We start from the raw sequence: 57157 nt of genomic DNA on the forward strand, positions 1-57157 counted from the left end.
TCTCTTCTCCCATGTGGAAGGCTAGAGCTGACAAGAGTTGAATAACCCTTCTTCTAGGTCAGTTATGCTCTTAATTATTTAGGTCTTGTTTTACTATTTTCTTCTGAGGGCAGAACCTTTTTAAGAAGAACACAGTGTACAACAAGAAAAGAAAAAAAGAACATAGTGCTCTGGCATATTTCAAATGATTCCTTTCTTTCCTTCCCTGCTGAAAGCATGAGAGGGTTTTTCTCTGATACTTACTCTGAGAACCTGGTCAAGCTCCTGGAGGCAAATCTCCAGGATTTGCCTTGACTGGGTGCCCCTCAAGTTTGTAACTCTCTACGTTGTCTGCATTGGGCCTCCAGCATCTCATCAATTATAATCCAGGTTTTCCTCTCCCAGCGCTGGCTCCCATGATAGTTTCTCTTCCTGAATCTCTGTATTTTCCTGTCTGCCTCTTCAAACCTGGATGCAGCCATTTGCTGTTTGTTTCTTACAAACATACTCTTCCAGGATATGAAGAGTGGTTGATTTGTCAACCTGTTCAACTTTCTCTTGTATTTAATCTGAAGTGGCAACTTCAGATTATGATATGATATGCAGAACTGGAAACTGGAAGTTTTTTCTCATTGTGGTTTTGATTTGAATTTTCCTGATGATTAGTGAAGTTGAGCAACTGTTTATATGTTTATTGGCCATTTATATGTTATCTTTGAAGAAATGTCTATTCAAGTTCTTTGCTCATTTTTTAATGAGGTTATTTAACTTTTGCTGTTGAGTTATCGGAGTTCTTTGTATATTCTGGATATTAATCTCTTATCAAATTTTAGATATGAAAATCTTTTCTTCTATTCCACAGGTTGCCTTTTCACTCTGCTTTTTTTTTTCGGAGACAGCGTCTCACCCTGTCTCCCAGGTTGGAGTACAATGGTGGGATCTCAGAGCAATGCAATCTCCACCTCCTGGGTTCAAGTGATTCTCATACCTCAGCCTCCCAAGTAGCTGACATTACAGGAACATGCCACTATACCCAGCTGATATTTTGTATGTTTAGTAGAGATGGGGTTTCACCATGTTGGCCAGACTGGTCTCAAACTCCTGACCTCATTATCTGTCTGCCTATTCCTCTTAAAGTGCTAGGATTACAGGTGTGAGCCACTGCACCTGGACTCTTTTCACTCTGTTGATTGTGTCCTTTGTTGCACAAAAGATTTTAAGATTCATGTAGTCTCACTTACCTATTTTTGCTTTTATTTCCTGTGCTTTTAGTGTCATATCCAACAAATCATTGTCAAGTTCAGCATCATGAAGCTTTCCCTATATGTTTTTTATAGGAATTTAATAAATTCAAGTTTTATGTTTAGTTCATTAATACATTTTGAGTTAATATTTATATATGGTGTAAAATAAAAGCCCAACTTCATTCTTTTGCATGTAGATATTCAGTTTTGCCAACACCACTTGTTGAAGAGACTGTTTTTCTCTACTGAGTAGTCTTGGTATTCTTGTCAAAATCATTTGACCACAAGCATAAAAGTTTAATTTATGGGCCATGTATCCTATTCAAGTGGTCTATTTGTCTGTGTTATGCAGTACCACACTGCTTTGATTATCATAGATTTGTAATATGTTTTGAAATCAGGAAATGTGAGTCCTCCAACTTCATTCTTTTTCAAAATTGTTTTGATTATTCAGAGTCCTTTGATATTCCAAATGAATTTCAGGATACATTTTTCAATTTTTTCAAAAGATCCCATAAAAATTTTGAAAAGGATTGCATTGACTTTGTAGGTCACTTTGGATATTATGAACAATTTAACACTATTAAGTTATTTAATCCATAAACACAGAGTATCTTTCATTTATTAGTGTCCATATTAATTTCATTCAGCAATATTTTATGGTTTTCAGTGTACAAGCTGTTTATCTCCTTGGTTAGGTTTATTCCTAAGCTTTTTATTGTTTTGAATAAAATTTTAAATAGAATTGTTTTCTTAATTTCCTTTTTGGATGGCTCATTGTTCATGTTATAGAAATGCAACTGATTTCTGTGTGTTGGTTTTGCACCTTGCAACTCTGCTTAATTCATTTCTTAGTTCTAACAGATTTTATTGTGTATGGACTCATTAGAGTTTTCTATGTATACAATTTCGTCCTCTGTAAACAGAGATTATTTTTCTTCTTCTTTTCCAACATGGATGCCTTTTATTTATTTTTCTTGCTTAATTGTTCTGGCTGGAATTTTCAGCACTATGTTGAATAGAAGTAGCGAGAGTAGGCATCTTTGCCTTGTTTCTGATACTAGAGAAAAAGCTTTTAGTCTTTTATCACTGTGTATGTGGGCTCTTTATAAATGGTCTTAATTGTATTCATGGAGTGGCCGTCTCTTCCCATTTTGTTAAGTGTTTGAACTTGAAACAGTGTTGAATCTTGTCAAATGATGTTTCTCCATTGATTGGAACAATAATAATTTTTGTCCTTTATTCTGTTAATGTGGCATATTACATTGATTTTTCATTTATTTATTTATTTTTGAGACAGGGTCTCACTCTGTCACCCAGGCTGGAGTGGAATGGTGTGATCTTGACTCACTACAGCCTCAACCTTCTGAGCTCAAGCAATCCTCCCACCCCAGGCTCCCGAGTATCTGGGACTACAAGCATGTGTCCCTACACCTGGCTAGTTTTTTGTAGAGGTGGGGTTTTGCCATGGAGCCCAGGCTGGTCTTGAACTCTTGAGCTCAAGCAATCCACCCACCTTGGCCTCACAAAATGCTACGATTACAGGCATGAGCCATCACAGCCATATGTTGATTTTCATATGTTAAACTATTCTCGCATTCCTAGAGTAAATCCCATTTAGTTATCATATATGGCTTTTGAATATGCTATTGGATTTGGTTTTCTAGTACTTTGTTGAGGATTTTTGCATTCACATTCATCAGAGATATTGGTCTGTAGTTTTCATTGCCCTGATATAAGGATCTTAGAAGCATTCCCTCCTCTCTAACTCTATGAAGGAGTTTCAGGAAAATTGGTGTTAATACTTTATTAAACATTGAGCAGAATTCTCCAGTGAAGCCATCTGGGATTTCTCTTTAGGGATATTTTTGATTACTAATTCAATTTCCATACCAGTTATTGATCTTTTCAGATATTTTATACCTTCATGATTCAGTCTTGCTAGATTGCATGTTTCTAGGAATTTGTACATTTCTTTTAGGTTATCCAATTTGTTGGCATGCAGTACAGGCTCACAGTATTCTCATGATCCTTTTTATTTCTATAATATAAGTTGCAATATCTCTTTTATCATTTCTGATTTTATTTTCACCTTCTATTTTTTTCTTTAATCTAACCAAGGGTTTAGCAATTTTGTTGGTTTTTTTGTCCATTATTTTTAGGTTTTTTTCTGTTTATCTCTGCTCTAATCTTTATTATTTCCCTTCTGCTAAATTTGAGTTTAGTTTGTTCTTGTTTTTTGGTTTCTTAAGGTGTAGAGTTAGGTCACTGATTGAAATCTTTCTTCTTTTTTAGCTTGTGCATTTACAACTAAAAAATTTCCTTAGCATTGCTTTTGCTGCATCCCACAAGTTTTGATATGTTGTGTTTTTACTCTCATTTGTCACATTGTATTTTCTAATTTCCATTATGACTGATTTCCTGATCCCACTGGTTATTTAAGGGTTGTTTAATTTCTAAATGTTTGAGGATTTTTTAGTTTCTCTTGTGTTAACTTCTAGTTCACTATATGGTGATTGGAAAAGATCCTTTTTATGATATAAATGTTTTCGAATTTGTTAAGATGTGATTTGTGACCTAACATGTGATGTATCCTGGAGAATGTTCCATGTGCACTTGAAAAGAATGTATACCCTGGTGCTGTTGGTTGCCATGTTCCATATATATCTGTTGGGTCCAATTGGTTTATAGTGTTGTTCAGGTTTTCTATTTCCTTACTAATCTTCTGTCTGGTTCTTCTGTCAACTATTAAATGTAACTGTTAAAGTCTTCTACTACATTCTGGTCCTGTGTTTTTCTTCCTTCAATTCTTTCAAAGCCTGATTTATATATTTAGGAACTCTTAGGTTTAGTGTCTAAATATTCATAATCATAATATATTTATGATGAATTGAATATTTTTATATTATATAATGTCCTTCTTTGTCTCCTGAAAGGTGATTTTTGTTTTGTTTTTGTTTTGAGATGGAGTCTTACTCTGTCTCCCAGACTGGAGTGCAGTGATGCAATCTTGGCTCACTGTAACCTTCACCTCCAGGTTCAAGCAATTCTTCTGCCTCAGCCTCCTGAGTAGCTGGGACTACAGGCACACACCTATATATTTTTTATATTTTAGTAGGTACGGGGTTTCACCATGTTTCCCAGGCTGGTCTTAAATTCCTGGGCTCAGGCAATCCTCCTGCCTTTGCCTCCCAAAGGGCAAGGACTATAGGCATGAGCCACCATGCCTGGCCTGTCTCCTGTAAGTTTTTAATTTCAAGTCTATTTGTTTGATATTAGAGCCACTTTTGCTGTATTTCAGTTATTATTTGCCTGGAATATGGCTTTCCATTTTTTCACTTTTAACCTATATATATCTTGATATTAAGACCATTTTCTAATTTTCTTAATTGCCTTTTTAAAAAAAAATAAAATAGTTCACAAATTTACATGTTATCCTTGCTCAAGGGCCACATTAACCTTCAGTCTTCTTCCAACTTTAGTTTACGTACTGCTGAAAAAAACTCTGTCAAATATTTTTGCATGTCTTGTGACTTTTTGTCCCTCGTTTTCTCTGATTTCCTTTGTATTATACTGATTTTTTTGTATTGATATACTTCGATTCTTTTTTTCATTTTCATTTTTCCTGTATTCTATAAACATTTTTTATCCTCACCATGGCAATTATTTAAAGCATCTTAAAGTTATAATAGTCTATTTTATTTTATTTTTTTTCTCTCTTTTTTTGATGATTTTTTAAAATTGCATTTTAGGTTTTCGAGTACATGTGCAGAATATGCAAGACATTTGCATAGGTACACACATGGCAGTGTGTTTTGCTGCCTTCCTCCCCTTCACCCACATTTGGCATTTCTACCCAGGCTATTCCTCCCCAGCTCCCCGACCGCTGTCCTTCCGCTCTTCCCCCCAATAGACCTCAGTGTTTGGTACTCCATTCCCTGTGTCCATGTGTTCTCATTTTTCATCACCCAACTATGAGTGAGAATATACGGTATTTCATTTTCTGTTCTTGTGTCAGTTTGCTGAGAATAATGTTCTCCAGATTCATCCATGTCCCTACAAATGAAACGAACTCATCATTTCTGATTGCTGCATAATATTCCATGGTGTATATGTGCCATATTTTCCCAATAGAGTCTATCATCGATAGGCGTTTGGGTTGGTTCCAGGTCTTTGCTGTTGTAAACAGTGCTGCAATGAACATTCGTGTGCATGTGCCCTTATAGTAGAATGATTTATAGACCTTTGGATATATACCCAGCAATGGGATTGCTGGGTCAAACGGCATTTCTATTTCTAAGGCCTTGAGGAATCGCCACACTATCTTCCACAATGGTTGAACTAATTTACATTCCCACCAACAGTGTAAAAGTGTTCCTATTTCTTCACATCCTCTCCAGCATCTGTTTCCAGATGTTTTAATGATCACCATTCTAACTGGCGTGAGATGGTATCTCAATGAGGTTTTGATTTGCATCTCCCTAATAACCAGTGATGATGAGCATTTTTCCATATGTTTGTTGGCCTCATGTATGTCTTCTTTCGTTAAGTGTCTGTTCATATCCTTTGCCCATTTTTGAATGGGCTTGTTTGTTTTTTTCCTGTAAATCTGTTTGAGTTCTTTGTAAATTCTGGATATCAGCCCTTTGTCAGATGAATAGACAGCAAACATTTTTTCCCATTCTGTTGGTTGCTGATTCAGTCTAGTGACTGTTTCTTTTGCTGTGCAGAAGCTGTGGAGTTTGATTAGGTCCCATTTGTCTATTTTGGCTTTTGTTGCCATTGCTTTTGGTGTTTTGGTCATGAAGTCCTTGCCTACTCCTATGTCCTGAATGGTTTTGCCTAGATTTCCTTCTAGGGTTTTTATGGTTCCAGGTCTTATGTTTAAGTCTTTAATCCATCTGGAGTTTATTTTAGTGTAAGGTGTCAGGAAGGGGTCCAGTTTCTGCTTTCTTCACATGGCTAGCCAGTTTTCCCGACACCCTTTATTAAACAGGGAATCCTTTCCCCATTGCTTATTTTTGTCAGGTTCTTAAAAGATTGTATGGTTGTAGATATGGTGTGTTGTTTCCGATGACTCTGTTCTGTTCCATTGGTCTATATCTGTGTTTTGGTACCAGTACCATGCTGTTTTGATTACTGTAGCCTTGTAGTATAGTTTGAAATCCGGTAGTGTGATGCCCCCCGCTGTGTTCTTTTTGCTTAGAATTGACTTGGCTATGCGGGCTCTCTTTTGGTTCCATATAAAGTTCATGATGGTTTTTTCCAGTTCTGTGAAGAAAGTCAATGGTAGCTTGATGGGGATAGCGTTGATTCTGTTAATTACTTTGGGCAGTATAGCCATTTTCACAATATTAATTCTTCCTAACCATGAACATGGAATGTTTCTCCATCTGTTTGTGTCCTCTCTGATTTCGTTGGCAGTGGTTTGTAGTGCTCCTTGAAGAGGTCTCTTACGTTCCTTGTGAGTTGTATTCCAAGGTATTTTATTCTTTTTGTAGCAATTGTGAATTGCAGTTCGTTCTTGATTTGGCTTTCTTTAAGTCTGTTATTGGTGTAGACGAATGCTTGTGATTTTTGCATATTGATTTTATATCCCGAGACTTTGCTGAAGTTGCTTATCAGTTTCAGGAGTTTTTGGGCTGAGGCGATGGGGTCTTCTAGGTATACTATCATATCATCTGGAAATAGAGACAATTTGGCTTCCACCTTTCCTATTTGAATACCCTTTATTTCTTTTTCTTGCCTGATTGCTCTGGCTAGAACTTCCAGTACTATATTGAATAGGAGTGGTGACAGAGGGCATCCTTGTCTAGTGCCAGATTTCAAAGGGAATGCTTCCAGTTTTTGCCCATTCAGTATGATATTGGCTGTTGGTTTGTCATAAATAGCTTTTATTACTTTGAGATACGTTCCATCGATACCGAGTTTATTGAGGGTTTTTAGCATAAAGGGCTGTTGAATTTTGTCAAATGCCTTCTCTGCATCAATTGAGATAATCATGTGGTTTTTGTTTTTGGTTCTGTTTATGTGGTGAATTACGTTGATAGACTTGTGTATGTTGAACAGACCTGGACTTTTTTGTGTGGTAGGCTCTTAATTGCTGCCTCGACTTCAGACCTTGTTGTTGGTCTATTCATATTTTTGGCTTCCTCCAGGTTTAGGCTTGGGTGGACACAAGTGTCCAGAAATTTATCCATTTTTCCAGGTTTACTAGTTTATGTGCATGGAGTTGTTTGTAATATTCTCTGATAATGGTTTGAATTGCTGTGGAATATGTGGTGATTTCCCCTTTATCATTTTTATTGCATCTATTTGGTTGTTCTCTTTTCTTTTTTATCAGTCTGGCTAGTGGTCTGTCTATTTTGTTGATCTTTTCAAAAAACCAGCTCTTGGATTTATTGATTTTTTGAAGGGTTTTTCATGTCTCTATCTCATTCAGTTCTGCTCTGATCTTAGTTATTTTTTATCTTCTGCTAGGTTTTGAGTTTTTTTTGATCTTGCTCCTCTAGCTCTTTCAATTTGGATGATAGGGTGTCAATTTTGGATTTCTCCACTCTTTTCATATGGTCACTTATTGCTATATATTTTCCTCTAGAGACTGCTCATAATGTGTCGCAGAGATTCTGGCATGTTGTGTCTTCTTTCTCATTGGTTTTGAAGAACTTCTTTATTTCTGCCTTCATGTCATTGTTTATCCAGTCAACATTCAAGAGCCAGTTGTTCAGTTTCCGTGAAGCTGTGTGGTTCTGGGTTAGTTTCTGAATTCTGAGTTCTAACTTGATTTCACTATGATGTGAGAGACTGTTTTTTATGATTTCAGTTGTTTTGCATTTGTTGAAGACTGCTTTACTTTCAATTATGTGGTCAGTTTTCAAGTAGGTGAGATGTGGTGCTGAGAAGAATGTATATTCTGTGGATTTGGGGTGGAGAGTTCTGTAAATGTCTATCAGATTTGCTTGCTCCAGGTCTGAGTTCAAGCCCTGGATATTCTTGTTGATTTTCTGTCTGGTTGATGTGTCTAATATTGAAAGTGGAGTGTTAAAGTCTCCCACTATTGTTGTGTGGTAGTCTAAGTCTTTTTGTAAGTCATTAAGAACTTGCCTTATATATCTGGGTTCTCCTGTATGGGGTCCATATATATTTAGAATCATTAGCTCTTCTTATTTTATCAATCCTTTTATTATTATGTAATTACCTTCTTTGTCTCTTTTGATCTTTGTTGCTTTAAAGTGTATTTTATCAGAGATGAGAATTGCAACTCCTGCTTCTTTTTGCTCTCCATTTGCTTGGTAAATCTTTTTTTATCCCTTTATTTTCAGCCTTTGTGTATCCTTGCATGTGAGATGGGTTTCCTGGATACAGCACACTGATGGGTTTTGATTTTTTATCCAATTTGCTAGTCTGTGTCTTTTGATTGGTGCATTTAACCCATTTATATTTAGGGTTAATATGGTTATGTGTGAATTTGATACTGCCGTTTTGATGCTCGCTGGCTGTTTTGCCTGTTAGTTGATGAAGATTCTTCATTTTGTTGATGCCCTTTAGCATTCAGTGTGATTTTGGAATGGCTGGTACTGGTTGTTCCTTTTTATGTGTAGTGGCTCTTTCAGGAGCTCTTGTAAAGCAGGCCTGGTGGTGACAAACTCTCTGAGTACTTGCTTGTTCACAAAGGATTTTATTTTTCCTTCACTTCTGAAGCTCAGTTTGGCTGGATATGAAATTCTGGGTTGAAAGTTCCTTTTTTTAAGGATCTTGTATATTGGCCCCCACTCTCTTCTTGCTTGTAGAGTTTCTGCCGAGAGATCTGCTGTGAGTCTGATGGATTTCCCTTTGTGGGTGACCCGACCTTTCTCTCTGGTTGCCCTTAGTATTTTCTCCTTCATTTCAACCTTTTTGAATCTGACGATTATGTGCCTTGGGGTTGCTCTTCTTGCGGAATATCTTTGTGGTGTTCTCTGTATTTCCTGGATTTGAGTGTTGGCCTGCCTTGCTAGGTGGGGGAAATTTTCCTGCATGATATCCTGAAGAGTATTTTCCAGATTGAATTCTTTCTCTTTGTCCCCTTCTGGTATACCTATCAAACGTAGGTTAGGTCTCTTTACATAGTCCCACATTTCTTGGAGACTTTGTTCATTCCTTTTTGTGTTTTTTTCTCTAATCTTGGTTTCTCATTTTATTTCATTGAGTTGATCTTTGACTTCTGATATTCTTTCTTCTGCTTGTTCAATTCAGCTGTTGAAACTTGTGCATGCTTTGTGAAGTATTCGTGTTGTGTTTTTAAGCTCCTTCAATTCATTCATATTTCTCTCTAAGTTATCCATTCTTGTTATCATTTCCGCCAACCTTTTTTCAAATCTTTTTTCAAGGTTCTTAGTTTCTTTGCATTGATTTAAAACATGTTCTTTTAGCTCACAGAAGTTTCTCATTACCCACCTTCTGAAGTCTGATTCCGTCATTTCATCAGTCATTCTCCATCCAGCTTTGTTCCCTTGCTTGTGAGGAGATTTGGTCCTTTGTAGGATGTGAGGTGTTCTGGTTTTGGGCGTTTTCCCTTTTTTTGCACTGGTTTCTTCCCATCTTTTGGATTTATCGACCTGTCGTCTGAGTAGTTGCTGACTTTTCGATTGGGTCTCTCAGTGGACGCCCAGATTGTTGATAATGAGGTATTTCTGTTACTTGGTTTTCCTTCTACCAGTCTAGCCCCTCTGCTGTATGACTGCTGAGGTCCACTGCAGGCCCTGCTTGTCTGTGGTACACCTGTAGCAGCTGCAGAACAGTGAGTGATACTACCAGTTTCTTCTGCTGCTATCTTTGTCCCAGAATGATGCCCTGCTAATGTCAGTCTGATTAGTCCTTTTTGAGGTGACTCTGGATATACAGGGGTCAGGGAGCTGCTTGAGGAGATGGTCTGTACTTTATAGGGGCTCAAGTGCTGAGCTGTGAGCTCCGTTGTTCATTCAGGGCTGTTAGTTAGGCTGCTACATTTATGTCTGCTGCAGCAGAAATCTTAAAACCCCTTCTTTTCCTCAGATGCTCTGTCTCCGGGGGTTGGGGCTTTCTTTATGAGTGTCTGTTGCACTATCCTACCCAGCTAGGAGGCAGTCTAGTCACTATTTCCCTGACAAGGCTCTGCCCTGCTGATGTGGAGTTTGCCCTGTTGCTGGGGGCTCTGCTTTTCACCTGCGGGCTCTGCCCTGCTGCCATGGGCTCCACCCTGCAGCAGAGTCTCTCTGTTATGGTGGGTTGCCTCAGCAACGGCAGGCTGTGTCAGCAATGGGAGTGTACCTCAGTAGGGGCGGATTGCCTCGGTAATGGCAGACGCCCCTCCCCCATCGAGCTGCACCATCCTGGGTTCAGCTGTGCCCACAGTGAAACTCTCCACCCAGAGCATTTCGAATTGTTGTTTTGTTTGTCCCTGTGGGGGTGAAACCCACTGAGCCTGCTCGCCTGGCTTCCTGCCTCCGAGCACCTTTCTTTGTTTTTTTCTTTTTTAAGTTGAATGGATGGCTCTCTCTCAGGTGTTTCGGTCACTTACCGTTAGGACTCCAAGATCTGTGTGATTTCCCATGCTGCGAGCCACTGCACTGGCTCAAACGCCACTTCCCAGGAATCTCCTGGTCTGGCTCACTAGTTTAATCAGATGGATATGCTAATCTGCCCTCCCAAATCTCAGATTGCCAGTTTAGCAGGGCACGTGGGCCAGTTTGTATTGTGCTGATTGTTGTGGGGTGCCGCTGTGCTGCAGCACCGGCCGAAGTGGCTGCAACAGCCAAAATGGCTGTGCTTGCATATCGTGTCTTTCCTACACCTGGGAATTTCCCCAATCTGTGGGCAACAAAGATTTGTCTGGAAATGCAGCTTTGACTCACCCTCTGAGCATTCACTGAGAGCTGTGATCCTGAGTTGTTCTTATCATGCCATCTTGAATCCTCCCCCAGTAGAACGATTTATAATCCTTTCGGTATATACCCGGTAATGGGATTGCTGGGTCAAATGGTATTTCTATTTCTAGGTTTTTGAGGAAGCACCACACTGTATTCCACAATGGTTGAACTAGTTTACACTCCCACCAACAGTGTAAAAGTGTTCCTTTTTCTCAACATCCTTTCCAGCATCTGTGGTCTCCCGATTTTTTAATGATCACCATTTTAACTGGTGTGAGGTGGTATCTCAATGTGGTTTTGATTTGCATTTCTCTAATAGTCAGTGATGATGAGCATTTTTTTGTATGTTTATTGGCCTCATATATGTCATCTTTTGAAAAATGTGTGTTCATATCCTTCTCCCACTTTTGGATTTTTTTTTTGTTGTTGTTGTTATTACTCTGTTTTAGTTATTTGTGGATTCTGGATATTAGCCCTTTGTCAGGTGAGTAGATTGCAAAACTTTTTTCCCAAAATATTTTTCTCATTCTTTTGGTTGCTGGTTCACTCTAATAATTGTTTCTTTTGCTATACAGCAGCTCTGGAGTTTAAATAGTTTCAATTTCTCTATTTCGGCTTTTGTTGCCAATGCTTTTGGTGTTTTAGTCATGAAGTCCTTGCTTATGCTTATGTCCTAAATGGTTTCGCCTAGGTTTTCTTTTAGGGTTTTTGTGGTGTTAGGTCTTATGTTTAAGTCTTTAATCCATCTGGAGTTAATTTTAGTGTAAGGTGTCAGGAAGGGGTCCAGTTTCTGCTTTCTGCACACTGCTAGCCAGTTTTCCCAACACCATTTATTAAACAGGGAACTGCTTCCCCATTGCTTGTTTTTGTCAGGTTTGTCAAAGATTAGATAGTTGTAGATGTGTAGCATTGCCTCCAAGGCCTCTGTTATGTTCCATTGGTCTATATCTCTGTGTTGGTAACAGTACCATGCTGTTTTGATCACTGTAGCGTTGTATTATATTTTGAAATCAGGTAGCATGATTACTTTGGCTTTGTTCTTTTTGCTTAGTATTGTCTTGTGTATGTGGGCTCTCTTTTGGTTCATGAAGTTTAAGGTGTTTCTTTTCCAGTTCTGTGAAGAAGGTCATTGGTAGCTTGATGGGGTAGTGTTGAATCTATAGATTACTTTGGGCAGTATGGCCATTTTCACCTTGATTATTCCTAGCCATGAGCATGAAATGTTTCTCCGTTTGTTTACGTCTTCTTTTATTTCTTTAAGCAGTGGTTTGTAGTTCTTCTTGAAGAGGTCCTTCACATCATTAGTTGTATTCCTAGGTATTTTATTCTCCTTGTAGCAATTGTGAATGGGAGTTCATTCATGATTTGGCTCTCCGTTAGCCTGTTATTGGTGTATAGAAATGCTTGTGATTTCTGCACATTGATTTTGTATCCTGAGACTTTGCTGAAGTTGCTTATTAGTTTAAGGAGATTCTGGACTGAGATGATAGGGTCTTCTAAATATACAATCATGTCATCTGCAAATAGAGACAATTTGACTTCCTCTTGTCCTAATTGAATTCCCCTTATTTTTTTTCTTGCCTAATTGCTCTGGCAAGAACTTCCAATACTATTTTGAATAGGAGTGGAGACAGAGGGCATCCTTGTTTAGTGCTGGATTTCAAAGGGAATGCTTTCAGTTTTTGCCCATTCAGTATGATATTGGCTGTAGGTTTGTCATAAATAGCTTTTATTATTTTGAGATATGTTCCTTCAATATCTAGTTTATTGAGAGTTTTTGCATAAAGCACTGTTGAATTGTGTCGAAGACCTTCTCTGCATCTATTGAGATAATCATGTGGTTTTTGTCTTTGGTTCTGTTTATATGGTCGATTACATTTATAGACATGCATATGTTTAACCAGCTTTGCATCCCTGAAATGAAGGCTAGTTGGTCATGATGGATAAGCTTTTTGATGTGCTGTTGCAATCAGTTTGCCAGTATTTTATTGAGGATTTTTTCATCTATGTTCATCATGGATATTGGCCTGAAGTTTTCTTCTTTTGTTGAGTCTCTGCCAGGTTTTGGTATCAGGATGATGTTGGTCTCATAAAATGATTTGGGAAGGATTTCCTCTTTTGAATTGTTTGAAATAGTTTCAGAAGGAATGGTACCAGCTCCTTTTTGTACATCTGGTAGAATTCAGCTGTGAACCCTTCTGGACCTGGACTTTTATTTGTTGGTAGGCTATTAATTGCTGCCTCAACTTCCGCCCTTGTTATTCGTCTGTTCAAGCTTTCAACTTCTTCCTGGTTTAGGCTTGGGAGGGTGCAAGTCCTTTTTGTGGATGTTGAAGCTATTTCTTTCTGCTTCTTAGCTTTCCTTCTAACAGTCTGGTTCCTCTGCCACAAGACCACTGGAGGTCCACTCCAGACCCTGTTCACCTGGGGATTGCCTGCGGGGGCTGCAGAACAGCAAGGGTTACCACAGGTTTCTTCCTCTGCTATCATCATCACAGAAGGGTACCTACCAGATGTTGGAATTTATCCATTTCTTCCAGTTTTACTGAATTATGTGCTTAGAGTTGTTTGTAGTAGTCTGATTGTAATTTGTATTTCTGTCGAGTGGGTGGTGATATCCCCTTTATCATTTTTTATTGCATCTATTTGATTCTTCTTCTTTTTATTTTTATTTAATCTGGCTAGCAGTCTATTTTATTGATATTTTCAAAAAACCAGCTCCAGGATTTATTGATTATTTTTTGAAGGATTTTTTTTTTTGTCTCTAGCTCCTTCAATTCTGCTGTAATCTTAGTTTTTTCTTGTCTTCTGCTATCTTTTGAGTTTTTTATATCTTACTCCTCTAACTCTTTCAATTTTGATGATAGGGTGTCGATTTTAGATATTTCCTCACTTCTTTGGTGGGCATTTATTGCTATAAATTTTCCTCTAGACACTGCTTTAAATATTTCCCTGGGATTCTGGTATGTTGTGTCTTCATTCTTGTTGGTTTGAAAGAACATCTTTATTTCTGCCTTCATTTTATTGTTTATCCAGTTGACATTCAGGAGCCAGTTGTTTAGTTTCCATGTGGTTGCACAGTTCTGAGTTAGCTTCTTAATTCTGAGTTCTAATTTGATTGCACTGTGATCTTAGAGACTGTTTGTTATGATTTCCATTCTTTTGCATTTGTTGAGGAGTGATTTACTTCCAATTATATGGCCAATTTTAGAGTAGGTGCCATGCGGTGCTGAGAATAATGTATATTCTGTGGATTTGGGGTGGAGATTTCTGTAGATATCTATTAGGTCTGCTTGGTCCATATCTGAGTTCAAGTCCTGGATTCTGTCTCATTGATCTGTCCGATATTGAGAGTGGAGTGTTAAAGTCTCCTTCTATTATTGTGTGGGAGTTTAAGTCTCTTTGTAGGTCATTAAGAACTTTCTTTATAAACCCGGGTGCTCCTGTATTGGGTGCATATATATTTAGGATTGTTAGCTCTTGATGCATTGATCCTTTTACCATTATGCAATGCCCTTCTTTGTCTCTTTTGATCTTCGTGGGTTTAAAGTCCATTTTATCAGAGACTAGGATTGCAACTCCTGCATTTTTTTTGCTTTCCATTTGCTTGATAAATTTTCCTCCATCCCTTTATTTTTATATTATGTGTGTCCTTGCACGTAAGACGGGTATTCTGAATATAGCACATCGATTGTTTTAGACTTATTATCCAATTTTCCAGTCTGTATCTTTTGATTGGGGCATTTAGTCCATTTCCATTAAAGATTGATATTGTTATGTGTGAATTTGAACCTGCCATTTTGATGCTAGCTGGTTGTTTTGCCCATTAGTTGACACATTTTCTTTATTGTGTCAATGGTCTTTACCATTTGGTACATTTTTGGAGTGGCTGGTACTGGTTGTTCCCTTCCTTGTTTTTTTGTTTTTGTTTTGAGACTGAGTTTCACTCTTGTTACCCAGGCTGGAGTGCAATGGCACAATCTCGGCTCATTGCAACCTCCACCTCCTGAGTTCAAGTAATGCTCCTGCCCCAGTCTCTCGAGTAGCTGGAACTACAGGCATGCATCAACATGCCCAGCTAATTTTTGCATTTTTAGTAGAGACAGGATTTCACCATGTTAACCAGGATGGTCTTGATCTCTTGACCTCATGATCCACCTGCCTCAGTCTCCCAAAGTGCTGGGATTATAGGCGTGAACCACCGTGCCTGGCCTCCTTTTTTGTTTAGTGCGCTTCTTTCAGGAGCTCTTGTAAGGCAGGCCTGGAGGTGATGAAATCTCTCAGCAATTGCTTGTCCATAAAGGATTTTCTTTCTCCTTCGCTTATGAAGGTTAGTTTGGCTGGATATGAGATTCTAGGTTGAAAGTTCTTCTCTTTAAGGATGTTGAATATTGGCCCTCCACTTTCTTCTGGCTTGTAGAGTTTCTGCAGAGAAATTCACTGTGAGTCTGATGGGCTTCCCATTGTGGATAACCTGGCCTTTCTCTCTGGTTGCACTTAGCATTTTTTCTCTTCATTTCAACCCTGGTGAATCTGATGATTAGGTGCCTTGGGGTTGCTCTTCTTGAGGAATATCTTTGTGGTGTTCTCTGTATTACCTGGACTTGAATGGTGGCCTGCCTTGCTAGGTTGGGGAAGTTCTCCTGGATAACATTCTGTAGAGTGTTTTCCAGCTTGAATTCATTCTCTCTGCCATATTCAGGTACACCTAGGAATCATAGATTAGATCTTTTCACATAATCCCATATTTCTTGGAGGCTTTGTTCATTTCTTCTCACTCTTTTTTTCTGTATTCTTGCTTTCTCATTTTATTTCATTGAGTTGATCTTCAGTCTCTGATATCCTTTCTTCTGTTTGGTCAATTCAGTTACTGAAACTTGCATATGCTTTGTGAAGTTCTCGTGCTGCATTTCTCAGCTCCCTCAAGTCGTTTATATTCTTCTCTAAGCTGTTTATTCTAGTTAGCATCTCATCTAACCTTTCTTCTAGTTTCTTAGTTTCTTTCCACTGGGTTAGATCATGTTCTTTTAGCTCTGAGAAGTTTGTTTTTACCCACCTTCTGAAGCCTGTGTCTGTCAATTCATCTGATTCGTTCTCTATCCATCTTTTATCCCTAGCTGGTGAGGAGCTGTGATCCCTTGGAGGAGGAGAGGCATTCTGGTTTTTGGTGTTTTCCTCCTTTTTGTGCTGGTTTCTTCCCACCTTAGTGGTTTTATCTACCTGTGGTCTTTGTAGTTGCTGACTGTTGGATGGAGTCTCTGAGTGGATGTCCTTTTTGTTGATGTTGAAGCTATTTCTTTCTGCTTCTTAGTTTTTCTTCTAACAATCTGGCTCCACTGCTGCAGGACTGCTGGAAGTCCACTCCCGAATCCCCTCACCTGGGGATTTCCCATGGGAGCTGCAGAACAGCAAGGGTTGCCACAGGTTTCTTCCTCTGCTGTCATCGACCCAGAAGGGTACCTCCCATATGTTGGCCTGATATCCCCTTTATAAGTTGTCTCTTTGGGTATATGGGGGTCGCGGAGCTGCTTGAGGAGGCAGTCTCTTCCTTATAGGAACTCACATACTGTGCTGGGAGCTCCACTGTTCCACACAGAGCTGTTGGGCAGGCACCTTTAAGTCTGCTGCAGCTGAACTCATAACCACCTCATTTCTCAGATGCTCTGTCCTAGGAGGGTTGGCTTTATTTATAAGTCCTTCTTGTGTTGCTACCTTTTTTTATAGATGCACACCCTTCCCTGCACTGAGCTGGATGGTCCTGGGTTCAGCTGTGCTTGGTGCAATACCAGAGCATTTCATATTGCTTGTTTTGTGGGGCTGGTACCCACTGAGCCAGATCCCCTATCTCCCTGTCTTAGCCCCCTCCGTTTCAGTTGAATTGGTGGTTCTGTCACCCAGGCATTCCGGGAGCCTGCCAAAAAGGCAGCTCAGACTTGTGTGAGTTTCTGAGTGCTGACATGGCACCGGCTGAAACTGCCATGCAGAAAAGTGGTGGCGCTTTTTCAGCCCGGGAATCTCCTGGTCTGTGGGCAGTGAAAACTTGTTTGGAAATGCGATGAGCACTCACCCTCTGTGCTGCTCTCACTGGGGACTGCACTCCAGAGCTGTTCCTATTTGGCCATCTTGGATCCCTCCTGATTTTTTTAACTTATATTGGGAGAATGTTAGACTTGGAGGCACCTAAGATCTTGCTCTAAGTTTCTACACCTGAAAATCTTTGAAAGAGATAAAAATTCCTTGTACTCCACTTCCTGTAACTCTTGCAGTTTCCAAATACTTTTACTTATGTGGAAATGCTCTCATGTCCAAGAGTGCCTTTAAAGTTAAGCTAAGGGGAGGCTGTTGATCTTTAGTACACTGCTTTTTCTGCTGTTTTATTCAGGGGGCTTTCTCAAAATTTAGGTTTTCATTTTTTACATTTCACAGCTTCCTTTGGAGCACAGGCATTGCAGAAAGATATTAGAGCTTTTGAATAGCATTATGGACTTTTTTTGCATTAATTTTTACTTTTACAAAATTACATCAAATATTATTTATGTTAATTACTGAGTTTTATGGGGGCCCCTTAATTGAAACTCTAGGTGATTGCCTCATTTGCTTCACTCTGGTTCTGTCCCTGAGAGAGGAACACAGAAGAGATGGCTAAAAAAAATGAGAACAAATAAGCCTCCCAGAATTTTGTCAAACAACAGGCCAATAATTAAGAAAAGTAGATGCTACATAGCTAGTTATAATGAACATGCAGTAAGTGGATTGTCTCAGTAATTTATAGAGAAACCCCCCAACTAGGAGTGTAGGTAGGTGGGGACAAAAGAGAGACAACAAAGTACTACAGGTAGAGCACTTCCTTTTTCTGATTTTGCCTCACAGAATTGAGAGTTTGTTCTTATACACAAGTTTAATGCCACCTTCCTCTGTCTGCAATGGACCAGGTGATGTATGCTGATTTAAACTTACCCAGGGACTCAGGCCCAGAAAGTTCTTCACCTTCGTCTCTTCCTCGGGGTAAGTGGCTTTGCTTTTCCTCTTGGCATTTTTATATCTTCCAGAATTAGATTTTTCTCTTACATTTATGGCTTTAAATCACTGCCTTAAAGATGATCAGCAGTTTTATATTAATAGGTGTTGCATGACTTGCCTGTAGCTAATGACAACTTTGAAAATAATTGTAAGCCTCATACATTTCTTTTTTTTCCCATCAAGTTAGCATGAAAAGCAAACATCACTTCTCTTACTGAGTCTTGGTTAAAAGACTTGGAAGAAACAATAGTTTAGGCTACCCTGGGCACACTGCCTACGGGTTACCCTGCTCCATAAGTATTAGTATTAAAAAGAAAGAAAAAGAAGAAAGAGAGACAGAGTGAGAAAGAAAGAGAAAGAAAGAAAGAAGAGAGAGAGGAAGAGAGGGAGGGAGGAGAGAGGGAAGGAGGGAGAAGGGAGGGAGAGAGAGAGAGAGAAAGAAAGAGACTGGGTGCAGTGGCTCATGCCTATAATCCCAGCACTTTGGGAGGCTGAGGCTGGTGGATCACAAGGTCAAGAGATCGAGACTGTCCTGGTCAACATGGTGAAACCCCATCTCTACTAAAAATACAAAAATTAGCGTGCCTGTAGTCCCAGCTACTCAGGAAGTGGAGGCAGGAGAATCACTTGAACCCAGGAGGTGTAGGTTGCAGTGAGCCAAGATTGTGCCATTGCACTCTAGCCTGGGTAACAAGAGCCAAACCCCATCTCAAAAAAAAAAAAAGATAGATAGGAGAGGAAGGAAGGAAGGAATGAAGGGAGGAAAGGAAAAACATTTCAAATGTATGAAATAAGGAATATTTAAGACACATTGAAAACTTTCTGTAATAGTGACCTACATTATTCTAAATTCCTTTACAAAATATCAATACAGTTATTAAATCCCAGTGCATTTTCATTTATAATATTCCTTTCAGAATACAAAGTGTAGGCAAGTTGTAGTGGCTCATGCCTGTAATCCCAGCACTTTGGTAGGCTGAGGAGTGTGGTTCCCTTGAGTCCAGGAGTTCAAGACCAACCTGGGCAATGTGGCAAAACCTGGTCTCTACAAACAATTAGAAAAAAAATAGCCAAGTGTGGTGGCACATGCCTGTGGTCCTAGCTACTTGGGAGGTTGAGATGGGAAGATTGCTTGAGCTCAAGAGATCAAGGCTGCAGTGAGCTGTAGTTGTGCCACTACAGTCCAGCCTGGGTAACACAGCAAGGCTCTGTTTCAAATAAAAAATAATAATGTAGGCTTAATGAGTAACATACTCCTCAAGAGAGGAAAACTCTCTGGGAAAAAAATCATATTCAAGATCATAGATTTGAATTTTATTATTACCAGATAGCTTCTAGTTTAAAAAGTATCACAGCTTAGAAGGAGATAAGCTACAAGATATTCGAGTGTATCAGTAATAAACCTACTTCCAATTTGTGGAAACTGGCACTTTCCTAGGTCTCTGAAGAGTTAGGATTCTGAGTGAAAGAAGTGGGGAACACCAGTATGAGGTGATACATGATGGATACCATGGCCTGGGGATGGATGAGAAGAGACTAGAAACTGAGGCAGAAAATAAGCATGAAATTATTATGACACATGATTCTTTTCTGACATCTAACTGAATTTACTGACTTTGGTAATATTACAATTGTTTACCATTCTGATATTTATTCCATATCATGCCAAGCATGTGACTTGTACTGTTTTAAGACTGTTTAAGTTTTAAACTATTGAATTCTCAAAGTTTTAGAGAATAAAGTCTTAAGAGCCATCAATTAAGTTTCACTATAATCTTTATTTCAGCTTAGAGGAAATTAGAGTATTCTAATAACTATAAGGAGGATTTGGTTAAGCAAACATTTTTAAAGAAAAGAGTATAAGTTTTTCTTTTTCTTTATTCAGATCTAGCAAAAGGTGGGGGGTACGCATTGTCAGAAAATAAATATAGAGAAAAATAATGAGACTATTCCCAAATGTTGCTATGATCTCAAACCAATGGATGCAGAAAATTTTTCTACTTAGATTGTAATAATCTTCTTATAAAATGCCATTCTGAAAGTAAACTTTAAAAAAGAGTAGAAAAAAGCTAGAGCAAAAAATGTGACTATATAGAACACTGGCCTGATATTAAAATTGTAAAACCACGATGGGACTCTGTTAAACTGTTCAGGCTGCGGTCACTCTGTAGCATGGTGATTTTATCTAAGGCAGTCAGCAAAACCAGAAAGAGACATGTGAGTGATAACCTATCTTGCTTTTGGCCGAATGGCCACAGGTTTGGTCTGTTAGAGGAGTGGATCAGGTGTTCGCAAAAATGCCTCTAGAGTTTATTCATTTGTTCAAAAATAAGCACCTACTCTGTGCCAGCCATGCTGTAAATACAGCAGTGAACAAAATAGAAAAAATTATTTTCCTTCATAGAGTTTATAGTACAATGGATGCAAACAATCAACAAAATAAACAAATAACTAAGTTGGTATAAAAGATGAGATGGTGTTAGTGTTATTGAGAAGAATCTGAAAATAGGATTTAACTTTGGGGGAGGGTAGTATATCAAACAGAATAATCAAGGAAGGCCTTCCTGAGAAGACGATGTGAGTTCAAAACCTGACAGAAGTAAGGAACAAAGCCATAAGCTCCTGAGAGAGGAGCCTTCCAGGAAGATGACCAACAAGTGTAAAAATCTCAAAATGAAAACATGCCTGTGACATTGTAGGAGGTGTATGCGTGCAAAGTGTGCATATGGAGGCCACAGGGGGTGGGGTCAGTGAAGCAGTGAAGGCCGGCTTGAATAGGGTTGTAGGAGTCATTCTACACACTCAGATTTGCCTGACGGAAAGCCATTGGAACAGAGATGATTTAACTTTTTAAAACCCAAATAAAGAATAGCCCTGGGTAGGTATTTCTAGATAACTAACATCCGCCTGATTTATTGTAGCTTCATTAATTCTAACCTCATGCGGTGCCACAGAAACATGGTACAAGACTGCATTCCTCCCAAAGAACACTCCACTCAATTCCTTACATTTTAGCATCAATGCATAACAATTTTTAAAAGTCACCAAGTTGCCTTTTAACTATAGTTAAAAAAAAAACTTTTTAGAAAAAAAGAACTGCTATTCATTGAACAGTTACCATGTGCCAGACATGGTGCCCAGCATTTAGAAGAATTGTTTCATATAAGCCTCTCTAAAATATTATGATGTAGATATTTCACATTTTACAGATGAGGAAATCTGTGGATTATGAAGGTTGAACATATTTTCCAAAATAGTATGTTGACACTCAGATTTGCTAGATTGGAAAGTTCTTAATGTTAGACTTTAGTAATGAAAATTACCAAATTAATTTTAATATTAGAATTAATTTAGCAATTAAAATAGTGGCTACACACAGCTTTCTTAACTTGGCAAACAAAGAGTTTCAAGTAAGAATAGGGTGAGGAAGAGAAGACAGAAAGGTGAAATAATGTACTTATGTAAAACTGGAAGAAAAGACATCCCAGTGCTGTCTTGGGCTCATTGACTGCATTTAGTCATTGTTGTATCACACTAGCTCTCATTAGAAGTTCTAGGCCAATATTACCAAGCTTGGTTTACTCACACTCAGATGTATGCCTGGGACCTTGGAGTCTCTACTAGGTATTTACTCTTCCCTCCCAGCTCCACTGATACAGCATGTCCTAAAGAGTACCAGATGATAATTCATATGTCACAACTCTGACTCCAGTGTATTATGTTTCCTCCCATAATCTTTGATCATGTCTAACTCAATCTCCTCAGGCCTGTTTTAGAGAGCTAATTAACTTCTATAAGTGTCAGCATCCTAATGTGAGAGATTATATTATCAGGTCTGCAAACTGGACTGCACAACTTAATCGTCAAGGGTAATGTACCAGAAAAAGTAGAAATGGCTTTTATGGCCATTCTGGAGCAAAGGAACAGATTCGTTATATAGTAATTGATATGATTATAGAGAAAAGCAGAGATATCTGACACTTTGTTTATGCAATGTTGTGGACATAAGTGCATGTTACGTTATATTAGTTATAACATTGAAAATGATATGCATTCGCAAAGCCTTCTTCCTTGAACATCATACATTTGACCTAACTTGGAGATGATTGTTCTAGACAACAGAAAAGCAGAGGATTCCATGTTCAAGATCAGAATTTCTCTGTATCACCGGCACCTAACACAGTGCTTGGCACACAATAGAGCCTCAAAAATGTCTCGACTAAATAAAGGTTTTCCTTCTTGGACAAAATGCTTTGACTTACTTCCTACATTAAGACATGCACTTTTTGTTGTATAGCACTTGACAATTTTCAAAACATCTTTCTCATTTGATTCTTATATCAGTCCTTTGTATACACACATGCATAAGTGTTCCTATTTTATCAATGAACAAACTCTGTTGGATCTGAGAACCCATCTTGCAGGAGTGCCCTTTCAGAACAGCTGATAGAGGTTGTTTCCTGCCCCCAGCCCTCAACTGAATCTAATTGTTACTATGTCATCTCAAGTACATTTTTGTACCAGATGTACTCAACTTAGCTGACAGAGTTTTTGTTTTAACTTCTCAGATGTCTGTCAGGGTCCACCTTGGCACCAATTTGCCCTGAAACTTGGCTGTGCTGGGATTATTATTCTTGCTTTGGTTGTTACTGGGTTGAGTGTTTCAGGTAAGTGAGGCACCATCATTTGTTTCATTATACCTACTCTACTTCCATCATGTATATTATAGCATCTCAACATAATTTGGCCACCTCAAACTTAGTGAAAGATCAATGAATAAAAAGTCATGAAAGAAGGCTTCTAACAGTCAGTCCGTATCCACTTTGGATACCGGCCTTTTATATTTGTCTTCCTAATTGCCCTGAGAGTCATCACGGGTATTATACATGTGCTCCAAGAACTTTTTAGAAAGATCACAAGTGTGACCAAAGATGATAACAAAGAAAAGTTTCCAGTTATTTATGGTTCATTATGTACCTACTAAAATTCCAGATTGCAGCAGATAGTCCCTCTCTTGGAACAGGAACAATTAGACTCATTTTTTGAAGATTATTAAAGTTTGGGTGAAACTGTAGGCAATTTAAGAGCTTAAGTAATGCCCTTAGACTGACTTATCTAGTCAATCTAATGTCTGTGTGAGTCCACCTGTTTTGTTTTTGCTTATTTGTTTCTGTATGCTTCCTGTAGGTGAGATCTTTTTTTTTAACCACATTGCTATTACCTTTATCTTTTATTCATATTCAGTCTGGTTGAGATTATTTTGTTTCCCAAAGTGACAAATGTAATATACCCACCTTACCACACATTTCAGCATTTAATCCTCTTAATAATATTTCCTTATGTACTAGTGACATCGTTAATACAGAAATCATCAAGAGAAAAATGCAGTGTGAACATTCAACAGAACATGAGTAAAACAACAGGTAATCATGTGGTTTGAATTTCCTAAGAATAGCAATTAATATTTGGTATATATCATGTGTGACCTTAGGTACAACTCACAACAATCTATATGTTAGGTTATTCTTATCATTCTGCTTTTTTGTATGAGAAAACTGAGGCATAAAAACACTCAACAATTTGCTGAGGGTCACATAAGCACCAAGTGATGAGGCTGGGAATTATACGTTAAGTGGTCTGACTTCTGAACCTAATGTCTTAACCAGCAGGGCATGCTGCCTCATGAGGAGCTCTGCTGGGATATCCATTGTTGATAGGAAAATATATAAAATATTTGATTATTTTAGTGAGCTATTAAGTTTGGTCCGAAGTTAAATGATAGAACTCAAAACACAGAGTGAATTCTTTACTATTATTATATTCCCTCGTCATGTGGCCACATTAGTCTTGTTCCAGTGTGTATTAATAAAAACAAAGGTGACCGTTGTTGAGTGACTATAGTGGAATGTGCGCACATTCTCACAGAAGTTTTAAAAAACCCTGAAAGTCCTTCTGGAAAATTCTATCTAATAGATCATATTAGGTAGGTAAATACATCATTTAGCAATTAGAAATGTTCTTATCTCTCATTAATTTAGTGAAAATTATTATTATTTGCTATGCATTTTGTGCATCATTTAAAGTCAGCACTTTTTACATTAGTTTTATACTGTTGCCCATATAGTGGAATAGGCACTGGTGATGATTTTAGAATAGTCCATCTGACTGACTGGAGTTGAACAAGTTATTCTGTTTCTCACTGTCTTACAATGTAAGATGTGGCAGTATAAATTATTCTGATGCTATTTTCTTATTTTAATATTTTATGATTTCATTTATGCTCAAGATACCTGGTCACTAATTCCCAATTCTTGGTACCAGAATGAACAGTAGATCTCAAAAACCTCAACTTAATAACAAATTCATTGTTCTCACAGTGATAATCAAAGACTTTGAGCACTTTTTTTTGGGTGGGGGGGGTGCAGTCTCAATCTGTTGCCCAGGCTGGAGTGCAGTGGCACGATCTTGTCACTGCAACCTTCATCTCCCAGGTTCAAGTGATTCTCTTGCCTCAGCCTTCTGAGTAGCTGGGGTTATAGGCACTGGCCACCACGTCCAGCTCATTTTTGTATTTTTAGTAGAAATAGGGTTTTACTGTTTTGGCCAGGCTGAAACTTTGAGCATTTATAATGATGTGTGTGTGATTGGTTGTGGTTTGTCAGAGACAGGTTAGAAATATAACATTTATTTCTTATTTCTGTTTTTTACCTTAGAGAGATCAATTCTCTTAAACTGCCCAATATCTTGGGAGAAAGTCGGAGAGAAATGTTTGTTACTTTCTCACACTGTCAACCCTTGGAATAACAGTCTAGCTGACTGTTCCACAAAAGAATCCAGTTTGCTGATTATTCGAGATAAGGAAGAATTGGTAAATCATTAAACAAAATACCTTAATAAAACTTAGCACTTTCTTTAAACCATACTAATAGATCTGTACCTTAGCCTAGAGGTTTTATGCAGTGGAAGTGAAGACTCTGACTTCCCAATTTGAATGACTAAATGGATATGTAAGCAAATAATTGGATGTAAGGTGATGAATACAGTAATAGAAATAAAAATATAGAAAGAAATATCACAAAGAAGAAATAATGCTGATGAGTTAGGAAAGACTTCAGAGATGGGGTGTTGCTTGAACTGAGTTTTAGGGGATCAAACTAGGAATAGATAAGCAGACTTCATATTCTTCTATTCCATTAATAGAGACTCACACAGAAGCTGATACATGACAAAGCAGTTCCATTTTGGATTGGATTAAAGTTTTCATTAACAGAGAAGAAATGGAAGTGGATAAATGACTCCTTTTTAAATTCTGATGAGTGAGTATTAGATGAGCTCATTTTAATATTCAATTTATATCAGGTTTACACTGCAAGGTAGTAACACTGAAGATTGAGTTTTGTAGTTTTAATTTGGTTTAAAAACTCTCCAGAAGTTCAGAATAGGGTAAGAAGGTGGTTGATTTCAAAGTAGTTTGGAAATTTCTATATATGAAAAGATATCAGCTCTTTATAAGAAAATACATTTTTATCTGCAATGGTGTTCTAGGGGACAGGAAATAGACTAATTTATTTGGAAGGGGGACATTAAATTAAAAATAATATCTAGCTGGAGGCCATTGGCACACAGAATGTCTTAAGTAGTGTTTTTCAAACGGTGGGAAAATATACCTTAGTGGGTAATAACACCAATGTAGTGGGTCACTGCTGACATTAAAAGAAACAAAATATAGTAAATATCAGAGTGCAGAACCCAGACACCCACACTGTGACAAATATTGCAGTATATTTGAACCACTGGTGTGAAAGAGAGAGGTATTTGAGAGGATGTGACAAAAACATGTATAAGCCACAAAAGAGCTACTTGCTGTTTTCTCTTCAATGTCACATTATTTTTTCTTGTGTAAGACAGTCAAAATAACCATCAATGTAGTATGAGCATTAATGCAACACAAGTAAATTTCATATTTTAGCAGAATTTGTGGTTAATTTTGCAGAAAAGAGCAAGGTATTTTCCTTCCTCACAAGCAAATGTGTGTGGGCTTTCAACCACATTTCTGTAAATAACTTTTAATTTTTCAAAAAAGATAATATAGAGAGTTGTATTTAATGAGTCTATAAATGATTTAGTCAATTTGACAGAATTTACACTTAGAATCTATTTTCTGTCAGTCAAAAAACAAGAGCTTAAAATATAAAACATAAAATGTTTAAGTTTATCTAAAGTATACTAATAATTTATGAAGTATGTAAAGTATTAAACACTGAAAGAAATGTTGGCTGAATTAGCAAATTTTGACATTATATGAGCCACATTCTAAAATATTTTATAAAGTGTGAGATTTTAAAATAAATTTTTTTTTTTTGAGATGAAATCTCAATCTGTCACCAGGCTGGAGTGCAGTGGCACAATCTCAGCTCACTGCAACCTTTGCCTCCTGGGTTCAAGTGATTCTCCTGCCTCAACCTCCCAAATAGCCAGGACTACAGGTGCACACCACCACACCCCCAGTTAATTTTTTGTATTTTTAGTAGAGACGAGGTTTTGCCATGTTGGCCAGGATGGTCTCAATATCGACCTTGTGATTTGCCTGCCTTGGCCTCCCAAAGTGCAGGGAGTGAAAGAGGTGTAAGCCACCACACCAAGGTTAAGATGATTTAAAAATAAATGTTCTGGACTAGAATAAATTTATGAAAAGTCAAACATACATATTCTATTTAAAACCATCTCTCTTGATTTTTGTATTTCTTTCTGGGGGTTATTTTCTATACTTTATTTACAAATAAATGAAAGTCTATTTGCTATTAATTTATTTACATCTTTTCATACATGGTTTATCATTTATTAAATATAGTTTGTGTGTGTTTCTTAACGGGGTCATAATGCAAAATGTTTATTTTATTGTGGTTCATAGTAAAAAAATGAAATTTGAAAACATTGAAATGTGAACATACATATGAAAGTGGATGAAGTAAATTCAGTTGAATCTCTCATTTTATTCTGGTCAGGTAAACCTGGAAGGTATCATGTTACAGTAGAAAGAGCACCAGTAAGACTCTGCTTTTATTTGCACTCTCTGAGCCCTGATTTTCAGGAAGGAAAAGAAAGGAGAGAATAATAATATTTTTACAGGACTGTTGTGGGGGCTACTGGAGACAATGTTGGAGAGCTGGGGAGATGTCTTATCAAGGAAGGCCTGTAAAACCACTGAGGGCCTTTTGGAAAAGGAATTGTTGACTTGGCTAGATTGGCATTTAAAAAGTTACCCTGACAGTTAAAGAAAGAATTAAAAGGGTGGAAGGGATAAAATGTAGGGAACTTCTGCAATAGCCCAGATGAAAGACGTTCTTAGTTTGACTAGAAGGTTGGGCAGTAGGAAGAAATCAGATAAGCAGCCCCGAGACGCTACATGAAGACATTGAACAAGGGACTAAAGAAAAGCCATGATGGAGCCCTGCACACTGCCACCACGTCATCCGTTTGGGACAAATGGGAGAGTCTTGAATTCATGTCATCTTTGCAACTCAGTCCTAATACAGCTTGTCCCATTGTTTGAATTATATTGCCACCTCCCAACTGCAGTGAGCCACGGGACTCATGCTTGTTTGAAACTAATATTATGCTGTGGCAGACACCCATTGACCTCTGTTTGGAATGAGAATGAAAGAAACCTCTGACTACATAACTATGAACTGAGACACTTTTTCTCACTGCTTTCAAATTCTATAGACCCTGAATATTCATCATGCCTTTAGATATTTATCATATTTACTGAGCACATACTTTTAAAGCATTGCCACCCTTTCATATTTCATCTCCATGCCTCTCCTAAATATCAGGTCGTTACAGTCTAAATATTTGAGAAAACTGTGGCTCAGTGAAGTTAAGAGATTTTTTTTTAGTGTGACCTGTTAGTAGTACAATAAGAAGACTGAATTCCCAGTTTCCAAACTTTCTTTCTTTTTTGATGTAGTTGTGAAGGTTCTTGTTAAAGGGATTCTTTTCCAATGAAGATAAACTGGAATATTTCAGAGCTTTACACTAGCTCTATCTTAAGAGTTCATGCCATTATATTTGTGACTATGTACCTTCTCTCCTTAGTAATTTATCATTCCACTGCTTCCTGAGAGTCCTAGGAAACAATGACTCATGTGAATAGCTATGAGAAAGACCTAAACACTAAGGCAGACTTTTCTTTTGCTCCACAGATTAAAAATTACAGGTGATACTAAAGAAAACAGCTGTGTTTACATTTCACAGACATCTGTGTTTTCTGAGTACTGTAGTACAGAAAACAAATGGATCTGCCAAAAAGAACTAACACCTGTGAGAAATAAAGTGTATCGTGACTCTTGACTATGAATCCCACCTCAATTTATTTGATTCTCATTACTGATCTCTGTACTTTTATCTGCATATACTATTGGTATCACCTAATGTTCATTTAGTGGCACAAAATGAACAAATTCTGAGAATTGGACAACTGTTATGAATCTTACAGAAGTTCATGTTTATCATATTCATTCTATAAAATGAGGAAACAGAGACATAAAGAAAATATGTATCATTTTAAAGAAACAGTGATATTCTATGGTGAAGGAGTGAAGGATGTCCTGGAATATGCCAGATTGGTATACTGATTATTTTGTGTTTAAAACAGTGGATAAATTGTAGATTCAGAAAGAGAGAGCTGACCTGTCTCTTCCTGCATGCAGCAAGCCATAAAGATTCCTCAGGGAGGGTTACCCTTGTCATACAAGGGCAAGAAAATAGCCCTTATTGCCAGAGACCTGGAATTGGACATTGCAATGAATCTGAATAAATATACTTAATAAAGAAGCACTTACCTTTCATCTATTTTACAGCTCCCCACAACCATTATAACTCCTAGTGACTCCTCTAGAAAATGTATTGACCCTAGCCAGCTTTTCTTTGTCCTATCATTTTTTTTTTTCAAATTTATCATTCTTGGTCTAAAGAGCACAAAAGGATCTTGCTTAGGCCACTTTGGATTTCATGCTCTTGTGAGTGCCTCATGTACATGCAAAATGAATAAAATGTATATACTTTTATTTTGTTCATCTGCCCAGTACCACTATAATTTCTAGATCCAACAGAAGAGCCTGCTATGAGCTAGAAAGGGGATTTGGAGGTGATTTCTGGCTCCTCTACAATGAAAAGAAGCCCAGACCTGATGAAGGGAATTAGATTCTAATCCTGACTTGTATGTGTCCCTTCATCAATTTCTTCCTGTTATGGCTCATCTCCTGGAAAGTTTTAGTAAAAATTGCTAAATCCCTGTGCATTTCATAGTCTATCGCTTTTTAAACCACCACACAATTGAGTTTTGCCAAAACATTCAATAAAGTCCATTCTTTTAACTCTGACATGAGAGACCCATAATTAAAGGAGTTTGGGGAAGGATCTTAACTCTTTCTGCCATTCCGTAGTTTTTCCCATTTTAATTTTCTTATTACATCTTTTTCTTTCATGTCTCATTCTATCTACAGCTCACACTAACAAGCTGGAGGAAATGTATAATTAAATCATTAGTTATTCTGATAGAAAATAAGTTGTACCTCTTAACTCTGAACTTAAAGTTAAAAAACAGAAGTATTCATTATTAATAGATCTCTTGAATGTCCACCTTTCTTTAAAATATGCCAAATTATCCATGAAAATAAAATAAACGAAAATCATGAATTTACCTGATAAGAAGACTTGCCATAATAAAATTCTGAAGAATAGACATCTGCTTACCCTAATAATTCATCACCAAGTTGAATTATGTAAATTCAAGGGCATATGATAGTGGCTAAAATAATGGATCAATTCCTGCATCTCATACATGAGGATTTATAACATTTGTTAATGATAACTTTTGAAGAGATAAAAAATCAAAGTAAAATTTATTTTATGCCAGTTACTTAGAAAATAGATTACTTAGGAAAACATTTTAGACTGGTTGTTTAACCAGTCTTTCCAATCCACTTACATTTAGGCAGCCACCAATCGATTCTCCCCTTCATAACACCGAAATGAATTTTAAAAAGTAACTTTTGCCTTCCATACCAAGCAGCTTAGAAAAGGGAAAATTTGAGAAGTACAAATTTTTAAAAATTCTAAAAATAATTTTGAATTTTAAACACCTATAGAGTAATGAAGCAACTAACTTACCTTAGACTGGTGGAGATAGATTTTGCTCTACTCCTTGGCAGCAATTCAAGTTTACTTCAGCAACTGTTTGTGATAAGCTTCGTTCTACCACCTTAGAGACTTATTTGTTTGTTTTGCTTTGTTCTTGTTTTTGCCTTTGATGATGCTCTTGCTTCATTCCAACTGAGCAAAACAGAACAAATAAAAAACAGTTCCTTATCAGAACAATTTTACCAACCTTTCCCCTTTGTAACATCTTACTTCCTTCATAATAAATAAAATAGAATAATGTGTTTATTTATTTTCTTACTATTGTTACTAGTACTATTATTATTAGGCCCTCTCCATGAAAATGTGAGTTCCAGGAGGGTAAGGACTTTCTTAGTATTATTATTATTATTATTTTACTTTTTTATTGCATTTTAGGTTGTGGGGTACATGAGAACAGCATGTAAGACAGTTGCGTAGGAACACACATGGCAGTGTGCTTTTCTTTCCTTCTCCCCTTCACCCACATTTGGCATTTCTCCCCAGGCTATCCCTCCCCACGTCCCCCTCCAACTGGCCCTCCCTTTTCCCCCCAATAGACCCCAGTGTTTAGTACTCCCCTTTCTGTGTCCATGTGTTCTCATCTTTCATCACCCGCCTATGAGTGAGAATATGCGGTGTTCCATTTTCTGTCCTTCTGTCAGTTTGCTGAGGACGATGTTCTCCAGATTCATCCATGTCCCTACAAACGACACAAACTCATCATTTCTGATTGCTGCATAATATTCCATGGTGTATATGTGCCACATTTTTCCAATCCAGTCTATTATCAATGGGCATTTGGGTTGATTCCAGGTCGTTGCTATTGTAAACAGTGCTGCAATGAACATTCGTGTACATGTGTCCTTATAGTAGAAGGATTTATAGTCTTTTGGATATATACCCAGTAATGGGATTGTTGGGTCAAATGGAATTTCTATTTCTAAGGCCTTGAGGGATCGCCACACTGTCTTCCACAATGGTTGAACTAATTTACACTCCAACCAACAGTGTAAAAGTGTTCCTTTTTCTCCACGTCCTCTCCAGCATCTGTTGTCTCCAGATTTTTTAATGATCGCCATTCTAACTGGCGTGAGATGGTATCTCAATGTGGTTTTGATTTGCATCTCTCTGATGACCAATGACGATGAGCATTTTTTCATATGATTGTTGGCCTCATATATGTCTTCTTTCGTAAAGTGTCTGTTCATATCCTTTGCCCACTTTTGAATGGGCTTGTTTGTTTTTTTCCTGTAAATCCGTTTGAGTTCTTTGTAAATTCTGGATATCAGCCCTTTGTCAGATGGGTAAACTGCAAAAATTTTTTCCCATTCTGTTGGTTGCTGATCCACTCTAGTGACTGTTTCTTTTGCCGTGCAGAAGCTGGTGAGTTTGGTTAGGTCCCATTTGTCTATTTTGGCTTTTGTTGCCAATGCTTTTGGTGTTTTGTTCACGAAGTCCTTGCCTACTCCTATGTCCTGGATTGTTTTGCCTAGATTTCCTTCTAGGGTTTTTATTGTGCCAGGTCTTATGTTTAAGTCTTTAATCCATCTGGAGTTAATTTTAGTGTAAGGTGTCAGAAAGGGGTCCAGTTTCTGCTTTCTGCACATGGCTAGCCAGTTTTCCCAACACCATTTGTTAAACAGGGAATCCTTTCCCCCTTGCTTGTTTTTGTCAGGTTTATCCAAGATTGGATGGTTGTAGATATGTTGTGTTGCCTCCGGTGCCTCTGTTTTGTTCCATTGGTCTATATCTCTGTTTTGGTACCAGTACCATGCTGTTTTGATTACTGTAGCCTTGTAGTATAGTTTGAAATCCGGTAGTGTGATGCCCCCCGCTGTGTTCTTTTTGCTTAGAATTGACTTTGCTATGCGAGCTCTCTTTTGGTTCCATACGAAGTTCATGGTGGTTTTTTCCAGTTCTGTGAAGAAAGTCAATGGTAGCTTGATGGGGATAGCGTTGATTCTGTAAATTACTTTGGGCAGTATAGCCATTTTCACGATATTAATTCTTCCTAACCATGAACATGGAATGTTTCTCCATCTGTTTGTGTCCTCTCTGATTTCGTTGAGCAGTGGTTTGTAGTGCTCCTTGAAGAGGTCCCTTACGTTCCTTGTGAGTTGTATTCCAAGGTATTTTATTCTTTTTGTAGCAATTGTGAATGGCAGTTCGTTCTTGATTTGGCTTTCTTTAAGTCTGTTATTGATGTAGACAAATGCTTGTGATTTTTGCACATTGATTTTATATCCTGAGACTTTGCTGAAGTTGTTTATCAGTTTCAGAAGTTTTTGGGCTGAGGTGATGGGGTCTTCTAGGTATATTATCATGTCGTCTGCAAATAGAGACAATTTGGCTTCCACCTTTCCTATTTTAATATTCTTTATTTCTTTTTCTTGCCTGATTGCTCTGGCTAGAACTTCCAGTACTATATTGAATAGGAGTGGTGACAGAGGGCATCCTTGTCTAGTGCTGCATTTCAAAGGGAATGCTTCCAGTTTTTGCCCATTCAGTATGATATTGGCTGTTGGTTTGTCATAAATAGCTTTTATTACTTTGAGATACGTTTCATTGATACCGAGTTTATTGAGGGTTTTTAGCATAAAGGGCTGCTGAATTTTGTCAAATGCCTTCTCTGCGTCAATTGAGATAATCATGTGGTTTTTGTTTTTGGTTCTGTTTATGTGGTGAATTACGTTGATAGACTTGCGTATGTTGAACCAGCCTTGCATCCCCGGGATGAATCCTACTTGATCATGGTGAATAAGTTTTTTTATTTGCTGTTACATTCGGCTTGCCAATATTTTATTGAAGATTTTTGCATCTATGTTCATCATGGATATTGGCCTGAAGTTTTCTTTTCTTGTTGGGTCTCTGCCGGGTTTTGGTATCAGAATGATGTTGGTCTCGTAAAATGATTTGGGAAGTATTCCCTCTTTTTGGATTGTTTGAAATAGTTTTAGAAGGAATGGTACCAGCTCCTCTTTGTGTGTCTGGTAGAATTCAGCTGTGAACCCGTCTGGACCTGGGCTTTTTTTGTGTTGCAGGCTCTTAATTGCTGCCTCGACTTCTGACCTTCTTATTGGTCTATTCATAGTTTCAGCTTCCTCCTGGTTTAGGCTTGGGAGGACACAGGAGTCCAGGAATTCATCCATTTTTTCTAGGTTTACTAGTTTATGTACATAGAGTTGTTTGTAATATTCTCTGATGATGGTTTGAATTTCTGTGGAATCTGTGGTGATTTCCCCTTTATCATTTTTTATTGCATCTATTTGGTTGTTCTCTCTTTTCTTTTTAATCAATCCGGCTAGTGGTCTATTTTGTTGATCTTTTCAAAAAACCAGCTCTTGGATTTATTGATTTTTTGAAGGGTTTTTCGTGTCTCAATCTCCTTCAGTTCAGCTCTGATCTTAGTTATTTCTTGTCTTCTGCTGGGTTTTGAGTTTTTTTGATCTTGCTCCTCTAGCTCTTTCAATTTTGACGATAGGGTGTCAATTTTGGATGTCTCCATTCTCCTCATATGGGCACTTATTGCTATATACTTTCCTCTAGAGACTGCTTTAAATGTGTCCCAGAGCTTCTGGCATGTTGTGTCTTCGTTCTCATTGGTTTCGAAGAACTTCTTTATTTCTGACTTCATTTCATTGTTTACCCAGTCAACATTCAAGAGCCAGTTGTTCAGTTTCCATGAAGCTGTGCGGTTCTGGGTTGGTTTCTGTATTCTGAGTTCTAACTTGATTGCACTATGGTCTGAGAGGCTGTTTGTTATGATTTCAGTTGTTTTGCATTTGTTGAGCAGTGCTTTACTTCCAATTATGTGGTCAATTTTAGAGTATGTGTGATGTGGTGCTGAGAAGATTGTATATTCTGTGGATTTGGGGTGGAGAGTTCTGTAAATGTCTATCAGGTTTGCTTGCTCCAGGTCTGAGTTCAAGCCCTGGATATTCTTGTTGATTTTCTGTCTGGTTGATCTGTCTAATATTGACAGTTGAGTGTTAAAGTCTCCCACTATTATTGTGTGGGAGTCTAAGTCTCTTTGTAAGTCACTAAGAACTTGCCTTATGTATCTGGGTGCTCCTGCATTGGGTCCATATATTTTTAGGATCGTTACCTCTTCTTGTTGTATCGATCCTTCTACCATTATGTAATGGCCTTCTTTGTCTCTTTTGATCTTTGTTGCTTTAAAGTCTATTTTATCAGAGATGAGAATTGCAACTCCTGCTTTTTTTTGCTCTCCATTTGCTTGGTAAATCTTCCTCCATTCCTTTATTTTGAGCCTTTGTGTATCCTTGCATGTGAGATGGGTTTCCTAGATACAGCACACTGATGGGTTTTGGATTTTTATCCAATTTGCCAGTCTGTGTCTTTTGATTGGTGCATTTAGTCCATTTACATTTAGGGTTAATATTGTTATGTGTGAATTTGATACTGCCATTTTGATGCTAAGTGGCTGTTTTGCCTGTTAGTTGTTGTAGATTCTTCATTATGTTGATGCTCTTTAGCTTTTAGTGTGATTTTGGAATGGCTGGTACTGGTTGTTCCTTTCTATGTGTAGTGCCTCTTTCAGGAGCTCTTGTAAAGCAGGCCTGGTGGTGACAAAATCTCTGAGTACTTGCTTGTTCGCAAAGGATTTTATTTTTCCTTCACTTCTGAAGCTCAGTTTGGCTGGATATGAAATTCTGGGTTGAAAGTTCTTTTCTTTAAGAATGTTGAATATTGGCCCCCACTCTCTTCTGGCTTGTAGTGTTTCTGCCAAGAGATCTGCTGTGAGTCTGATGGGCTTCCTTTGTGGGTAACTCGACCTTTCTCTCTGGCTGCCCTTAGTATTTTCTCTTTTATTTCAACCTTGTTGAATCTGACGATTATGTGCCTTGGGGTTGCTCTTCTTGCAGAATATCTTTGTGGTGTTCTCTGTATTTCCTGCATTTGAGTGTTGGCCTGTCTTGCTAGGTGGGGGAAGTTTTCCTGGATGATGTCCTGAAGAGTATTTTCCAGCTTGGATTCATTCTCTTCGTCCCCTTCTGGTACACCTATCAAACGTAGGTTAGGTCTTTTCACATAGTCCCACATTTCTTGGAGACTTTATTCATTCCTTTTTGCGCTTTTTTCTCTAATCTTGGTTTCTCATTTAATTTCATTGAGTTGGTCTTTGACTTCAGATATTCTTTCTTCTGCTTGGTCAATTCGGCTATTGAAACTTGTGCATGCTTCGCAAAGTTCTCGTATTGTGTTTTTCAGCTCCTTTAATTCATTCATATTCCTCTCTAAGTTATCCATTCTTGTTATCATTTCCTCATATCTTTTTTTAAGTTCCTTAGTTTCTTTGTTTCGATTTAATACATGTTCTTTTAGCTCACAAAAGTTTCTCATTATCCACCTTCTGAAGTCTAATTCCGTCATTTCGTCACAGTCATTCTCTGTCCAGCTTTACTCCCTTGCTGGTGAGGAGTTTTGGTCCTTTCTAGGAGGCGAGGTGTTCTGGTTTCGGGTGTTTTCCTCCTTTTTTCGCTGGTTTTTCCCCATCTTTGTGGGTTTATCCGCTTGTTGTCTGCGTAGTTGCTGACTTTTCGATTGGGTCTCTGAGTGGACACCCAGCTTGTTGATGATGAAGTATTTCTGTTACTTGGTTTTCCTTCTACCAGCCTATCCCCTTCGCTGTATGACTGCTGAGGTCCACTCCAGGCCCTGCTTTTCTGGGGTGTACCTCTAGCAGCTGTGGCACAGTGAGGGATGCTACCCGTTTCTTTTTCTGCTATCTTTGTCCCAGGATGATGCCTGCCAAATGTCAGTCTTTTGGATATAGAGGGGTCAGGGAGCTGCTTGAAGAGACAGTCTGTACTTTTTTGGAGCTCAATTGCTGAGCTGTGAGCTCTGTTGTTCATTCAGGGCTGTTAGGCTGCTATGTTTGTTTCTGCTGCAACAGAGCTCACTTAAAAAACCATTTTTTTCTCAAATGCTCTGTGTTGGGGGGTTTGGGCTTTATTTTTCAATGTCCGTTGAGGTGTCCTGCCCAGCTAGAAGGCAGACTAGCCACTGTTTGGCTGCCGAGGCTCCGCCCTGCTGTTGTGTGATTTGCCCTGTTCCTGCAGGCTCTGTTGTGGTGTCCGCCACATCCTGCAGTGGAGTCTCTTCTTTGTAGCATGTTGCCTCGGCAATGGCAGGCTGCGTCAGCAGTGGGTGTGTATCTCAGTTGGGGCGGGTTGCCTCAGTAGTGGTGGATGCCCCTTCCCCACAGAGCATCTCAGACTGTCTGCTCAGGATAGTTTGAAATCGCGGTTTTGTTCGTCCCACTGGGTACCCCAAATGCTGTGTCCCTGCAATCCCCTGGGCTGGCCTACTGTCCAAGTCTCGTTCAGTCTCAAGTCCAGCCCTCTCAAGTCTCAGGTTGATGGTTCAACAGGGCACCCAGACAAGCACGCCCTGTGGGGATTGCTGGGTAGGGCCGGCCGCCGCTGCCCTGGCTGCCGGCTTCGCCAGGCAGACCTACTGCCTGGCATTCCGTGTCTTTTTTATACTTGGGAGTTTCCCCGTTCTGTGGGCAACAAAGATCAGTCTGGAAATGCAGCTCCGACTCACCCCTTTGCGGATTCAATGAGAGCTTCAATCCTGGGTTGTTCTCACAGCGCCATCTTGAGTCCTCCCCCCCTTCTTAGTATTATTAACCAACAAATGATTCTGCTACATAAGTAGATGCTCAAAAATATTTCTTATGAACAAATAAATTATTATAGAATCAATTTTCTTTATCACCTGGTCTCAGCAAGGTGGTTTTTCCAAAAGTACTATTTTTCAAATACTAAAGCATGTGCACAGAAGAATTTTTCAATATTTATAAGGTAACCCACTACTAGGGCTGGAACCCAGGTCTGATTTCCCAGGTCTGGGAAGACAATTGTGTGCCCTGTCTCAATACAACCTACCAGCGCCCTTTCAAAATAAACATGGAGACACTGTATACATAGAGAGTATTTTTTATTTGTCCTTTGCACATCATAAAAAGTTTTCAGTATTCTACTTTGAGAAGCAAGTAACTGCTACAAAAGCATTTCCAGGCAAAAATAGTCAAACAGGCATAATCACTAAACGTAATTCCAATTTTGACTAATATTGATCCCCAGATAGCTTGTTCTGCTCACAGGTTTGTGTTCAGTTATTTTTATTCATTGGTAGTGATTTTCAGGCTCAAAACACAAATAGCAATGTCAATTATTACTACTTTATTTCAATTTGGATATTTTTTGGTATTAAAGTGAAGATGACTTAAATTGATAGTTAATTACAGGATGACTTAAATTGCTGATTAATTTATAGGTTAAGTGACTTTTCCTAAATGAAAATGGAGGAGTGGATTCCTGTATAGAATGCAAACATCTCAATAATCTTAATAACAATTATTTTTCCCTTCTTCACTGTTGTATCCCAAGGACATAGAAAAATGTCTTCCACATGGTAGGCACGTAGTGGCTATTGAATAAATGATAGTATTAAAAAAAAGTATAAATTTTCCAAGTCAATTTAAACTCTGTAGGAATTGTAGCCAGTTAATAGAGCCATTCTTCAGGAGACATTATATGGAGTGAGAATGCCTTTGCTCACATTGTTCTGATTAAAACCCTTATTTTTTTTGTACCTGTTTAAAACTAAGAATATTTTTAAGACTCAAATTACTTTTGTCTTCTATGAAAATGCACTGCAGTAAATACTATTTTATTTGAAATCTTACTGCAACTTCAATCTATGTTATGCATGTGGTATTACATAGATACATAGATAGATACATAGATAGATAGATAGATAGAGATTAGATTTTTTTCTTTTTTTTTTTTTTGAGAAGGAGCCTCTCTGTGTCACCCAGGATGGAGTACAGTGGAGCCATCTTGGCTCATTGCAATCTCTACCTGCTGGGTTCAAGTGATTTTCTGGCCTCAGTCTCCTGAGTAACTGGGACTACAGCCATGCTTCACCATGCCTGGGTAACATTGTATTTTTGATAGAGATGGGATTTTGCCATGTTTGCCAGGCTGGTCTTGAATTCCTGAGCTCAGGTGATCCACTTGACTCAGCATCCCAAAGTGCTGGGATTACAGGCATGAGCCACTGAGCCTGGTCTGTGTTACATACATTTTCAATTTTTTGTCTCAATTTCATTATGATACTGAGAAAAATGGGTGTCTTTAAGGCCATCTTTTTACATTTATTTGAAAATTTTCACACTACTTAGCACTTGCTTAGCAGATAATTGAGCTGCTTCTGGTTTCTCAGTATTCTGTCCTAAATTCTAAATTAGGATTTACTGCAGTTATCAGCTAAACATAGACAAAAACAGCCTAAAGCAATACTTTCTAAAAACAAAAACCAGAAAAACCAAAAAACCCAAACTTTTTTATCCAATAAAATCAAAGCAAATGAATTACTCAAAATCATTTCAAATATAAGTATTGGAATTATATAATGCTAAAATAGGGTTCTAATAGAATAAACACCTATAATTACAACTGTAGTTTGCTCCCTATGTCAGTTAAGATTTTCTACATGACAGATTGCTCCAAAGTTTAGTGGCTTAAATCAAAATGCTTTAGTGTTGCTCTGGAAATGACAGGATAGCTGGAAGTTTCTACTGATCTGGTCTTTGCTCACCTGATTTGTTCTGAGCTCACTCATGCATCTGTGGGCAGCTCACTGGCTAGCTGAGGGCTGGCTGGTTTAGGATGACCTCAGTTACTTCTGGGACAGTTAGTTCACTGTCCACTTGGCTGCTAGACCCATGTGTTTCTAATTCTCTGTCAGGTTATCCCAGGCTATTGACATGGTGGCTGGGGAGAGTTCAAAGAAGTAGAGGGGACTTGACTTGCAACTAAACACTGTAACCCCCAACATTCTATTAGACAAATCAAGTCAAAAAGCCAGCTCAGGTCAAAGGGGTGGGAGAAATAGACTTCTCATCCTGATGAGAGGAGGTGTGAAGTCACATTACAAAGCGGGTTGGTGCAAAGAGGTGTAGAGAAGCAGAACTCATGCTAATTTTTTAGTCAAAGTACATGTATCCTTTAAAATTATTTCTTTTTATCTTAGACTTCACAAAGTATCTGCAGAGAAGTTTCTGATATCAATTGGGGTGTTTGTACTAGTTAGCCTTTAAGGTATTTTCCAACATTAGGGTTCAACAATTCTGTGATTTCACCCACAAAAATTAAGAGGCGAAGAAGGGAAATTTCAGTCAATAAAATACACATATTAATGCATTCACAGCTGAAATTCTGTGAATCAGGAGATTTTTCCAGATGTTGCCTGAAGTTGGACTAGAGTTAATCCTTCCTGCTGCTTTTGTTACAAGTTGTTGAATCACGTAATGTGACAATGGCTGTGCAAATAGCAACAAAAATTTTGGATAGAATGTAAACAGCGAACTGCAATACAGACAACTACAGCACTGTTGTTTTAGTCCTTGGAATAGACCACAAAGCCAGGGACCCAGAACTAAACCCAGACCATTAAAACATCCCAATATATTTCTGGGTCTATTTCAAAGAGCTGGATGGCTTTTTCTTTTAGCTTAGTCATGGCTACTTACTTGACTGTTTATATTTATTAGGTGCAGAAAGAAGTATTTTGCTGTAGCGTAGCACTCCCTTGGGAATTCCTTGAAAGGAAATCAAGGACTATTCTAAACTTGGCCAATGGATTTTAAATGGTTTGTTGAGTCTTCAGAGCAGAAGGGTGTAATGGAACAGAAGGAGTTAATTATGTTTACAAGTCATGGACAGAGTTTATGTTGTCTTCATTTCCTTATCATTGGGAGTATTCCGAGCTCAGAATTTTCCCAATGCAAAAAAAAGGCTCTGAAGAGCCGGACCTGGGAACCTAGCCAGTTCCCTGATCCAACTTTTAGTAAACACCTCAAGGATGTTAGTTACATGATGAAGACATGGACAGTGTCCTGACTTGACCCTTCTTTGTTTTAAAAAGTGTAAAAGATTGTTTAGCAGAAGCCGAACTGAGCTTCGATGGTGATTTGGTTTAGACTTGCGAAAACCCATGCTGCTTTATTGCCAGTGTTGAAGTTTGTGAGCGTCTCTAGGTATCCTTGTAAATAAACTTTTTTTTCCTTTCTTTGTAAATAAACTCTTTTTCTCTATATACCTCGGCTGGTGTTTTCCTTCCCACGAATCTGCCTGAAAAGATTAGAAAATCCAAGCTTGGTACTGAGCAGTGCTCACACAAAAATTGGCATAGTCGGCAGGATTCGGGGAGAAGGAGTGCATCATGCCTTTCTTTAAAAAAAATGTTAAAATTGTTGTTAGTGAAATTCCTGGTTAGGAAGATCCTGTGTTTGTTTCTGTTGCTTGTAATTGGGCCTCTGGCACTGGCCTAAGTGAAAATTGGGACGGCCGCCTTAGGACGGCTGATCCCGCACAGGTATGTGAAGTTTTGGACCTGGTGTCAGTAGATAAAGGAAAGGAGTTAGCTGCCATTAGTAGACGAGGCTGGATTTTGTTGTCTGCTTATAGAAAACAATACTTAGCTCGCCAAGCCCTTATACAGGAAAAATTGCAGTTAGAAAAAGAATTGGCTGATTTACAAGGCAAATTGTCTATGTTACAATGTCAGAATTTTATCCTTGGTGACCAGGCAAGAATATATCAGGGAGTAGCTAAAAAGGCTGCTGTACGGTGTGCACAGTATAAATATAGAAAACGAAAGCGGAAAGTGAATGCAAAGAAGGTGGATGCTGTCATTGCAACTGCTAAAGCTGATTGGGACCCAGTCAACATGTAAAATTTTTAGGAATATATTGGGATCATGGCTTACATGCCATTACCCCAAAAGCAAAACAGAGAATATTAGATTTTCCCCCTCCCTCTACCAAAAAGGAGGCACAAAAATATATTGGCTTATTTAGATACTGGAGACATCATATACCCCATTTGAGAATGCTATTACAACCACTTTTTAAAGTAACTAGGAAATATGCCAATTTGAATGGACTTAAGATCAACAGGACGCTTTTGAGAGAACTAAAGAGGCAATCCAGCAAGCCTTAGATTTATGGCCCCTACAGTCAGGACCTGTTGAATTAATGACTAGTGTAGAAAGTGAACATGCTAATTGGAGTCTTTGGCAAAAGCAGAATGGTAAACGAGTTCCATTAGGATTTTGGTCTCGAAAATTGCCCCAATGTAAAAACCCATATACCCAGTTAGAACAACAATTATTAACTGCTTACTGGGCCTTATCTGAAACAGAACATTTAACCACCGATAAAGAAGTAATCTTATGCCCTCAAATTCCAATAATGCAGTGGGTACTTTCTGACCCGGTATCACATAAGATTGGACATGCCCAAGAATCCCATGTCATTAAATGGAAATGGTATATACAAAATCGTGCTAAACCAGGCCCCACTGGAGTTTTGCAGCTACATGAAAAGGTTTTTTCCTGCCCAACTGATGAAGGTAATCATGATCAACTCGTTAAACATATTGACAGTAAAGTTTGGGCTAATAAAGGATATGACTCTTTAAGTAAAGAACAACAGAAGCATGCATGGTTTACAGATGGCTCTGCTAAGTACATAGGGGGAAAGCGGCACTGGAAAGCTATAGCGTATAATCCCGCTCTGGATTGTACACTAGAAGCTAGTGGAGCAAACGGCAGCAGCCAACTCGCCGAATTTCACGCAGTCTGGCTGTGCCTAGAAAAGGAATATGGGGGAGAATGTCATGTGTTCACAGATTCCTGGTCTGTGTATATGGGATTATTAACCTGGATTGCACAATGGCAGCATGATAATTAGAAGATTCGTGACCGTGATTTATGGGGAAAGGACTTATGGCAAAATATATGGATTGTATTGCAAAGTACTAATGTTTCTGTTTTCCACGTAGACGCTCACGTGCCTACTGATTCTATTGAACGTATTTACAATAAGAAGACTGACAAATTAACTAAAATTAGCTCTAATACTTACCCTGAAGATCATCCCAAGTGTGCAAAATGAGTGCACGAACACACTGGACACGCAGGAGCCAAAGCTATGTACAGGTGGGCGCAACAGAGAGGCATATATCTGCCATTAGATGTATGTAAAACCATCACAACACAGTGTCCAGTTTGTAACCAAGAATGGTTGCAAAATGTCCCCTGTATCTTCACAGGAGAATTAGCTCGAGGAAAACAAGCGGCACAAATTTGGCAAATAGATTACATAGGGCTGCTCCCCATTTCTAAAGGGTGCACTTACATATGCACTGTTGTAGATACTTATTCTAGTGTGCTTACTGGATGTCCCTATAAATGGGCCACCCAACAAAATACTCTAAAAACCTTAGATTTTATTATTTTATATTATGGAGTGCCATTACAAATACAAAGTGACAACGGATCTCATTTTAAAGGTAAGTTAATTACTGATTACTATGCTCAATATAATATAGAATAGATTTATCATATACCCTATTACCCACAAGCAGCAGGCCTCATTGAAAGGATGAATGGGTTATTAAAGGAAAAACTACGGAAATTAACCAATCCAATGTATTCAGGATGGAAAACCTTTTTATTACCAGCCTTACAACAACTTAATAATAGACCCCTAACTAGTGGCCAAACCCCGTTGCAGCGGATGATATATTCCTCTAATACAGTTGAGATCAGATCCCAAATAACAAATGAGCCTATAACTATCTCCTGGTGGAGATTCCACCCAGATGCAATACAACCTGGGAACGCTACTAGTACTGCTGCAGGTTATAATTTATTTAACTACTCTGTAACCAAATTAAATAGCAAAACTCAACATGTAATACCCACTGGAATAGGTTTACAGTTACCTTCAGGATATTATGGACAAATAGCTGCTGGATCTAGTCTAGCACAAAAAGGAATGACAATCTTAGGGGGAATAATTGATGCAGATTATTATGGTGAAATCAAAGTGCTTTGTTATAACCTTGGTGAAGAAGATATCATCTTACCTAAAGGCCACCGAATAGCACAACTATTAATAATTCCAGTTTTACAAAACACAGTATGGGAATCCCAAAGGTTCCCTCCAAAATCAGCTCATTTAGGATTTGGCAGTACTGATGAAAAGAAACAAATATCAGGTCATGTTTAGGTACAAACGTCTCCCCATAAACCATTACAAGCTGGAGAGATAGTAGCACAAGGAAGAAATAACTGTGTATATGTCCTAATTCCCCCCGCTGATACTCCTATATTAGTACCTACTAATCATTTGTTTCATCGTGTATAGATTTGTGTATTCACAGGTATTATTGTTAGCACTCACGTCTGGATTGCTTGAACCATTTCCCCCAGACAAATATTGTCTCACCAAACTACTTCCAGCAATGGACACATGATTCTACAGTGGGGATGGGTCAACTCCACAAAAGTAAGAAGCCAAGACTCTTACCACTGTTCTGCTAATCAAGTTTGTCACCATACCAATCTTACTATTAGTGGAGATACCAATACTACACTTACCTATTGGATGGGACAGAAACCTGCTCGAGGCATAATTTATAGTAATGATAGTATTATTATTAATGTCACTTCTAAAGTGAATATTTCCTGTTGTCAACAAGATTTAACTACTATTCTATATACTAACATGTTTTCAAAAGCTATTTGGAGAAACCAATTGTCTTGTAATGAAACCACTACAGTATTTGCATTTAATACTAGTACATATCTCTGGTGTATTAATTCTAGTGCAATCAACAACAGAACTATATAGGCACAACATTTACATGTAATAATTCATAAAACTCCCACATACAGTCAACCTACTATTGTACGTATACCTCATGCTTGTACTAACACCACCTTTTTTGCACAGCAGTATCAATTACAATTAAATGTAACTTTCCCAAAATTACATCCCTATGCTAGACGAAAACGGGAATGGTATGATACATTATTCGGCGGAGTAGGAACAGGTATTAGACTTGCTAATAGCTTTGATTTAGATAGCTTATCATACAAATTAAAAAATACTGAGAAAAATGCCGCATTAGCTACTAGCCTTACTGCTAATTGGATCCCTACTGTAATAAGCCCATTAACCTCTAATCTTGCTTATCAAAAGATATTTTTAAAATATTTAATCAAACTATAGTATCTACTACTAATAATATTACTTATCTATTTGCTTGGACAGAATGTTCTCTTCAATACTTATTTAGTTACATACAAATACAAAATCTACAACAGGAGTTACAATTAGGAAGAATACGCTAGTCTGAATTTTTAATAATTTCCAAACAACGCCATGCAGATATATGGGTAGAAGATCATAATCCCTTTTATTGTACCACTACATATTGTTATGGTATAATAACGTATTATATACCCCAAAATACTACTATGCTATGTCCCTATCATGTGCTGCCAATTCCATACCCTTATTATTATTTACAACCAGAATTTTATGGTACCCACATTGACAATAGAAATATAACATAAAATCAATGATTGTGCTGTAACTACAAAAGGATTAGTATGCACTGATTTACAACAACAGATGGAGCCATGTCTATTGCATTTTTCTGTTAATCATTGTATTTTTACCTTATTACCAGTAAGTGATTACACTGCCCTTTTTGAAGTCCAGCCTCGTACATTATGTATTGTATCCAATCAATCTGAAGTATTGTTATATATGCAAGTTGATTTTCCATTTGTTGGATATATTTATAATATCTCTACTTTTCCCTGGCATAATTCTACTATTTATTTAACCCCAATTATTGACTATAAAAATGTCACTTTCACCCCAATAAGCCTACCCAAACCAAAGTTGGAAACCTATTTAAATCTAACTACTATATTATATGAAAATAAAGCTTTAAATCAGACATTACAGAAAAGAGATCGACAATTAAGTGAATATAGACTACAAACCACCATAGTAAGTCATAAACTGCAGGACTATTCCCACGCTATAGCGACAGATAGTAATCATAACTGGTGGGATTGGTTATTCACACACTCATCAGTGACATATAGATTCATCCCACTATTCATGATTGTATTCATTTTAATAGTTATTAGTACATATAGTTGTTGCTGTTCTTTGTACTTATATCAACACATTAAAAATTTATATGATGCATTTACTTACAACTATTATGTGTATAATAAGTCTTCCCATGCCTAAGGCTGAATTGTAATGGAACAGAAGGAGTTAATTATGTTTACAAGTCATGGACAGACTTTATGTTGTCTTCATTTCCTTATCATTGGGAGTATTCCGAGCTCAGAATTTTCCCAATGCAAAAAAAAGGCTCTGAAGAGCCGGACCTGGGAACCTAGCCAGTTCCCTGATCCAATTTTTAGTAAACACCTCAAGGATGTTAGTTACATGATGAAGACATGGACAGTGTCCTGACTTGACCCTTCTTTGTTTTAAAAAGTATAAAAGATTGTTTAGCAGAAGCCGAACTAAGCTTCGATGGTGATTTGGTTTAGACTTGCGAAAACCCGTGCTGCTTTATTGCCAGTGTTGAAGTTTGTGAGCGTCTCTAGGTATCCTTGTAAATAAACTTTTTTTTCCTTTCTTTGTAAATAAACTCTTTTTCTCTATATACCTCGGCTGGTGTTTTTCTTCCCACGAATCTGCCTGAAAAGATTAGAAAATCCAAGCTTAGTACTGAGCAGTGCTCACACAAAGGGATGTTCACATAAGAAACAGCATTCTAGAAGAGCACAGCCCCACTGGTGATATAAGTAGCCTTCATTTTAACAGAGGTGAGTCAATCATTGGTACCTTAAGTTGGTCAGATTTTCTAAGTAGAGAGAAATAATTTCTGCAAAGTGGGCTGGAGTGTTTCTGAAAGAACAGAAGACAGACTAGCAATGATAGTCTTGAAATTAGTACCAGTGTCTGATGAGCTGCATCTAGCTAATAAGGATATAACAGCCTCAATGGAAGCATTTTGTTGAGTAGGTTTAAGAGCCAATTTTTCTAAGATTAAAGGTTGGAGTTAATAATGTAAAGGCAATTTAAGTACCAGACAAGACCCCTAAAAGAGAATCAGCCTTCTGAAATATTTATATAATGTTTGTCAACTTTTGTTCAGTATTAATTTCTAAAAAGCCTTTTTAGATATTTTGTTTCTAATTGCCACACCCATGAAATTTTAATACCATATAGATGCATACCTGTTCATGTACCATGTGTAGAACCATGATTATACATAAAAAGAATAAGATATTTTCAATTCATAAGAAAATATTTTTGTTCCCATGGGGGTGATGTCACTCCTGTTGAGAATGCATGTTTTAAAGAGACAGTTATTAAATGCATGGCAGCAGGATTGCATGGAGGATGGAAAAGCAACAATTAATTCAAAGTGATAGAAATAATCTGAAGAAGATGCACAAGAGAATTTTGTTTCTCTTTTAGCAACTGAAGACCATAGGTGTCAATGGTAGAAACATGGGAGGAAGTATGTTGAGAAATCAGTCGCTTGTCAATATGGTTTGCTACAGTACAGTAGTAGGCAAGATTAAAGAAGAGCAAACAAAAGAATAGGATGATGGAGAATCACAAAATTGATTTTGTTTGTTCATGCTGAGTGGCAGTTTTCTACTCCCTAGAGCTTTCTGATTTTAGAAGACAGCTAAGAATCCTCAACTGAAAGTCTCCCAATTCAATGAACATTCAGCTACTAAAAGAAGATGATATTCAGTGGTCAAAAGAAAATGATGTCTGTCTTTTTAAGAAACATAAATCCAGGAATCAACTTTTTGGAATTTTACTGTTGTGCTGGTTGTTACCATACCTGGTAAGGTTGTTTCCTTAAAATTATATTAAAGGGCTTGGTTCTGTCTCTTCTAGAGATAGAATATATGAGTCTGGGAACCATAGTATGGATTCGTAGTGGCTTTTGCAAAATACTTGTTTTCCATTCTCAGGGATAGGAGCCTTTTTCATTCAAATGTTTCAGGATCAAGGAAAGAAGCATATTCTCATTAACATGCTTAAGAATAGTTCCACTGAATTGGAAGCTGAGACTGTTTTCTGGCCATTTGGAGATTCCCACATCTAGGCCTTTGGGATTAACATAACCAAATTCTCAAGAAACAATACATTTACTGATAAATATAAAAGACATTTGGGGACAGGAGGATGACTGCAACTAAATGGATCTTATGGAGCCCCTCCACATTCCACAATGCAGTCTTCACATTTAACAGAAGGAGAATGTTACCCTCCCACTCAATTCCATCAATGCATCAGATTCCTCAATTATGAAATTAAGACCAGACAAATGGTAAAGAATCTTAATGATCTATGAGCTTCGCTGAAAGCAAAGCCAAACCAAAACAAACCGAAACAAAGCAAAAACACAAAAAACAAGCAAACAAACAAAAAAGGAATTAAAAGATCCTAGTAGCCTTTTAATAAATTTCTTTACTGCTCAAGTTAGCAGGAGAGATCTGACTAATACATTTCATCTCTAAATACAGATGGCTTAGATAATTTATTTAAAGCAGTATCAAACTTTTTCTTTACTTATATTGGTTAGTCTTCTACAGATTTACAGATTTTTATATTTGAAGAACAACATATTCTATGTAAGTAACACGGATTTCGATATAGAAATTCTGCTTGGCTCTCCTAAGATTATTTCTCTGAACTTCTCACATACCTAATCTTCAGAAAAGAAGGATCCAATAAAAATGGATGTCAAAAACATGAAGGCCCTTCATTGCATAATTTTTGTAACACTCAATCATTCAACCAATCAATTTTGCTTAGGTTTGAAGTTCTGGTTTTACTCTTATAAGAATAGATTTAGAGATAATTAGCTCGAGCAGAAAGAACAACCTGGAGCTAATTATCTCTAAGAATGACAGTGTTAAATACCAAGGCATGTGAGTCTTCAAGGCACAGCTAGTTCACAAAACATCTTTAATTCATTTAATACACAAGTACTTTATTGATGCACCAGTGCTCTTCACTATCAAAATATTGAAGCAAATCGTAGTCCTACCTTCATATAAAATATAATTCATTATGGATTTTCCAGAATAAAAATGTATTTTAAAACAGTTTCTAAATGAACTTATTATGATGGCTTGTGTGTGTTTATTTGTGTAAACTCAATATAATATTTTGGCAAAACATATATTGAACTATCCATCATAAAACTAATTTAATAGGGCTACTTTCTTCTTGAGATTACTTCTAGGACATGTTAGCAAAACTATAGCAGAGATGGTCAGTTTTATTAGTACATCAAAAAACAGACCTAGCAGAATAAACTTTCAGTCTAAATTCTTCATGTTATGTATTTAAATATTTAGATTAGGATTTGTATATTCTAAATGTAATTCTTCAAAGGGTTCTTTTTTTTTTTTGACTTGATATGGGAAGAGATAGAATTAAATATGCAAGAAAAATTTTAGTAAGTTTTGTTAACATGTAATTCAATTTGATTAGAACAACAATGATTAAGCCAACACTTTATTTCAAAATCTATACTCCAATTACAGAATGTGAATTGCAGCAATCATGCAAGAAAATTATATGACTACAATAACAAGGAGAATAATGGCTCTAAATTTTAGGCTAATATGGGCTGTGATCATGTCATGTACATTTTTGTGCCTTGAGCATTTGGATTAGTCCTTAGCACTCTACAATATTTTTAAATTTAATTTAATCTGAAAAGAATGAAGAAGGAATAAGTTCTGGTGTTCTATTATACAGTAGGGTGACAATAGTTTACAGTAACATTTAGTAAATTACAAAATAGTTAGATGATAGCAAGACAGGTCAACACTCAAATGCAGGAAATACAGAGAACACCACAAAGATATTCCACAAGAAGAGCAACCCCAAGGCACATAATCGTCAGATTCACAAAGGTTGAAATGAAGGAGAAAATACTAAGGGCAGCCAGAGAGAAAGGTCGGGTCACCCACAAAGAGAAGCCCATCAGACTCACAGCAGATCTCTCGGCAGAAACACTATGAGCCAGAAGAGAGTGGGGGCCAATATTCAACATTCTTAAAGAAAAGAACTTTCAACCCAGAATTTTATATCCAGACAAACTAAGCTTCAGAAGTGAAGGAAAAATAAAATCCTTTGCGAACAAGCAAGTACTCAGAGATTTTGTCACCACCAGGCCTGCTTTACAAGAGCTCCTGAAAGAGGCACTACACATAGAAAGGAACAACCAGTACCAGCCATTCCAAAATCACACTAAATGCTAAAGAGCATCAACATAATGAAAAATATACAACAAATAATGGGCAAAACAGCCAATTAGCATCAAAATGGCAGTATCAAATTCACACATAACAATATTAACCCTAAATGTAAATGGACTAAATGCACCGATCAAAAGACACAGACTGGCAAATTGGATAAAAATCCAAAACCCATCAGTGTGCTGTATTCAGGAAACCCATCTCACATGCGAGGATACACAAAGACTCAAAATAAAGGGATGGAGGAAGATTTACCAAGCAAATGGAGAGCAAAAAAAAAGCAGGAGTTGCAATTCTCATCACTGATAAAATAGACTTTAAAGCAACAAAGATCAAAAGAGACAAAGAAGGCCATTACATCATGGTAAAAGGATCGATACAACAAGAAGAGCTAACGATCCTAAACATATATGGACCCAATACAGGAGCACCCAAATACATAAGGCAAGTTCTTAATGACTTACAAAGAGACTTAGACTCCCACACAATAATAGTGGGAGACTTTAACACTCAACTGTCAATATTAGACAGATCAACCAGACAGAAAATCAACAAGGATATCCAGGGCTTGAACTCAGACCTGGAGCGAGCAAACCTGATAGACATTTACAGAACTCTCCACCCCAAATCCACAGAATATACATTCTTCTCAGCACCACATCACACCTACTCTAAAACTGACCACATAATTGGAAGTAAAGCACTGCTCAGCAAATGCAAAACAACTGAAATTATAACAAACAGCCTCTCAGACCTTAGTGCAATCAAGTTAAAACTCAGAATTCAGAAACACACCCAGAACCGCACAGCTTCATGGAAACTGAACAACTGGCTCTTGAATGTTGACTGGGTAAACAATGAAATGATGTCAGAAATAAAGAAGTTCTTCGAAACCAATGAGACTGGAAACACAACATGCCAGAATCTCTGTGACACATTTAAAGCAGTCTCTAGAGGAAAGTATATAGCAATAAGTGCCCATATGAGGAGAATGGAGACATCCAAAATTGACACCCTATCATCAAAATTGAAAGAGCTAGAGGAGAAAAATCAAAAAAACTCAAAACCCAGCAGAAGACAAGAAATAACTAAGATCAGAGCTGAACTGAAGGAGATTGAGACACGAAAAACCCTTCAAAAAATCAATAAATCCAAGAGCTGGTTTTTTGAAAAGATCAACAAAATAGACAGACCATTAGCCAGATTGATTAAAAATAAAAAAGAGGAAAAAAATAGAAAATAAAAAATAAAATAAAAGAGAGAACAACCAAATAGATGCAACAAAAAGTGATAAAGGGGAAATCACCACAGACTCCACAGAAATTCAAACCATCATCAGAGAATATTACAAACAACTCTATGCACATAAACTAGTAAATCTGGAAGAAATGGATAAATTCCTGGACTCCTGTGTCCTCCCAAGCCTAAACCAGGAGGAAGTTGAAACTATGAATAGACCAATAAGAAGGTCAGAAGTCGAGGCAGCAATTAAGAGCCTACCACACAAAAAAAGCCCAGGTCCAGACTGGTTCACAGCCGAATTCTACCACACAAACAAAGAGGAGCTGGTAACATTTCTTCTAAAACTATTCCAAATAAACCAAAAAAGAGGGAATCCTTCCCAAATCATTTTATGAGACCAACATCATCCTGATACCAAAACCTGGCAGAGACCCAACAAGAAAAGAAAACTTCAGGCCAATATCCATGATGAACATAGATGCAAAAATCTTCAATAAAATATTGGCAAGCCGATTGCAACAGCAAATCAAAAAACTTATTCATCACGATCAAGTAGGTTTCATCCCGGGGATGCAAGGCTGGTTCAACATACGCAAGTCTATCAACGTAATTCACCACATAAACAGAACCAAAAACAAAAACCACATGATTATCCCAATTGATGCAGAGAAGGCATTTGACAAAATACAACAGCCCTTTATGCTAAAAACCCTCAATAAACTCGGTATCAATGGAACGTATCTCAAAGTAATAAAAGCTATTTATGACAAACCAACAGCCAATATCATACTGAATGGGCAAAAACTGGAAGCATTCCCTTTGAAATGCAGCACTAGACAAGGATGCCCTCTGTCACCACTCCTATTCAATATAGTACTGGAAGTTCTAGCCAGAGCAATCAGGCAAGAAAAAGAAATAAGGTGTATTCAAATAGGAAAGGAGGAAGCCAAATTGTCTCTATTTGCAGACGACATGATAGTATACCTAGAAGACCCCATCGCCTCAGCCCAAAAACTTCTGAAACTGATAAGCAACTTCAGCAAAGTCTCAGGATATAAAATCAATGTGCAAAAATCACAAGCATTCGTCTACACCAATAACAGACTTAAAGAAAGCCAAATCAAGAACGAACTGCCATTCACAATTGCTACAAAAAGAATAAAATACCTTGGAATACAACTCACAAGGAATGTAAGAGACCTCTTCAAGGAGAACTACAAGCCACTGCTCAACGAAATAAGAGAGGACACAAACAGATGGAGAAACATTCCATGTTCATGGTTAGGAAGAATTAATATCATGAAAATGGCTATACTGCCCAAAGTAATTAACAGAATCAACGCTATCCCCATCAAGCTACCATTGACTTTCTTCACAGAACTGGAAAAAACCACCATGAGCTTCATATGGAACCAAAAGAGAGCCCGCATAGCCAAGTCAATTCTAAGCAAAAAGAACACAGAGGGGGGCATCACACTACCGGATTTCAAACTATACTACAAGGCTACAGTAATCAAAACAGCATGGTACTGGTACCAAAACAGAGATATAGACCAATGGAACAAAACAGAGGCACCGGAGGCAACACAACATATCTACAACTATACAATCTTTGATAAACCTGACAAAAACAAGCAATGGGGAAAGGATTCCCTGTTCAACAAATGGTGTTGGGAAAACTGGCTAGCCATGTGCAGAAAGCAGAAACTGGACCCCTTTCTGACACCTTACACTAAAATTAACTCCAGATGGATTAAAGACTTAAACATAAGACCTGGCACCATAAAAACTCTAGAAGGAAATCTAGGCAAAGCTATCCAGGACATAGGAGTAGGCAAGGACTTCATGACCAAAACACCAAAAGCATTGGCAACAAAAGCCAAAATAGACAAATGGGACCTAATCAAACTCCACAGCTTCTGCATGGCAAAAGAAACAGTCACTAGTGTGAATCAGCAACCAACAGAATGGGAAAAAATTTTTGCAGTTTACCCATATGACAAAGGGCTGATATCCAGAATTTACAAAGAACTCAAACGGATTTACAGGAAAAAATCAAACAAGCCCATTCAAAAGTGGGCAAAGGATATGAACAGACACTTTACGAAAGAAGACATATATGAGGTCAACAATCATATGAAAAAATGCTCATCATCACTGGTCATCAGAGAGATGCAAATCAAAACCACATTGAGATAACATCTCACGCCAGTTAGAATGGCGATCATTAAAACATCTGGAGACAACAGATGCTGGAAAGGATGTGGAGAAAAAGGAACACTTTTACACTGTTGGTGGGAGTGTAAATTAGTCCAACCATTATTGAAGACGGTGTGGCGATTCCTCAAGGCCTTAGAAATAGAAATTCCATTTCACCCAGCAATCCCATTACTGGGTATATACCCCAAGGACTATAAATCATTCTACTATAAGGACACATGCACACGAATGCTTATTGCAGCACTGTTTACAATAGCAAAGATCTAGAATCAACCCAAATGCCCATTGATGATAGACTGGATTGGGAAAATGTGGCACATATACACCATGGAATATTATGCAGCAATCAGAAATGATGAGTTCGTGTCGTTTGTAGGGACATGGATGAACCTGGAGAACATCATTCTCAGCAAACTGACACAAGAACAGAAAATGAAACACCGCATATTCTCACTCATAGGCGGGTGATGAAAAATGAGAACACATGGACACAGGAAGGGGAGTACTAACCACTGGGGTCTATTGGGGGAAAAGGGGAGGGCCAGTGGGAGGGGGAGGTGGGGAGGGATAGCCTGGGGAGAAACGCCAAATGTGGGTGAAGGGGTGAAAGCAAACAGAACACACTGCCATGTGTGTACCTATGCAACTGTATTGCATGCTCTGCAAATGTACCCCAAAACCTAAAATGCAATAAAAAAATTAGAAAAAAAAATAGTTAGATGAGAGGTTTTAAATGTCTTCACCATAAAAAGAAAGATATATGAATGAGGTACTGGTAATACTGCCCCTATATGATTATTATACTCTCTCTCTATATATATATATATATGTGTGTGTGTGTGTGTGTGTGTGTGTGTGTGTGTGTGTGTGTGTGTGTGTGTGTGTATTGAAACATTAAATTGTACCCTCCTGTTCCCCCCCTTTTTTTGAAGACGAAGTCTCTGTCACCCAGGCTGCAGTGCAATGGTACCATCTCAGTTCATTGCAATCTCCTCCTCCTAGGTTAAAGAAATTCTCCTGTCTCAGTCTCTTAAGTAGCTGGGATTATAGGCATGCACCACCATGCCCAACTGATTTTTGTATTTTTGGTAGAGAGGGGGTTTTGCAACATTGCCCAGGCTGGTCTTCAACTTTTAGGCTCAAGTGATCTGCTCATCTTGGCCTCCCAACGTGCTAGGATTGCAGGTGTGAGCCCACTATGCACAGCCAAATTTTATCCTTTAATTATGTACAATTACAATGCTTCAAAAAAAGAATATAGGCAATACAAGTTCTTACGACCAAACCATAGTGTATAATTTTCTATTATCTACAGACAGTAGGGTTCTTAAGCCCGTAAGCCCTCACAAGCTCTAACAAAAGCTACTTATTTGTTTCATAAGAGAAAATATTGAAAAAATAAACTTTTTTTATAAGAGAAGAAAACAGGATTTATGTTTTGAATCTAAATGCCTTGTGAAAGTACGTAAAGCTCAGGGAAAAATTATATTGGGACTTTTTGTTTAAGTCCCCTGTGGTCACACATCAAAAATCTTTAAGAGAAATTTAAAGAGAATCTGCTGATTCTAAAAGTAATAATATATAAACACTATGTAGCATTAAGATAAATAGCACTGTAGGTACTGATTTCACAATCTATGAGAATCTAACTGGCTAAGCTTGGTCAATATTTGATATGGATATGAACTACAGTTGACCCCTGAACAACATGGGTTTGAACTTCATGAGTCCACTTATTCTGGATTTTCTTCCATCTTTGCCACTCCTGAGGCCGCAAGACCATCCCTCTCCTTTTCCTCCTCTTCTTCAACATACTCAATGTGAAGAAAACAAGGACAAAACCTTTATGATGACCACTTCCACTCTGGTTTACCTTAGTGAAATAATACAGTATATAACATACAAATATGTGTTAATTGACTGTTTCTGTTTTTGGCAAGGCTTCCAGTCAACAAGAAGCTTCCAGTCAAAAAGAGTAGTTAAGATTAGTGGAAGTCAAGTTATATGTGGATATTCAGCTGCGCAGGGATCCATGTTCTTAACCTCCATGTTGTTCCAGGGTCAATTGTACTGTCAATGAGGACTAAAACAAATTTATATCTTTGGGTCCCATCTTTCCCCTACACTCTAGACTAATTTTTACAATTGCCTACTTGACCTTGCTACATGATGTCTGAAAAAAAGTTTATATTTTATCTATATTGTATGTAGAGTAGAGCTCTTAATTATCTGCTCATTAATACTCCATCTCAGAAATTCATATTAATTATTAATTTTATACCATAGCAAAAACAAAGGACTAATTATTGACTCCTCCCTTTTCTTTATCTTTCATAGCAAGTCCAGATGACTTCACTTTCATAACATATTCCAAATGTTGTTAATTCTGTCTCCCTAGGCACCACCTCAGTACCAAGTTACTATGGCCTTTTATGTGTCTTTCTTCCACAGCCTCCTTTAGTGGTTTCTCTGCTTCCATTTTTTTATTTCCCAAAACCAAATTTTCCACAGACCCCCACACAAGTCTGTGGAAAAATTGTCTTCCGTGGAAACAATCCCTGATTCCAAAACAGTTGGGGACTGCTAACATATATGGTAGCTAATATATATGTTTTAGTAAATGAGTTGTTATATTATGTTAGAACTGAAGATATAGTAATTCAATGAATAACTATAAATCAGATTTAACTTTTTATATTACTTTAGCTTCTTTGATGAAAATAGGTTTTGGGGCCAGCCTTGGTGGCTCAATGATTTAAAGCACATATAACTTATGGTGCATTTTATTTCTAGTCTTATTACATTGCAATATATAATGAAATAATATACAACTCACCATAATGTAGAATCAGTGGGAGTCCTGAACTTGTTTTCTTACAACTAGACTGTCCCATCTGGGGATGATAGGAGACAGTGACAGATCATCAGGCATTAGATTCTCTAATGGAGCACGCAATCTAGATTCCTCACACGTGCAGTTCACAGTAAGGTTTGCACTCTTATAAGAATCTAATGCCACTGCTGATCTGACAGGAAGTGGAATGCAGGCAATAATGCAGGCAATGGGAAGCAGCTGTAAATACAGATGACGCTTCCCTGGCTTGCCAGCCACTCATTTCCTGCTGTTCAGCCCAGTTCCTAACAAACCATGGACCATTGTGGATCCATGGCCCAGGGGTTAATAACCCCTGTTATATAGTATTCGACACTGAAAATACTTGAAAGCAGCACACAATTTTTTGTTCTCTGCCCTCATCGAGTTCACATTTGAGTAGGGAAGACAAATATTGAATCAGCAATACAACATGGAGGAGAAAAGGGAAAAAGAAAGATGTCACATGAAATAAAAAATGTTTCAGTGGGAAAGGATTATACTGCCATTCAGATTCAGTGTAACAAAATATTGACTTACACCTTATGTCCCTTAGGTATTCTCTAGGGAATGAGGAATGAAAACATCTTAGTCATAGATCACAGCATAGTTAAACATCTTGTGGTAAGAAAGCTGTTGGTATTGAGGATTGGAAGAAGTCCACGAGGTCTGAAGTGGGCAAATTTTATTTTATTTTATTTATTATTATTTTGGAGGTAGGGTCTCTCTCTGATACCCAAGCTGGAGTGCAGTGATGCAACCTTTGCTTCCCAGATTCAAGTGATTCCCATTCCTCAGCCTCCTGAGTAGCTGTGATTACAGGTATAAGCCACCACACCCAGCTAATTTGTTTTTAATAAGGACAGGGTTTCACTATAGTGACCAGGCTGGTCTTGAACTCCTGGCCCCAAATGGTCCACCTGATGCTTTCTAAGTGCTGGGATAACATGTATGAGCCACTGTGCCCAGCCTGAAGTGGGGCCAATCTTTTTTGATCCGTTTAGTTTTGATACAGAGTTTCTTGAGTTCAGACTTTTTAAATTGTTTATTAGGGTTTCAACAATGAAAGAAAGTTATAAATAGAAAATTTGTGCTACTCAAAAGCTGTGTAAATAAAATTTTTACAAAGAAAGAGCACCAGTTCTCCATAACACCAAAAGGATCCCCTTTGCTTACTTAGAATCATGACCTTCATCACTTCTACAGGCCGCAAGTAAGGTCAACTCTTCCTTGTCAGCCCCACCAGCCTTGGTTTTAATGTTGATAGTATTAAGTAGAATGAGGTTGAT

General features: G+C 37.8%; 1 protein-coding gene and 1 non-coding gene across 2 annotated transcripts; one reads left to right on the top strand and one right to left on the bottom strand.

The window, feature by feature from the left end:
• Window positions 1–4624: 4624 nt before the first annotated feature.
• Window positions 4625–4727, bottom strand: LOC118144654 (U6 spliceosomal RNA). The gene has a single exon (XR_004729407.1). It is a non-coding gene; the product is annotated as a U6 spliceosomal RNA (small nuclear RNA).
• Window positions 4728–18026: 13299 nt separating this feature from the next.
• On the top strand, window positions 18027–33710 carry KLRB1 (killer cell lectin like receptor B1). The gene is made up of 6 exons (XM_035255709.3): window positions 18027–18115; window positions 22699–22797; window positions 23479–23553; window positions 24844–24998; window positions 25331–25446; window positions 28336–33710. The coding sequence occupies exons 1-6, from the start codon at window positions 18034–18036 to the stop codon at window positions 28481–28483; spliced, it is 675 nt and encodes a 224-aa protein (XP_035111600.2). The 5' UTR covers window positions 18027–18033; the 3' UTR covers window positions 28484–33710.
• The last annotated feature ends 23447 nt before the right edge of the window (window positions 33711–57157 follow it).

This window comes from Callithrix jacchus, chromosome 9 (assembly GCF_049354715.1).
Source record: "Callithrix jacchus isolate 240 chromosome 9, calJac240_pri, whole genome shotgun sequence".
NCBI lineage: Eukaryota > Metazoa > Chordata > Mammalia > Primates > Cebidae > Callithrix > Callithrix jacchus.

Bases quoted from the DNA above. Each gene is read 5' to 3' on its own strand.
- KLRB1 (XM_035255709.3), top strand. From the start codon at position 18,034: ATGGACCAGGTGATGTATGCTGATTTAAACTTACCCAGGGACTCAGGC. The intron at 23,554-24,843 runs GTAATCATGTGG...TTTTTACCTTAG, and splicing joins GAACATGAGTAAAACAACAG to AGAGATCAATTCTCTTAAAC. The intron at 25,447-28,335 runs GTGAGTATTAGA...TTTGCTCCACAG, and splicing joins TCCTTTTTAAATTCTGATGA to ATTAAAAATTACAGGTGATA.